The sequence below is a fragment of the Cannabis sativa genome, chromosome 5 (genome assembly GCF_029168945.1).
Source record: "Cannabis sativa cultivar Pink pepper isolate KNU-18-1 chromosome 5, ASM2916894v1, whole genome shotgun sequence".
In the NCBI taxonomy this organism is placed as follows: domain Eukaryota; kingdom Viridiplantae; phylum Streptophyta; class Magnoliopsida; order Rosales; family Cannabaceae; genus Cannabis; species Cannabis sativa.
The window spans coordinates 12,297,068-12,368,994 of NC_083605.1; the positions used below are offsets into that span (position 1 = coordinate 12,297,068).

Sequence of the window (71,927 nt, forward strand, 5' to 3'; positions counted from 1 at the left end):
TGTTTTATTTTTTATTGTTTTATTAATAATTGTTATATTTTTTATTGATTTATTAATTTTTATATATCGGGCCCATTTTAGGCCCGATGTCTCCCGATATATGGCCCGATGGCCCTACAATATATAATTAGTGTTGACCCGATATGGGGCTCGATAGGGCCTGATATATGGCCTGATACCCTCGGTAATTTTTTAATTTTTTATTTTTTATTGCTCGATTGTGTTGTGTATTGTTAATTTTTTTGTTATATTAGATTTTTAATTAATATTTTTTTTGTTTAATTAAAAATATATATTGGTGGGTTGAGACATGACTTTGATAATTTATAACACTTAGTGATTATACTTAATATTTTGATTAGTTAGTAAGTTGTTACTAGGTCAAAATAAATTTCTTGAATAGGTAATGTTTTATTTTATGGGGTTGGAATTTGTAATTTTATTATTTATATTAAAACATAGAAGTTTATTGAATATTATGGAGTTCTAGAATTGACTTTCAAATAAATAATCCATTCATACTTGCAATAATTAATAAAAAAAATATAGAAAACCAAATTTTTACTTGCAACTATTTTTATGACAGCTATTTTTTCTGGTGTTTTTTTGCAGTCTTCCAAAGTTCCACGGCTTTTACTTCCAGTGTCAGAACATTACACTGGTCGTGTGACTTGGCGGGGCGGTAGTTGGTATTACCCCAAAGTGAAAGCTAAGTTTATGGAAATGTAGTTATTGGAAAGGGTGAAGGAGGAATCTCCTTTCAAGCATTTTTTTGTGAGAGAGCCATTAGCATTTTCGGGTGCACTTATCCATTAGCTCTTCATGCATAAGATCAAATTAGATAAGGATGATGAGGTGCATTTTTACATTGCAAAGAAGAGATGTCGATTCGCCCGAGCTGAGTTTGCCCTGGTGATTGGGCTTAACATGTTACGTGGACCTACTGAAGCTGAGGTTGTAGAGAAGGCAAAGTCAGACCGTTTGATAGTAGAATACTTTAATGGAGATCCATCCATCAGCATTGGTCGACTGCGCAGCGTCTTTGAGAGATGCACTGAGAACGATGATGTTTACAAGCTGGGTTTGGTGTTGTTTGTGATGCGTGTTTTGACTGGGAAAGAGGAGAAGACCCTAGTTCTGCCATTTATTATGAGAATGGCTGACGACCTTCCTTTTTCTTACCAGTACCCATGGGGGAAAATTTCTTTCAACTTGTTGTAAGATACTTGGAGTAAGGACTTCGTAGAAAAGAAGAAGCATATGGATAATAAGATTGAAAAGGGAACAACTCAGAAGGAGTCGAAGTACTCTGTCTATGGATATACTGTAGCATTGCAGTATTGAGCATATGAGTCCATCCTAGAGCTTGCTGAGAAATTTGCAATCAGAAAATCGCACAACTTTCCTAGAATGGTGAACTAGGAGAGTAAGGATGTGCCACTCGGCAAAGAGGAAGTCATCAGATTGTTTGCAAGAAATGTAAGTTTTTTAATTAACTTTATTTGTTCATGTTTATTTATTTATTTCATTTTAATCCAAGTATAATAATCATTTTGTTCTTATTTGCAGTTGACAGTGTACTCCGTTTTATGTCCGCGAGCTCATGAGGTCGAGTTTTTGAGCAACGTCACTGGAGGTGAGGCGCCTTTATTTGTAGATATGGAGGAATTGGTTATTAGCAGTGATGGAGAGCCTACTCAAGATAGTTTGCGCAGCCAGGCTTCGAAGCTTGCACAGACGCTAGGACAACGAGCGGAGGAAGATGGAATCTTCAGAGCTGATACACCACCACACTCTCCACAATCAGGGGCCCGTTCTGTTCCACCGCCTGCATCAATGCCCCATTCTACATCTATGCCTGAGTCAGCATCTATTCCCAGTACTTCACAGCCTCAGGAACCAATATCTTCTGGCATATTGGCAAGATTAGAGCGTGTTAAGAAGGAACAGCTTGCTTTGAAGCAATGGCAAACTGATATTCTGAAAGGGCAGATAAAGATAATGAGTTACTTGAAGACCCTATTGGCACTCATGGGAGATCCGAGAAGGCCCAATGTAGAGGCAGAGCCACAGCCAGACCCTGTCTCTCCAGGAGATGAGTTCATTCTTCCCAATGACTACAAACCTGATGATGTGGAAGATGTACTCCATACACCTGAAAACATGTCGATCACGTCCATTGGAGATACGCAAGATGCATGAGGACAAGGAAACTTCATGCGCTGGAACAAGCTGCAAGTGCAAGTCCGTTCCTGCAAGTCCACTACGCCACCGAACTGAACTATTCCTCCAGGGTGAACCTGCAACGTGTAAGGTCCACATGAGTCAACGTTCAAATACCGAGATTTTTCAAAATGCAATGCCAAGTCCTCCTCCATTTCTAATGCTACGGGTTTCCTCCACTTGTTAGCTTTTTCTTTCGTGTAGCAAACCACTTTTTGGACTTTGGACCTCGGGAATGCTACAGCAGCAGTGATCGGGAAGCCTCTTGCGTCCTTAGTTGTGTTGTTGAAGCTCTCAGCCCAATTGCTCGTCATTACATTGTAACGTACCTCTGGAAAGTACGACCGAACCCATTTTTCAAATCTAATTTCCTCAAGATATTATGCAACCACAACATTCATTGCCCGAATGTTGTCAAATTCTCTATGAAACTCTGATTTTGAATACGTGTAGGCACACATGTAAATGTGATTCGTGAAGGCATCAGTCTTGAACTTGTGGTTGACGTTCATAATAATGTGGTGGTAGCATGCACCGTGGTGTGCATCAGGGAACACGATCTCCAAAGCACGAACAATGCTTTGATGCCTATCCGAAACAAAGGCTAAGTTCTCAACATCACCAATCGTTTCTTTCAATTTTCTCATGAAATAGGTCCAGGAATTGTGGTTTTCACTGTCAACTATAGCAAAAGTTATTAAAAAGATATGGCTCCCTGCATCCAGTGCCACTGCACACAACATTTGCCCACCATACCTAGTCTTCAAGAAAGACCCATCAACGCATACAACAGGTCAACAAAACCTAAACCCCCGAATACAAGGACCCAGAGAGAAGAAACAATACTTGAAGCAACCATCTTCTACCACAAAATCCGTGATGGTACCTGGATTTCTCAACTGTAGCATGTGCAAGTAACTAGGTAATTTCGAGTACGAATCTTCAGGTGTACCCCGAGCTAGGTGTAGTGTCTTCTCTCTGCACCTCCATGCCTTTTCATAACTCATTTGGATCCCGTAATCCTTGTGCATACTTTTTCTTATATCAGAGGCCAAGTGATCTGAGCCGTCAGTTGCGAACTTATCCTTAATTAGATGGGCAACTATCAAAGGTGATGCTTGATGGTTATCTTTTCCTCGAAGATCAAGGGAACATGTATATACATTATGAAATGTACTCACCTCAAACATGTTAGAAAGTACGTTGTTCTTCGCACTTAATCTCCACCCACAATCTGTATCTTTACATGTGACATACCAAATATCAGTACCGGACTTCCTAACGTACTCCCCCCTGCTGTGCCACCCATAGATATATAATGACTATGATCCTCGATGTCTTCTCTTGTATACATTTTCTCCTTGAATTTACTGTAACTTGTTGAAGTAAAAAATGGATCGCTAAATCCAGTCACATTGGTCCCTCGAGCATCAGTAGGACCACTAATATCATTGGTCTCTCTACCATTATTAGGACCTGTACTATCAGTAGTTCCTCTAGCATTATTGGTTTCACCTGGACGACTACTATTAGTAGCAGGTGTTTGGCGATTTTCTCTACGGGGCACTCTTTTCCGTGTCGGTGGCCTCGGTGGTATTTGGTACGATAGTGGAGTCAAGTTCAAAGCTACAGTAGCAGGGACCTCTGTACCTTGGTCGTCTCTTATGCCATCATTGCCCTCAACATAACATTCAGGGTCTGGACCATTAAAAAAACCATCAATGAATGGCATTTGTGCTACAATATCAGCACTCGACATCATAGTGTTTAATTCAGGTAATACATCCGCAACCAACACCTCTGGATTTGTTTCTAGAACAAAACTCCCAACCTCATTATGATTGTCCTTAACAGAACTTGGTGTGGGACTAGGATCGATGCAAACATTCTCCTTTAACAAACTCACAAACAAAGGAATAAATTCATGTGGCTTCTTCGCAAGTGTAGATAAAAAGTACCTTGCACGCTTATCATTTCCAATAACTTCAGGGCGATACTCATAGCCTTTCTTGTACTTGTAATTTACTTCCAATTTAGAGTCATACTCCACTTTGTCAACATTCAGTTCTTCATACAAAACATCAACCAAACCTGAGTAGCTTAGGTTCGGATCAATGTCAAATATCAAATTTTTGCCCCGTTTATAAACCCAATCTCTACCATCAAGCTCCCAAACACCATTATACATAACACACGTATTAACAGTTGAACCTGTCACATACATTTTAAAAAAAAATACAATTACAATTTAAAACAAAAATCTCACCGAAAAGTTACCCAAAATCTTTCATTGCAATAATTATGAAAATAATCGGACAAAATCGGACACTACCATCGGACAAAATTGGGCCCGATCCCAAAAATTAAACAAAAAACCAAATTTTGGGGTTGATCGGACCCCCATCGGGCCCATCGGAATCGACCCCCAATAAAAACAAAACTGAAAAAATTTAAGGGGTGCCATCGGGCCCCCATCAGGCCCATTGGACCTGACCCACCAAAAAACAAAAATGAAAAATTTTAGGGGTACCACCGGGCACCCCATCGGGCCCGACCCCCAAAAAAAATAAATCTAAAAAATTTTAGGGGTACCATCAGGCACCCATCTAGCCCGACCCCAAAAGCAACAAAACTAAAAAATTTTAGGGTACCATCAGGCACCCCATCGAGCCTACATCGGGCCTATCAAGCATTCACCCCTTTCAACTATTTTGACAAGGCATTGAGCCCCCCATCAGACCAGCATCAGACCCCATCGGGCCAGACGAAAAAAAATTGCAGAAACCATGAAAAATCCAGTTTTCACAGGCAGCAAACATTTTAACACAAAAGACAGCAAAATAACAGCAACAATCCACAAATCAAGCATCAAAACAATATTCTAAGCTAAATATAACAACAACAAACAAGATTACACAAACAAAAAAAATTACCCATTGCTTGTAGAATGTTGCTCCGTGTATGATGCTCCCTCCAAATTTTAAAGAAAATAGGTAGAATAGCTTGTAGTGTAGTATATTATAGTGTAATGAAGTTAAGAAAATGTGTGGAGAATGAGTGAAGAGAAAAAAAATTTATGGGTGTGTAGTGTGGGAGGGGAGTTCGGCTGCAGTGAATAATTGAGAAGAAGAGAGAGGGGAGGGGGTAATGTAAATGGGGGTAAAATTGGATTTTAGAAAAATTTATCCCATTTTATAAATTATGCATAGTATTAGTTTAGGGGACTAATTTTTGGGTTAATTAAGCACGAAATTTCAAATTTCCCTTACATAACTTAAGGAGTCTAATTGGGACATCATCTATAAAAATAGATGGGAAATTTGAAATTCTATACATAATAAACCATAATATTATTTCCCTAAACCTAAATGTTATACCATAGGCTATATATGACTACTTTTCCTTTATCCCCATAATACCCCTCACATTTGAACCAAACCAAATCTAAAGCTTGTCTCTTTCTCTCTCGCCCAAACGCACGACTCACTCCACGGCTCACCTCCATGGCTCAACTCCACCACCTCCGACGACCACCAAGGACCACCCAGCCCCCCTCTCTCGGACCCAGCCCCCCTCTCTCGGACCCAGCCCTCCTCTCTCTTCCTCTCTCTCAACCCGTGAGCCTCAACCCACCAAAAACCCGAAGCCTCAACCCACGGTGACGGTGCACGGCGCAGCGGCCTTCGACCCACCCAATCGACGACAAGGCCACGGTGACCGGCCGAACCATGTATAAATCGAAGGTATTGTTTGATTATTTTTTTTTTAAGAAAGTGTTTAAGATTTATTGGGTTTGTGATTTTGTTTGGAATTGTTTGTGTTTAAGATTTATTGTTTGTGATTTAAGAAATTTTTTTGTGGGATTGGGATTGGGTGTTTCAGATCTATGATTGGGGTGTTTCGGATGTGGGGAAGAAGAGGGTCTGATGGTCATGGGTAGGGGTCCGATGGTACGGATCCGATGGGGTTTGAGTGTCTTAGGTCAGATGGTCCGATGGTTGGACTGCCATGGGGTCCGATGGTCTGATTGTCTGGGGATACGTGGGTCCGATGGGTGCCAAAAAGGGGGTGTTGTTTGGGTCCGATGGCTACCAATCGGACCAATTGTGAAGGTCCGATTGGTAGCCATCAAACCGTGTTTTTTTGTTTTTTTTTTTAGTTTTATTAATTATTTAGTTATTGTTTTAGGTATTATTTTATTTTTAATGATTTATTAAGTATTTTTAATTAATTATTGTTTTATTACCAATTAATAATTATTGAATTATTATTAATTATTAATTATTGCTTTAGTATTAATTATTAATTATTGTTTTAATTTTTATTGTTTTATTAATTATTAGTTATGTTTTTTAAGTAATTATTAATTATTGTTTTAGTATTAATTATTAATTATTATTTTAATTTTTATTATTTTATTAATTATTAGTTATGTTTTTTTAGTAATTATTAATTATTGTTTTAGTATTAATTATTAATTATTGTTTTAATTTTTATTGTTTTATTAATTATTAGTTATGTTTTTTCAGTAATTATTAATTACTGTTTTAGTATTAATTATTAATTATTGTTTTAATTTTTATTAATTATTAATTATTGCTCTATTTTTTATTTTTTTTATTAATAATTGTTTTATATTAATTATTTTTTAATGGTTTTAGTTATAATTATTAATTATTGTTTTATTATTAATTATTAATTATTGTTATATTTTTTATTTATTAATAATTATTTTATATTATTTAGTAGTTATTGTTTTATTAATTTTTTTTTTATTATTAATTGTTTTATATTAATTATTAGTTATTGTTTTAGTTATAATTATTAATTATTGTTTAATTATTAATTGTTTTATATTAATTATTAGTTATTGTTTTATTTTTTATTATTTTAGTTATAATTATTAATTATTGTTTTATTATTAATTATTAATTATTGTTTTATTATTAATTATTAATTATTGTTATATTTTTTATTTATTAATAATTGTTTTATATTAATTATTAATTATTTTTTTTATTAATAATTGTTTTATATTAGTTATTAATAATTGTGTTATTAATAATTTTTTTATTATTAATGAATCAATTATTGTTTTATTTTTTTTATTATTAATTATTAATTATCGTTCTTGTTTTTTATTTCAGGGAACTCTACATCTAATAATTTCAGTGTCGGACCATTACACAGGTCGTGTCACATGGCGCGGCGATAGTTATTACTACCCGAAGATTAAGGCTAAATTTCAAGAATTCAACCTATGGGACAGGGTGAGGGAATCCCCTTTCAAATAGTTTTTCGAGAGAGAGCCCATTCAATTTTTAGGAGCATTTTTTCATCAGTTGATGCTTCACAAAATCAAATTTGACAAGACGGATGAGGTTCATTTTTATGTGGGAAGGAAGAGGTGTAGATTTGGCAGGGTGTAGTTCGGCTTGGTGACCGGGTTAAACTTGTTGCCTGGCTCTACTAAGGAAGACATCAAAGAGAAAGGAAGTACTGACCGGTTGATTATAGAATATTTCAACGGTAATCCTTCGATCAGCTTCAGCCAACTGCGCAGAGTTTTTGAGAGCTGTACAGAAGTTGATGATGTTTACAAGTTGGGGATGGCCTTGTTTGTTATGGGCGTCCTCACTGGTAAGGAGAAGAAGACTGTCGTTCCTCCTTTTGTCATAAGAATGGTTGATAATCTTCCATTCTTCTACGAGTACCCCTGGGGAAAGATTTCTTACACCAAGCTAATGGAAACTTGTAATAAGGACTACTTGGATGTGAAGAATAAGATGTTGAAAAAGATTGAAAAGGGAGTTACTCAGAAGGAGGCAAAATACTCATCCTACTTGCTATACCGCAAATAAGCAGCAAGATTGGGCATACGAGGCCATCTTACAGCTGGGCAACGAGTATGCAGTGAGGAAGTCACATCGCTTTCCGAGAATGGTGAACTGGGAAAGTAAGCCGAACACTACAGTCGGGAAGGATGAAGTAATCAGATTATTTGCTAGAAATGTAAGTTTGTTACGCTTTATGTTTAATTCATGTTAATTTCCATATATGATATAAATATATTTGTTTTATTTTTTTAGTTGCAGTTTACTCCATGTTATGTCCCTGACCGAATGAGATTGAGTTTGTGAGTTACATCACTGGGGGTCAGCCGCCTTTATTTGTTGACTTGGAGGAACTTATGTTGGGTGAGGATGGGCAACCAACACAGGATGCTTTACGAAGCCAGGCCGAAAAGCTTGCCTCCACATTGGAAGAACAAGCGGACTCAACCCGAATATTTAGAGACTCTACACCATCTCCACCGTTTCCACCATGTGCATCGTTTGCAGTCCCAGATGTGTCTGGTGTTGACCAATCTGCAGCTTCAGTTCCAGATGAGTCTGGTGTTGACCCATCTGCAGCTTCAGTGCCAGATGAGTCTGGTGTTGACCCATCTGCAGCATCACAGGATCCTCATGTTCCCCCGTCAGCTTCTATTCCCAGCACCTCAGAGGCTCACGATCCAGTATACCCTGCCATTTTGGCAAGGTTGGAGACTGTGGAGAGGGGGCAGATTGCTTTGAGGGAAGGGCAGACCGCTCTGCTAAGAGGACAAACATCGATTATAGATTTGTTGAAGACCATAATGAGGCTCCTGCAAGATCCTTGAAGGCCGGCAGCAGATTCACAGTCACAGCCACAGCCACAGCCACAACCAGAAGAAGAGGCTCAATCACCGAAAAATGACTTCATTCTCCCAAATGAGTACAGACCGGATGATGATGACATGGTCTGTACACCTGAGAAGACGAATATCACCAGCATCGGGGATACTCAGGATTCTGAGGTACAGGTGTTAGAGACAGCTCCAGAACTCGTGGAGAACCGAAGGAAGAGAAAGTGGCCTAGGTGGTTCGATGAGTACACTTAAATGAAAAAGAAGTCTAGGGCTACGAAGACACTCGTAAATGCGGACCCACTTAGAGTGGTTAATCGGAAGCTGCTCAGGACTTTTCACAGTTGGGTACTCGGCTAGATTGGGAACAAGTACCCGAGAGAGTGCTTCACTGGTAGACACGATTCGGCTTGGTTCCTCGAACTACATACTCCGAGGACATGGCTTGGGGACGATGTAAGTTTTTAAGACATTTTTACTTCTTTTGCTTTTAAAGACTTTATCTAACTCTTTTTATTTAATCTCTGACATATTTAATTTTCATGTTTTAGCATTTGGATGCGGCATTTCATTTGATGAGGAGGCGACAACACTTTTATCCGGAGGTGTACCCAAATAGATGTGTCATCATGCCGTGTATTTTCCCAGCATGAGTTATTGCTCGGTGGGAAGCTGCGGGTGATGACCACGCTAACTATCAGTGGGATGAGGGCATATTAGATTTGATTCGAGGGGATGAAGGTCAATACTTGGCCAGTTGGAAGAATAAGGAGAGAATATATATGGCCCTCTACTTCGATAGTGCAAAGCATTGGGTGACACTAGAGTTAGATCTGGATCATTGGTTGTTGAACATATTTGACTCGAGCCTCGGATCGATTTCCCCAAATAATTCAAGAGTCACTTGGAAATGTGGGAAAAATTACTACCAACTTTGATGCTGCAGGCTGGCCTATTCGAGACTCATGACATGATCCTCGTGCCTCAACTTACCGCCTCAGAGAGCAAGGTTAGAAGTTTTACTTCAAAAGTCATGGACAGGGGCGTTGTTCGACAGACAAAATCAAGGTAACTTAATTACATTTGATTTTTTTATTATTTAACTTGAATTTAATTTGCATACTTTTATTTATTTACTTTTTATTGTCTCATACAGCGGTGACTGTGGGATGTATGTGATAGAGTACATCGAGCATAGTATGCTAGAGACTACGTTTGATAATGTGCACGATGACAATATGAAGAAATTTAGAGAGCGGTGGTGTGTAGATTTGTTTTACCAGAATTTAGCATGAACACATATGTCTTTTTTTAATTGGTATTCATTAAGATAACAATGTAACTAGTTTTTTTATTGGTATGTTTATGTTTTTTTAAGAGTTCATACAAACTTTATGCCTTTCTTTCATGCAACAAATTATAATAATTATGTAAACATAAAATATCACAAATTCCAATGTTTAAAGTAGTCCAACATTAATTCAATAACAATACATAATAGTCCAAGACATCACAATACAAATAAACTAAAAATTCATTTTTAACCTCGGTAGGTGCAAGTGCTTCTGTTGTGCCCCTTGGCACCGCACTTGCTACAATTTCGTGATTTGATAATCCTTTCACCGTTACAAGTAGTTCGATTGTTCTTCATTTTTCCAACCTTTTGCTTCTTGGGTCGCCCTACTGGTTGCTTCTCAACAGGCACTCTAACTGTCATGTTCTTTATGTCATCAGGTCATTCCCAATCATCCTCGTCACCAACTGGCATAATTGTTCCTTCATATGTCCTCCTCCAATATTCTGTCGTGTAATATGGCGAGCATAGTGTGTACGCGCTAATACTTCGCTCCTGAGATGCAGCACATGCATGAGGACAAGGAAACTTCATGCACTGGAACAAGTCGCAAGTGCAAGTATGTTCCTGCAAGTCCACTACGCCACCGGTCAGAACTATTCCTCCAGGATGAACCTGCAACGTGTAAGGTCTGCATGAGTCAACATTCAAATACCGACCTTTTTCAAAATGCAATGTCAAGTCCTCCTCCATTTCTGGTGCTAGGGGTTTCGTCCACTAGTTAGCTTTTTCTTTTCGTGAAGCAAACCACTTTTGGACTTTGGAGCTCAGGAATGCTACAGCAGCAGTGATCGCGAAGCCTCTCGCATCCTTAGTTGTGCTGTTGAAGCTCTCAGCCCAATTGCTCGTCATTACATTGTAACGTACCCCTGGAAAGTACGATCGGACCCATTTTTCAAATCTAATTTCCTCAAGATATTGTGCAACCGCAACATTCATTGCCCGAATGTTTTCAAATTCTCTGTGAAACTCTGATCTTGAATACGTGTAGGCACACGTGTAAATGTGATTCGTGAAGACGTCAGTCTTGAACTTGTGGTTGACGTTCATAATAATGTGGTGGTAGCATGCACCGTGGTGTGCATCACGGAACACGATATCCAAAGCACGAACAATGCTTTGATGCCTATCCGAAACAAAGGCTAAGTTCTCAACATCACCAATCGTTTCTTTCAATTTTCTCATAAAATAGGTCCAGGAATTGTGGTTTTCACTGTCAACTATAGCAAAAGCTATCGGAAAGATATGACTCCTTGCTTCCAGAGCCACTGCACACAACATTTTCCCACCATACCTAGTCTTCAAGAAAGACCCATCAACGCATACAACAGGTCGACAAAACCTAAACCCCCGAATACAAGGACCCAAAGAGAAGAAACAATACTTGAAGCGACCATCTTCTACCACAAAATCCGTGATGGTACCTGGATTTCTCAACTGTAGCATGTGCAAGTAACTAGGTAATTTCGAGTACGAATCTTCAGGTGTACCCCGAGCTAGGTGTAGTGTCTTCTCTCTGCACCTCCATGCCTTTTCATAAGTCATTTGGATCCCGTAATCCTTGTGCATACTTTTTCTTATATCAAAGGCCAAGTGATCTGAGCCGTCAGTTGCGAACTTATCCTTAATTAGATGGGCAACTATCAAAGGTGATGCTTGACAGTTATCTTTTCCTTGAAGATCAAGGGAACATGTATGTAAATTATGAAATGTACTCACCTCAAACATGTTAGAAAGTACGTTCTTCTTCGCTCTTAATCTCCACCCACAATCTGTATCCTTACATGTGACATACCAAATATAAGTCTCGGACTTCCTAACGTAGTAGTCAAACCCTTTCTTCATTGCATACAAGCCAATAACCATCTTTAAATGCTCTTTGTCTCTAAAAAACTTTTCCACATGTAACTCCCCGCCTTGTGTGCCACCCGTAGATATATAATGATTATGATCCTCGATGTCTTCTCTTATATACATTTTCTCCTTGAATTTACTGTAACTTGTCGAAGAAGAAAATGGATTGCTCCATCCAGTCACATTGGTCCCTCGAGCATCAGTAGGACCACTAATATCATTGGTCTCTCTACCATTATTAGGACCTGTACTATCAGTAGTTCCTCTAGCATGACTGGTTTTGCCTTGACGACTACTACTAGTACCAGGTGTTTGGCAATTTTCTCTACGGGGCATTCTTTTCCGTGTCGGTGGCCTCAGTGGTATTTGGTACGATAGTGGAGTCAAGTTCAAAGGTACAGCAGCAGGGGCCTCTGTACCTTGGTCGTCTTTTACGCCATCATTGCCCTCAACATAACATTTAGGGTCTGGACCATCAAAAAAACCATCAATGAAGGACATTTGTGCTACAATATCAGCACTCGGCATCATAGTGTTTAATTCAGGTAATACATCCACAACCAACACCTCTGGATTTGTTTCTGGAACAAAACTCCCAACCTCGCTCCGATTATCCTTAATAGAACTTGGTGTGGGACTAGGATTGACGCAAACATTCTTCTTTAACAAAGTCACAAATAAAGGAGTAAATTCATCTGGCTTCTTCGCAAGTGTAGATAAAAAGTACCTTGCACACTTATCATTTCCAATAACTTCAGGGCGATACTCATAGCCTTTCCTGTACTTGTAATTTACTTCCAATTTCAAGTCATACTCCACTTTGTCGACATCCAGTTCTTCGTACAAAACATCAACCAAACCTGAGTAGCTTAGGTTCAGATCAATGTCAAATGTCAAATTTTCGCCCCGTTTATAAACTCAATCTCTACCATCAAGCTCCCAAACACCATTATACATAACACACGCATTAACAGTTGAACTTGCCACATACATTTAAAAAAACACAGTTATAATTTACAACAAAAATCTCACCGAAAAAAAATCTTAATTAATAATTAATAATAAAACAATAATTATTAATTAATAATAAATTAATAATTAATAATTATTACTAAAACCATAAAAAATAAAACAATAATTAATTTCTAATAATAATTAATATTAATAATTAATAATACAACAATTATTAATAAAAATAATAAAAAATAAAACAATAATTCATAATTCATAATAAAACAATAATTAATAATAAAACAATAATTAATAATTAATAATAAAACAATAATTATAAATTGTTTTATTAATAAAAAAATTAAAAAAATTAACAATTAATAAAACAATAATTAATAAAACAATACTTCATAAATCAATAATAAATAAAATAATTCTTAAAACTTTAACTAGAATAATAATTAATAATTAATAATTATTATAAAAGAATAATTAATTACACAAATATTAATAAATCAATACAAAATAAATTAATCAAAAAATAATAAATAATAATTAATAATTAATTACAAAAATAATTAATTAAAACATTAACTAAAATAATAAATAATAATTAATTACAAAATTCAAAAAAAATTAAAAAAAGCCGCGGAGCATCGGACCCCTTGGAGGAGCATCGCACCCACTTTTAAAAAATTAAAAAAAAAAATATATTCCAAAAAACCATCGGACCATCGAACTCACATGGAGGAGCATCAAACCCAGGTTCAAAAAATTAAAAAAATTAAAAAAAAATAGCTATCGGGTCCGACTATCGGACCCACTTGAAGGAGCATCGGACCATCGGACCTTCACCCATGCCAACAAATTTTTCCCCTACATCGGGCCCCCATTGGGCCAGCATCGGACCCCATCGGGCCCGACGAAAAAAATGCAGAAAACTAGAAAAAAAATCCAGTTTTTTACGGGCAGCAAATATTTTAACAGAAAAAACAGCAAAATAACAGTAACAATCCACAGATCAAGCATCAAAACAACATTCTAAACTAAATATAACAACAACAAATAAGATTACACAAATAAAAAAAATTACCCACGAGTTAGTGTATGATGCTCGTCCAAAAATGAGAGAAATTATGTGGTGAGCCTTGAAGTGCAGTAGCTGCTAGTTTAGTGAGCTGAAAAGAATGAGAATAGAGAAGAGCAAAAATTTGAGCTTCCCTTGTGGTGTAGCTTCGGGCAGCAAGAGGTTAGAGAAAAAAAGAGAGAGGGAAAGAGAGAAGAAGTGAGAGGGGGTGAAGTAAATAAAGAGGGTATTTTAGGTATAATAGAAGAGTGATTATGTATTTTAAATATTGGATATTATAAATTTTGAGGAAAATTTCTAACTAAATGAAAGTATAGAAATTCAAATTTTCTAAATAGATATATTTAAAAAAAAAATATAAAAATAAGGTAAAAATTAAAACAAGTAAAAGGAAGTGGTTTTCTCACGTTCAAATTGAGAGCATATATCACATATTTGTCATCTTTTCCTAAGAGGCTATGATAAGCGCGCCAAAAAGGGACGAAACCTCTCAGTTTCTCTTAAAAGGCACTCTTGATTTCTAACTCTGTAGCCATTGCTGCCACCATGGGAAAGCAGAAGCAACAAGTCATATCTCGTTTCTTTGCTCCCAAATCCAATACCCCAATCCCAAAATCATCAAACCCTTCACTTCCTTCTTCTTCTTCTTCTTCAAGTTTTCTCGCAGACCCACCAACCCCACCTCCCAAAATTTCAGCCACGGTCACTTTCTCACCATCCAAACGCCTTCGTACTTCCCCAGCTTCCAATTCCAAACCTCTTAAAGCCCCCAAACTCTCTCCCCACACTCATAACCCCATACCCCAACTTCCCACTTCCTCGCTTCATCAGAAGTTTCTTGATAAACTTCTAGAACCCACCTCCGACATCAACACTTCAAGTACTCCATCATCAAAATCGGCTGTTAAGTATACGCCATTGGAGCAACAAGTGGTGGACCTAAAGAAGAAACACCCAGATGTTCTTTTGATGGTGGAAGTCGGTTACAAGTATCGATTCTTTGGCGAGGATGCGGAAATGGCTGCGAGGGTTTTGGGGATTTATGCCCACATGGATCATAATTTTCTGACTGCTAGTGTGCCCACTTTTAGATTGAATGTTCATGTGAGGAGACTGGTCAGTGCTGGCTTTAAGGTCGGTGTGGTTAAGCAGACCGAGACGGCGGCCATTAAGGCTCATGGCTCCAACCGCATAGGTCCATTTTGTAGAGGGCTATCGGCATTGTACACGAAGGCCACGCTGGAGGCAGCTGAGGATGTTGGAGGAAAGGAAGAAGGGTGTGGTGCTGATAGTAATTATTTAGTTTGTGTTGTGGAAAAAAACGTTTTGGTTGAGAAAATGAACTCTAGTTTTGAAATGGAAAGTGGGATTGAGGTCAAAGTTGGGATTGTTGGGGTGGAGATATCAACTGGGGATGTTGTTTATGGTGAATTCAATGATAATTTTATGAGAAGTGGACTTGAGGCTGTTATTCTTAGCTTGTCTCCTGCTGAATTGATTCTTGGGCAGCCACTCTCAAAACAAACGGAAAAGGTAACTAACTTATAGCCTTATGGTAGTTATGGAACATTTCATGAACTATATGTTATGTCTAGACATTTCTAATTGTGTTTATGTGATCCTTTATCAACTAACGTTGAGTCAAAGAATAATTATGTGTTTGTGTAGTTATTGCTTGGTTATGCTGGACCTTCCTCAAATGTTCGTGTAGAGCGTGTCTCACGAGATTGCTTCATGGATGGTGGTGCACTAGCTGAAGTTATGACTTTATATGAAAAAATGGATGACTGTAACCCACTAGATGATTCAAAGCAAAAAACAGAGGTGACCGAAAAGGGAGACCGTAATTTGGCGATTGAGGCAAGAAATTCTTTACGTTTTATGTTTTTTAAGTCTATTATTTTCCCTGTACTTTCCCTTTTGAAGATCTTTTACTAGTTAACTATATCTCTTCAACGTTTAATCCTTATGAATTAGTATGAAACTACATTATAGCCTTTGTCATGTAAGAATTTACAAAATCTTGATTATTTTCCTCTAAAATCTGTTTGCTGGTCTTTTTTTTCTGTTCAAATATATTAGCTACTGTTAAACCTTATTTTCATTTCATTTGCTATTTTTTGTTATAATGTTTAAAGGGGATCATGAACATGCCAGATTTGGTTGTCCAAGCGTTAGCCCTGACTATTCGTTATCTGAAACAATTTGGTTTTGAAAGGATATTTTGTCAAGGAGCTTCTTTTAGGCCCTTATCCAGCAACTTCGAGATGACCCTATCTGCCAATGCAATTCAACAGTTGGAGGTATATGCTCTTTTATTAGTTATGTTAGAAATATTGTTTTCTATTTTGGAAGTTTCCACATGTTGATGGTTTGAACCGTGATTTGCTAACATCATTTTTGCCATATCTACCTGCCTATAACTGCAGCAGAGATGTGGTATGCTTTAAAATTGTCTTTATGGTTAACAGTAAATTGGTTCAAATAACCATGTATATTATCTTCTCTCATTCACAAGTTATACAATCATAAGATCTGAAACAAATTCTGTTAATCAATTATTTAACATTCAACTTTATGTCTTATACCTGGCTTTCATCCTTTAATTCTGTTTCCCTTTCAGATTTTGCAGAACAACAGTGATGGGTCCGAATCTGGCTCTTTGTTGCAGTCCATGAATCACTCTCTTACTATATTTGGTTCAAGGCTTCTTAGGCACTGGGTAAGGCTTGCATCTTATTGTAAATATATTGTGTTATTATATAGGTAGTTACTAATGTTTAATCTACTAAATTGGACAGGTAACTCACCCTTTATGTGACAGAAACATGATTATTGCTCGCCTTGACGCTGTTTCAGAAATTGGAGAATCCATGGGATCATCTCAAGCCTTTCAGGAGGATGCGAAAGATGTACAAACAAGAAACCCAGAGCTTTATCATGTGCTCTCTTTGGTTTTGACAAATTTAGGAAGAGCGCCTGATATTCAACGGGGAATAACAAGAATTTTCCATCGGACTGCCACGCCAACTGAGGTAGTGAATGCTACCTTCACTGGTCTATTACTTGGTCTATTAATTTGTAAGAATTGCTGAGTTATTGAGTTTTGTAGTTCATTGCAGTTATTCAAGCAACTTTACATGCTGGAAAACAACTTCAGCAACTTTACAGTGAAGTAGACGAAGAGAGTAATGAAAATTTCAGCACAACAAATGTGTGCTCTGAGCTTTTAAGGAAGTTGATACTAGCTGCATCATCATCTACTGTGATTAGAGTGTCTGCAAAATTGTTGTCTTCCCTAGACAAAGATGCAGCTGATAAAAGGGATCTGCAAAACTTAATCATCTCTGGTGGTCAATTTCTTGAGGTTTGTACAGAGTTTTGCCTTATTTTTTGTCTTTTTATTCATTTCATACATGCTGTTCATTTTTGTAGGTTGCTAGAGCCCGGAAAGAGGTTCAATCAGCAAATGAGAAATTGGATTCTTTGATTGCTTTGTTTCGCAAGCAGCTTAGAATGAGCAAGCTGGAATTCATGAGTGTGTCTGGAACGACACATTTGATAGAGGTATTATTCATAATCATATTCAAAATATGTATTATCTATTATTTTATTAATAATTGCATGCTAACACACTATTCAACTTTTGATTGTGTATGGGTACATGTATGAATTTGACGTGTTCTTTTCTTTCTTTGCTATGGTAAATTTTACTTTTAGAGACTGCAGTTTAAATGGAGAGAGGGAGGGAGAGATTGCCACTGCAATTGATGATATTTTATGTAGCAAACTTTTCCATATATGTAATAAATAACAATCCTGTTAGCTAGAATGTTGAACCTGCTCGTTATTTTATTTGTGTCGGCTGCAGTTATCTGTTGATGTAAAGGTACCCTTGAATTGGGTGAAGATCAATAGTACCAAAAAAACAATCCGGTATCACCCACCTGAAGTGCTAAATGCCTTAGATAAGCTGTCACTGGCAAATGAGGAGCTTAATATTGCTTGTCAATCTGCTTGGAATAGCTTTCTAGAGGAATTTGGTCAATATTATTCTGAATTCAGAGCTGCTGTTCAAGCACTGGCTGCTTTAGATTGTCTGCATTCACTTGCCATTCTTTCGAGAAATAAGGTATACTATGAGTATGGCGTAATTTTTATTTCCAATTCTATTCAATTTCTTCAGAGGTTATAAGGTTGAATAATTCTGTGAGTTCTTCTGTTGCAGAATTATGTCCGTCCTCTACTTGTAAATGATAATGAACCTGTTCAGATACATATCTCTGATGGTCGCCATCCGGTATAGGTCTAATGCTATTATTTATGCCACTACATCTATTTCTACTAAAGCCCGAACCTTTAATTCATTTCACATGTGTTATTTATTTATTTTTTACTTTTTTGATAAGTTTCATGTGTTATGTTTGCTACTTGATTATGTTCAACAATTATTGTTCATTGTAAATTGTTTGTAAAAAATGATATGAACAGTTATATGATAGTAGCAATTTGATATGAACAGTAGCAAATATAGGAAAATAAAGCCAAAGAGTAGCAAATATAGAAAATAGTAGCTGATATATTGTTAATAGAAAAAAGGGTGAACAAGGTTGTTGGGTATTCAAGAGACCGAGCACTCTCCTTAGAGCTAATGCTTACTTAACCAAACAATTCTCTCCCTTTCCCTTCGCTACTCACTCATATTTGTAGCACCAATCCCTCCTATTACAATTACCCAATTACCCTCTTTATTTATCTTCAGGCCTATCAATATACTTGGTTTGAAAAATATAAATTGTTGCTAAAATTGTTAGAGGTACTTTTCCAAATGTTTTGTGCTTCTGTTTAAATGTTTAGATCTTTCCAGGTGTTGGAGACTATATTACAAGACAGTTTTGTCCCAAACAACACAGACTTGCATGCAGAGAGAGAGTATTGTCAAATTGTTACTGGACCTAACATGGGTGGAAAGAGTTGCTACATTCGCCAAGTTGCTCTTATTTCTATTATGGCCCAGGTAAAACCAGAAATACACAGATGGGCAATGGATAAATCTACAAGTATGTTTAAGCTTTTGGTAGTGTATCATAGATTCATGGGCTTTGGACAAAGCAGTTTCATATATATATATATATATAAATATATATATATATATATATTTTAAACATGTCATCCTTGTATTGGATTACAAACATGAACATATATATAGTGAGATATTTGGTTATAGTTTTAGTAATTATTGACTTTTACTGCTCTAAATCAAATATCTACGTCTATATTTCTTCGCTGTGTTTCTCAAAGTCCTGTTTGAACTGTTCAAAGCTGGAGTATAGATGAATCTCTTATATTTTATTGCTTCATAAGAATGTGTTCTGATTTCTCTAGGTTGGTTCCTTTGTACCAGCATCATCAGCAAAACTGCATGTTCTTGATGGCATCTACACCCGAATGGGTGCCTCCGATAGTATCCAACAAGGGAGAAGCACCTTCCTAGAAGAACTGTCTGAGGCGTCACATATACTCCGAACTTGCACTGCACGTTCTCTGGTTATCATCGATGAGCTTGGAAGAGGCACAAGCACACACGATGGTGTGGCCATTGCTTATGCTACATTGCATCATCTTCTGGAGCACAAAAGATGCATGGTCCTCTTCGTCACTCATTACCCTAAAATCGCCGAGATCATAACTAAATTCCCCGTTTCTGTTGGGGCGTACCATGTCTCATACCTTGCTTCACATAGAACTGAGGGTTCAGTGGATTCTGAATCTGATCATGATGTCACCTACCTATATAAGCTTGTGCCTGGTGTTTCAGATAAGAGTTTTGGGTTTAAGGTTGCTGAGCTAGCACAGGTATCTCTTCTCTCTTAATTTCACCAAAAAACTCAGTCGTGTTTTATTTATTTAATTTTACATTTTCATTTTCACTTATACTTTAGTTTGTCATTTGAATAAGCTAGCTAAGCACACTGTTTTGCAGCTGCCGTCTTCATGTATCAGTCGAGCTTCTACCATGGCTACGAAATTAGAAATGGTGGTAAACAACAGAACAGGAAGTAAACATAGAAAGTTGCAGTTGTTAGAGTCAACATCACTATATCAGAAAGAAGAAAAAGAAAAGAAGCTGGAAATGGAATCTAGAGAATGGTTAGGTAGATACAAGCAATTCATGATGGAGTTGGAAGCTGTACTATCTGTAGAAGATCAAGTAAAGAGCTTCCAACATTTAAAGGAGGCTAGAGATATTGCACAGAAATTGTTAAGCAGTAATGAAAACGATTATCCCAAGTAAGAAATAGCACACAAAGGCACCATAGATGCTTTTTCTTTGTAAATTATTAAAAAGAAATACAATTGAGCTCTGGCTTTCTACAATGTTGTTAAACTTGATTATATGCTTCGGGTAATATTTTGGACCAAATTACTCTTCCAATAAGCATCTCATATACAGCCACTGACATTGCAAAACAATTGTTGGACGAGAGAGAGTTGAATTGACTGAAGGTAATTATCAAACCATCAGTGGCCTTTATTAATTTGCATGTTAAAATGTTCACTTTTTTTTTTCTTTTAAAAAAAGTGTTTGCTATTTAGTATTTTTAGATGTACAGCACGGATTGATGATGAAAAAAATGTTACTAGATTTAAGGTTTCTATTTTGATAGGCTATGAGCTCGTTTGATATGTTATGTTGTATTATATTATATTGTATTAGTATTTTTTTAGTATAATATTGTGTTTGATATTGATTTGTATAAATAAGTTGTGTAAAATTATACTATTTACACTGTAAACTTGACTACAACTCTAACCTCGACTTCAGCCCAAACTTGGACCCAGTCCTGGACTCGGTCGGTCCTAGACCCCATACCCAGACCCCGACCCCAACCTCAGGGTGCAGGTGCGAGTGTAGGGTTTGGGTCGAGGTCTGCGTCCTTGTCCTTGTACGGGGTCTATCCCTGAGTCCGGGTTTGAGGTTCGGGTCTTGGGTGGGGCCAGATCTGGATTCGGGGATCAGGTTGGGGTTGGGGCCGAGGATGGGGTCTAGGTCCAGGTCTGGGGCTGGAGTTCGGTTCTAGGGACTGGATCCAAGATTGGGTTCAGGTCAAGGGTCTAAGTTCGAGTTGGGAGTCGAGACCGTCCAGACTCTTTGTAAATATTATAATACAAGTTAATACGGATCATGTTATGAATAAAATAATACGATTCACATTGGTTTAAAATTATGATCGTAATAATTAATAGAATACAATAGAATACAATAGAATACAATATTTTATTCAAATATAGTGTTACTTGTTATTTAATACAATATGATTATTATGCGGGCTACCGAACGAACTCTATGTAATTTAGGTGGTGTTTAGTAACACTTTTTTAATCAGTTTTTTGTTTTTAAAAGTGGAAAAGTTAAAATATTTTTCAAAAGCATGTTCTATAAAATTGTTTTACTTTTCAATTTTATAATTAGAAATCAAAATTTTAAAAACAAAAAAAAAAATCACTTTCAATATTTTTTTTAAACAGTTTTTTTTCTTAATCAATCTTTTGGATTACAACCAGACTTGGACCCAAATCCCCTCTTCACGGCCTTGGCACTGAACCCAGCTTCTGACCAGAACCCGAATCCAACCTTGGATCTTGACCCGACTTAAATAAAATCAAAAAATAAAAATGAAAATGAATTTTACAGAACACACTTTTGTTTTCTGTTTTTAAAATTGAAAAACAAAAGTGGTTACAAAACGCACTTTAGTTTTTTAAAAAGAAATTTTTTAAAAACAAAGATTTTACTTTCATTTTATGATTAAAAAATTAAAAAAAAAACAAAAGTATTACAAAAGGCACCTTAAAGTTTCACCCAAGTCACAAATATATTAGGAAAAAAATTATCTAGATTTGACTTATCTAGCTTTTCTTTCTACCCAACTCACAAAAGTCAACCCATTATCTCTCTCTTCAATTACAAATGATACTAGCAAGTCTGTTTGCTTTGTGAAAATTACATAAACAAGTAGTTTATTTAAGGGTGTCAACACCCCAATTTGCTTTTTTGTAGAGTTTGTTATTGAACTTTTTTACTTGATAAAAATCTCTCTCAAATTCTAAGAACTATGAAAAATTTGTTCCTTCTCTTGCATTGTTTTATAGTTTGCTTACATGGTCACAACTTATAAACTTAGTTACAATGCGGTGATCTAATTAATTGAAATCGAGTTTATTCGTGTTAAACTTATAAACACTAACTTTAAGAATGTATATATAAATGGGCAATACAAATTAATTATTTATTTATTCTTAAAAGATTCATTAAATCAATATTTGTATATTTTTTAATTTGAACTTTCATGAGTGTCCTAATTTTCTTGAAGTGGGTTTCTCTTTTTCCTCCTGTTGGGTTTCTATTTTTTGGGGTCTTTCTCTTTGGGAAAGGGATTTTGGGGTAGTGGATAGCCGACTATAGTCTTGATTTGTGCAGTGGTCATCTATGGTGTCTGGTTCGGCTAGGTAGTTGTGGATCCGGTGGCTTCTGATAGTGTGGGTGGGGGCCTAGTCTTCAACTTTTGGGTCTGGATCAAGCTGTTTTGCGAGGGGTCTGGGACTAGTCCGATCACTATGGGAGTCTAGGTCTGAGGCGAAATAGTGGTTTGTGGTGTTTGACGGTTAGGGTTTTGATTTGGCTGGGGTGGAGGTTAATGGTGTTGGGGGTTTGTGTCCAGAATTAATGTTGGGGAACAAAGCTCGTGGGAGACTTCAGGTTGCTGTTTGGCATGTGCTAATTTTACTTTTTTTGATGTATTTTATTTTTCTTTTGTTTTTTTTATGTTTGTTGTTATATTTAATGGCGTTGCGACACCACTCTACTATTATTATGGGAGGGTTAATTTTGTTTATAGTGAGGAATTTTACTCGGACTTTTTGTTGGATCGTTGGTATGCTCTCAAATGACTCAAAACACTTTAGTACTGATTGTATGGTTAGATCTCTCCAGTATTCAGTTCTAGGGAATTCCCATATTATTATTAACCTCATGTTATGTGGATCAAGTCTTCTTTAGAATTATCATAGACATGGCTAGTTTTGTTATTTCCTTTTATTCTCTCTTGAATAATTGGTTTGTCATTTCCTAATTTTTATTAGAAGATCTTTGGTTGATAGTCATTGATAGGTTTATTTGTCATGGATTCATTTGGGTTAGAAATCTAGTATTCTTCACGTTTTTTGCCACTTTATCATCGCTAGCAGCTTATTGGACTTTTAGTTGAAGGTGATGTTAGGCTTTTATTCTTATAAAGGGGATCACGTGAAGAGGATCCCTTCCCCACTCTTTAGGTAGTTTGGACAATCCTAAGGATCACGTACCAGTTATAAGGCTCTTATGCTTCATCGTTCCTTAATTGGGTCATCAAGGTATGTACTTCGAGTGTTCTCATCAAATTAACGATGGCATCACCATAATAAATTAGCTTCCTAATGAGCCAAGCATAAATCCTCCCACGAAGGGGTGTGGTGGGTTATCTTTGAGATTTTTGTTAGTGAATATGTATTTATTTTTTATATATATGATTGGCTATGATTTTTTTTAGACTTCTAATTTCAATCACACACATTATTTATCCAATTGGTTATGGTTATATGATTGGCTATGAGTTTTAATATTTAATTTTATTGTAAACTTATCTAATTATGATTGATGTTTTTAAGTTATTGTTTTTATATAATAATATTATTATAATATATTAGTGGAAATTGCTTAAAAGATTATATATTAAATGAAAAATTAATAAATAATAATATAAATAGAGAAAAAAGTATTTTTATTATTTTAGATTAGAGAAGATATCTGAATTTGAGATTTCTTTTTTCTGGTAATAAAAAAGTACAATACTCCATATTAAAGAAGATATTTTAAGGCTCACTTCTTAGAAGGTGAAGATTCGACTCAGTAATATTAAAATCCCTGAACCTAACAAATTTCTCTATCTACTATTGGCGACTCTGTGGATAGTCATGATGGCTTTTCGACTCTTGTGGAGGTTGGTAGTTCACCACCTCTACAAGCGCCATGATTGGTGTCTCTTGGAGCTGTAGAGGGTTGTGACAAACCTCTATAGTTCTAGAATTGAAAGTCCTTATTTAGTCGTGCTCCCTAGACTTCTTCCTTTTTATTGAGATTAAAATTGATGCTTCTAATTTACAATGTTTTCTTATGAAGTTTCACTTCTATTTTTCTATTAATTTTCCTACGATGGGAACTGCTGGTGGTATCCTATTAGCCTGAAAAATTAGTTTTTCCTTTGAGATCTCTTGTCATCTCTAAGAATCATATCTCCAAGTTAGTTTATTTGGACCCGTACTGTGGCTCCTTTCGTGTGTTTATGGGCCTCCTTACTCCTATGTAAAGAGGGATTCTAGATGAGTTTAATGAATATTGAGAATAGATTTGGGGGTTCATGGCTCATCTTTGCTGACGTTAACTTTTTTCTTTTATGTTTCTAATCGGGTTGGGTCCAAGCGCAGGGACCAATTTTTTCTTCTATTTCTGATTTGACGTCCAAGCAGGGCCTTGTGGAGATCCCAATTAAAAGGGTCAATTTTACTTGGGACAATAGGGGTTGTGATGCTCATGCAAAATCAGCTTTGGACATGGCTCTTGTCAATGGTGATTGGTTCAGAGTTTTCCCCAATGCCCTTCTTAAGTCCTTGCATACATGTAACTCAGCTAATCATCCTTTGTGTCTTCATACCCGGAGCCTTGTTGAAAAATAAAAGCGTCTATTTAATTTTGATGCTACTTGGGCTAGAGACTCGAGGAGCCATCTCATAGATATGGAATCTATAGCTTCTATAAGTATTTAGAAGTGAAACGATGATTTCCTTCGAGCTTGGTTGAATAGAGATAAATGATTGAGACCTCATTTCAGTAATTATATTAGTTTACTGAAATATCATTTATAAGTGGCTAAGTGTTTAAAGGATAAAATACATTGAAGGATAGAGCAGTAAATTTATCCCTTTTCAGTGTAGATCATCTATAGAGGATCTTTGACTATTAGGAGTGTAACAATAGATAATTATAACGTATCTATATCGTGGTACATATAGAGCGTTCTATATAATTGAGAGTGTTATTCAATTCCAAATCTATAGTGGTGCAAGGCGGAGTTAATAAGTTAAGGAATTTACTTGGTAAATTCTAGATCTACTTATTGAAAGCTCAACTATATAGGCCCATGGTCCTCTCACTAGTTGAGATAATACTTCTTGCAGACTCAGTTAATTAATTTTAATTAATCAATTATAATTCTAAAATTAATCAATTATAATTCTAAAATTAGACTATGTCTTATTTAAGAATTTTCACTAAGCAAAGGTTTAATTGTGAAGAAAAGAAGTTTTGGGGTCAACTTATTAATTAAGAGACTTTGTATGGTCTAATTAATAAATAATATAAATGGCGATTTTATTTGATAATTAATTATAATTATTAAATAAATAGTTTTGGCACTTATAGGATTGAACTGGAAAATATGGTATTATTGAAAGAAGAATAAGTGGTTGAAAAAAGTGGCAAAATTGTAACTAGAGATTGGTCATTTGTATGGTCGGCCTTAGAAATTATTTTTTCTCAATTTTTTATTCTTTTTTAATCCACATAATTAAGCTCTAAGCCCTAGTTGAAACACTATAAAAGGAACATGATGCTCTCATTCATCCACTTGATGCCTTCAACCAAATAAAACCTAGTTTTCTCTGTCAGACAACTAGTAGATGAGAAAGTTCCTTCTATAGTGATTTCATTGTTCTTCACCATATCCGAACCCTAAGTGATAGAGTGCCATGCCCACACATAGCAAGTCAAGTACTCAATCATAGTGAGTAAGACGGTGATAACCAAACCCAAAGGAGAGAAAGAGATCCAGGCTTAGATCTTGATAATACTCTACGACAGAAAGGAACAAGGGTTAGAGATCTGAGCGGAAGGAGTCATATTATTCTGCTGCAATCAATGTAAGGTTTTCTAAACTCTTATGTGTTAATTTCATTGTTTAAGAGATATTCATATTTAGGATGTTAATTCAATATACTTGTTAGTAAATTTAGATCCTGGAAAAACATTCCCAACAAATATATGATCCTATGTCGATGGGTGGACGTGTCACTTTTAGGGGGGACGCCCACTTCTTGTCTCACAGTAGACATCCGATAGACATCCAGCTCCTGGTCTGGGGTAGGCTTCTTGTAACGCCCTAAATTATTAGGCACGCTACCCAATTCATTTGCAAAACCCTAATCCCCTAAACGGGATTACTAGAATTTAAACTTTTGTAATAAACGGAATGAAAATAAAACTTGTAATAATTTAAACTTTACAACAGTTGGCATCCCAAAAATATTTACAAACTTTATTACAAGCCCCTTTCAGTTAGCCGGCCTAAGCAGCAAAATAGAGTTTCAAAATATATCACTAGTAGACCCTTAACCCGCTTGATCTGATGTGGCTCGAACATGTACATTCGTTGCCCAGCTCCTGAACTCATGGCTAATCAGCTAAAGCCTTCCTTTCCTGCACAGTAGAGCACCCGTGAGCCAAGCCCAGCAAGACAGTATAAATCACAACAATAATAATATGCTCATTATGCTATTTAAACAGTAATGCCATTAATATATGTCTGTGTGTCACAGACCTGCACGTTACATGCACATGCCTATTTATGTCTACGTGGCGTAGATCTATGTGTTGCGCTCACACATCTATTTCTATCTACATGGCGTAGATCTACATGTTGCTCTCACACGTCTGAATACAATAAGGCCTTAGAATGGTTCATCTCGGTTATGGTTACCGAGTCCAACCTGATTATGCCTTGAGTGCATAATCCCTAAATCTCATTACATTTAACATGGCATGGTATTTACACACATATATCACTAGGGTAATTGTTGGGTTTTGTGCCCTAAATAAAACTCTTTACAATCTGATTAGTTATCAATATAAGAAATTTGAAGTGATTTATGTTTGCATGAATTTTACATGCTAATGGTTTAATATGTTTATTACATTTACACACAAAATCAGTTAAGTCCAGATCATATGTTTATTCACAATTACAGTTTCGTCAACACAGTGGAATGTGATTGTGATTATATGAATCAAAAGACTAAGTCCCTGTTTCATCAGTGTTTTGGATTTACACTAATGTGATAATCAGCGATGATGTGTACTTACACTTGGAGTAAGTGTTATGTTCTTTCCAGGACATTAGTAAAGTATACTAGTTTCGAATGTATGGAGTATACATTGGACTGGACCGATATTGCAACTTAGTTAAGATATTATAAACTTACCGTCATATCTTTCCAAGTCAATAACAGTAGTTGATCTTAAGATTAAAAGAATCTAAATCCTGATATGCTTAGGCTCAACTCAGGAGTGCTATTCATGTTCTTTGATTTATTAGTTAAGCCTACTTTTGGGTCAGGGTGATACGTATATTTTGGGAACATGATAGTATGATTGAGTGGGAATGCTGAACATAAATATGGAATCTATAGCTTCTACTGGTGTATAGAAGTCAAGCGATGATTCACTTCGAGCTTAGCTAAATAGAAGTAAATGGATGAGCTTTTGTTTAAGTGACTAATCTTAGATCACTAAACATCATTTACAGGTAGCTAAGTGTTTTAAGGGGCAAAATACGTTGAGGGGTGAGAACGGTAAAATTATCCCATCTCGATGTAAATCATCTATATAGAGGATCTTTGATCACAATAAGATTATAACAATGGTTAAATGAGATAGCATATCTATATCGTGGAACATATAATATGCTCTATCTAAGTCTGAGAGTGCAATTCTAAGTTCTAAGAGTGGATTCAGCGAAGAATTAATAAGTAGGGATTTACCTAGTAAATTCGGTTCACTTATTGGAAGCTCAGCATATAGATCCATGGTCCCCATTCTAGTTGAGACTATACTGCTTGTAAGAATCAATAATTGATTTGTGATTAATCAATTATAATTCTAAAGTTAGACTATGTCTAATTTGTGAATTTTCACTAAGCAGGGGCAAAATTGTAAAGAAAAGAGGCTTTAGGTTTATTTATTAATTAATAGACTTTATATGTCTAATTAATAATTAAATTAAATGACAATATTATTTAATAATCTATTTTAGTTATTAAATAATTAGTTTTGGCATTTAAATGGTTAAAATTGGAAAATCGGCGTTTTTGAGAAAATAGAAATAAAAATTGTAAAAACTGCAAAAACCAAGTGGGGCCCATTACACACCTTGGGCGGCCACTTAAGCAAGATTTTCCAATTAATATTTTCATTATTTTAATGCCAAATAATTGCTAACCTAAACCTAGTAGTTGCATATAAATAGAAAGTGATGGCTCAGTCAAATAATAAGTTTTAATAAGTTTTCAACAAGCTTTCTGTCAGAAAATTATTTTTTCAGAAAACTGAGCCTTCCCTCTCTCTCTATAGCCGAACCAACCTCTCTCTCTTTTCCTCTTCTAAATTTCGACCCTCAGTGATAGAGTAGTGCCCACACACAGTAAGTGGTACCTCAATCATAGATTGGAAGATTGTGAAGGATCACACACAAAGAGAAGGACATTCGGGCTCAGATCTTGATAATACTCTGCGACAGAAAGGATACAAGGGTTAGAGATCTGAGTGGAAGAAGACATTATTCCGCTGCAACCAATGTAAGGTTTTCTTAACTTTATATGTGTTTATTTATCGTTTTAGAAAGTTCATATTTAGGGTGTTAAACAACATACTTGTGGGTAGATCTAAGATCCTGGTAAAATAAATTCCAACAGTAATAACCCTAGGCCATCAACCGCTCATATTAGGGTAATAACCCTAATCCCGGTTACTAAACAATCATACATATCACTTTGAATATAAGCACCACTGCGCATACTCCATGTGTTAACCGCTGTCTTACCTATTATCCTGCAATTGACAGAGATTCCGAATCCCCGGGTGCTCCTGATCAGGTGCCGGTAATCCTAGTCACACAAATCTGGGATTTTCACAACAAGGGTTAACCCCTGATTCCATACTCATAAAATTCAATAATGGCATTTAAAATTCAGATAATCATACTGAGCTTGGAACGAGCTTTCCAACGACATAAAGAACTCCCAAATCGGAGTTCGGAATCAAAAGATATGAATTTTTAAAGTTCCAACTCAAAACTGCCCAAAAACACAAGGGCGGGCCGCGACATGCCCAAGTCTTGCCGCGGCACCTGGGACACATCCCAGGTTCCACCTATAGGGGGTGGGCTGCGGCATGCTCAGAGCATGCCGCGACACCTGGGTTCCAAACCCAGAAACCAGCCAGCAAAACTCGAATTTTCAGCCTCCAATCAACACCAAATCACCCCAAAACTCAACCAAAATCTCAAAACATGATCACAACTTATCAAACTCCAAGATAGGATATTAAAATACATACAACATGCATTAACATTCACAATTTTCCCTCAAAATCAGCTTGCACAATTAACTTCAAAAATCATGCTCAAACTCACAAAATCCAAGCTCAAGAACTTGAACTAAATTCAATATACCCAATTATTTTTCCAGCAACAACATCATCAATTAACTTGAATTTAAGATATAAAAGAAATCCTAGAATTCCCTCTGAGGCTCAAACAACCACCACACCAAGAATTTAAGCAAAACACACATAGATTCCCAAAGGAACATCACTTCATGCAATACATAAATATCATATTCATCAACAACCTAATCATGCATGTCTAACATTAAAATTCAGCAACATAGTAGGAATTAGAGTTATAAAAACTACCTCAAGAGTCACTTTAAGGGCTAGCACAACAATTTACCAACACTTTACTTCAATTTCAAGCTGAACCCAAGCAATTCACCAATTGAAATCTTGAAAATCCAAAGAGAGCTAGAGAGAGAGAGAGATGCCGGGTGAGAGAGAGGGATAAACACCAGAATTTTATCTTCTTTTTCCAAAATCAACCTCTTTTGATGATTATGAAAATGTAGGTAAAAGACCTTTTTGCCCCTAGGGCTAAAAATCAACTCACATACACATAACGGTAGAACATGTCATTTCATACCCAAATATTTTTCAAATAAAATTCAGATTATCCCATATCAAATAAAATGCCAACATTTAATCTTAAATTGCATTTCGGGCCCGAACCCCGTTCAGCCCGAAAAACCCGGTTGTGACTATACCGCGCCAACCTGTCAGAATACACCTGAAAAGACAATACAGGCATACTATATAATAATATAGTTCTATTAAGCACGTAATTAAATTAATTCATCATTTTACCCTTCCCGGGTCACAATTACTAAAATGCCCCTGGCTCACCAACGGGGTCTTACCATATTATAAATCATATTAATTCACATATATTGAACTATATAATAATAGAATTCCTCAATTATTCACAATTATCTAATTAGGGTTTTGCTAATCCATTTCTTAATTCTAGGGTATTATACTTCTCATCCTGTGATAGGCATCTAGGAGCATCTCACGTGGTCTGCCTCCAATTGTATCTTTATCTTCATCCAAAGGTCTCTATTCTTTCCGTGTCTCGAATGACTAGGGGGCTTTTGAGTCGTGGAAGAGAGTTATGTCTTGGAGGCAAAGCTCTGAGTTTTCGCTGGGCTTGGCCTCGTTTCAAGTCTGGCTTGGACTTCTGCAAGTGGGAAGGCTTAAGCCCATTATGGGATGGTGATTACCTTCCGGTTACGCCACGTGTCTCTTCTCTGAAAACACGGATAACAATGGAGTTTTGGGATAGACAAACATAAGAGTGCGGTATTTCCAAACTTTGAGCAATAAAAGGCCCAATATCAGGAATTAATTCCCCATTCCTCTGATTTCCATAAGTAAAGTCTAGTCTAGGCAAATCTAGGTAATTTGGCCCAACATCAATTGCCACCTCATTAGAATTCAAATTCCCACCTTTATCCACCTCAGCAACAATACCACCTTCAACATTCTATGAATTCGTTTCCCATGATCCTCATTGTACTATTGTTGTTAGAATTGTCCAGAGTAGTGGACGCACACCCCTATCCCGTACCAACATCCTTGCTGCTCATCTCAGTAGACACCACACCTTCTTTCACCCTATTTCTCTTCTCTTCCCCACCGTTGTTCAGGTACTGATTTTTCTGATCCTCCAAGCCTTCTCTTCTCCTCCATTTTCCAATGCGAGAAGCTTTGTGATTCTTCCACGAGGGGATATCTGTAGAGTCCACTATCAGTTGGGTCACGCCTTTGCCTGCCATTGAGAAGCAATTACTCTTCCCTATATCACTCTTAATCCAAGTATCATACATACGAACCACCTCTCTGATCTTAGGAATCACCATAGCCATGGGAGAATGGCAAATTCTATCCCAGTGAGCAAATCTACCATAGTTGAAACACATGTTGTAGCTTCTTGTATTTAAACCTAACCCATGAATCTGGTTTTTTATCTGCCTTAAGAAAGAAACTTGCGAGGATTGGGTGGGTCACCCACACATCAACCCAGCATCTGATGTACCCCCCTTCTCACAAGTTCTTCCTTCCTCTTTTCCTCAACCTTAACAAAAGAGCCTACTCTCTTAGCCACAATGGGAGCATTATCATTTGTCAAACATCGAGTAGGCGGTCCATGGAATTGCACCCAAAACCTTGTGACTTCGAACTCGCCAACACGAACTTCTCCCTCCACCGGCCACAATTTCAGGTCAAGGAGCACACCATTTACCAGCCAAGCAGAACATAAGAATAATCGTCTTCATCATCAAAGAAAAAAGCCATCACTCCTTCAACACTTTTTCATTCTCCAAAAGCCCAACTTGCTCCAATCACCCAAGAGAATCTTTTTGACCACCGAAGGAGGCATATCTTTGCAACCAATAACCTTCCTAACACATGCTTTGTTAGCCACCACATCCTCAAGAGTGATATCTTCAAAAAGCTTAAGCATTCCATCTCCATCGCACTATCTCTTTGTAGGACATTGTTCATGTTTTCATATCCACATGGTTATCAACATTTTTCAGGGCCTTGATTCGCCATAGATGAGAAGCAAAAGCCACAAGGGGAACAAAAAAAAACTAGGGGACACCACAAGATTACCGAGAAAGATAAACAACATAAACCAAAAAGGCGCTAAGAAACATGCCGAAAAGGACTATAGAAAAATACTTTAAAACAGTCCATAAAAGACTAGACTCTACTAAGAGCCATATGACTTTATATTAGTAATAACAAAAGTTACTTGTCACCATTGAGGGAGCTATTAAGAGAGATATAGCTTACCAAAATGGTAAGAACATGATGAGAGGAGGACTTGGCTAGTGAAACTCAAGATGAAAGAACATACTATGTCCACTTGTACATTATAATTTTCACTACAATATGTATGATTACTTATGTCAAAAGGGAAAAAAATTCTAATTTTCTATTTCGGATATCATTTCAGAAAAAATAAACAAACAAATAAATAAAAATGAAAGGATAAATTTGGAATTTGGCATGGCATTATCTTGCCACCAAACTCCAAACTCCACACACTGTTCATATTCCATACTCCACAGAGACTGAGACAAACACCAATCTCAATCTGCAAAGCAAATCTTGGAAGAAAAAGCAGCCATGGAGGTGACACTCACACCCCAGGAACTGAGCCAATACAACGGTAGGGACCCCTCCAAGCCCATATACGTGGCTATCAAGGGTCGCATCTTCGACGTCACGACAGGAAAGTCCTTCTACGGCCCCGAAGGTTCGTACTCGATGTTCGCCGGGAAGGACGCGAGCAGGGCTCTGGGAAAGATGAGCAAGAGCGACGAAGACATCTCTCCCTCCATCGACGATCTCACCGAGAAGGAGATGGGCGTTCTTAATGATTGGGAGAAGAAGTTCGAAGCTAAGTACCCTATCATAGGTCGTGTGGTGTAGTTGGTTCTTGAAGAAATTGCAATTCCCCACCACCTATCACCTATCTATACTCCCCTGTTTCTAATGCTTTAATTAATCTCTCATAAACTCATAATAATATATTATGATATCATATGTTACCTATACATATCATGGGATTTTACTTAATCTGTTTATCTTTTATCTTGATAAACATGTATGTGTCCAATCTGATTATTGTGGATCTTGCTTCTATTTGCCTGACTTGATAATAAATGCATATGGTTTCATCATGTAAAATTATGTTTGTTTGAAAGGAATGTGTAGTTCACTCTTACTTTTGGGGATATGCCCATATTTATGTGTGGAATCTCTTTGAATTGAAGAATTTGAAGGGGCTTGCTTGTTTTAACTTTCGTTTATTTCTAGTATATTATTATATATGTGGGATAAATATTTTTCATTTACTTTTCTTTTTCATTCTTTATCTCAAGGATATGTACTACATATGAGTATGGGGTGTATGATTTCATTTTAAAGGTCTACAATGTTTAAGAGCTAATTTTGGGAATGTAAAATAATAAATAAAATGCAGTGAAAAGTGTATAAAATATAACTCTCCATAAAAGCACCCTTTAATTATTAGTAGCAACTACTTTCATGATTAAGTGTGAATTAAGTAAGCTGTACCAGATGTGGAGGAAATGCTGCTGAGGACATTTTACCATGTTCTTTGGAATTTCAAAGCTGTAAAAGCATAGATGGAAAAACAGTGACTTTGGATGGAGAAGAAGTGAAGAATTTCCAGCACAATGATGTTGTGTTGTCTCTCCAGAGCACTCGATAGGGAAGATTTTGAACTGTTTGGGGACTGTCTCGTCACAAATCTGGTATGTGCCCAAGTGCAACAAAACTGTGAGAAATGGTAAAGGCCCTAATGCAGTTGATTTGCTGAAATGGCTCTAATGGACCTGTGGAGTGGAGCCTAAGGAGAAATGGCAACCCCCAACTAATGGCTGCAATATGATTATATATAGATGCAGGTGTGTTTGCTCAAAAGAAGGCTGATGTGGGCTTGATATTACAGCTAGGGACAGTGGGTGCGCGCCAAAGAGGTGTTTTTGCTGAAATCAATTAATGCTCACTTCCAAAACTGTAGGCAATTTCAGAAGAACTGAAGTTTTCTTTGATTGGAATTGAATGGGAGAAGAGTCACTGTTGAATCAGATTGTTTCAATGCTATGCAAATATGACAATGATTGGCTGCTGGAACACATCAATTCTCTTCTCTTTAGTCCTTAGCTCATCTAGCTAAAAATGCTTTGATTTTGCTATTAGGAATGGGAATCCCCTTGCTGCTTGTCAAGTTTTGGCATTTGACTAGTTAAGTTATTTTCTGTGTAATGACGTTTCCCCCTTCGGAAAAATTAAAAAAAAAAGGGCACGATTATTAACCTCATCGCCTTAATGATGTTTATCATGTAATTTGTAAATTCGTAGTCACAAGTCTGCTCAACCTTCAAAGCTAAAGATTTCCATAAAATAAATAAATACTCATTAATATTGGATATGATATGAGATTAATCCTTTATGCTTGCTAGGAACAACCTCAACTCTCTAGCTTTCCTATGGTGCTCAGCAGACATCTCAGTTTCTGAATCACTCAATTCTACTACATCAACACTTTGAATACTTACATTTTCTTGTTGCTTCTTAAGTAGTAATAATCTATGTTGCAATCTCGGCGGGGAAGGACTTAATAAATCGATTATCTCATTCTTGTACTTGACATCATCATCAACAACAACACTAGTAGCAGGTTCAATGTGACTTTCTGATTCTTTATCTGAATTTGAAATGGTTGGAGTAAATTCACTGGAGATATGTGTTCTGTTTTCCAATACATCTGTTTTTGAAGCAGGAAGAGAAGAACCGATGGTGTTACTTCCGAATTCATTGTCCAGTAAAAGATTTTGGAGTTTTTGATCAATTTCAGCCATTGAAGAAGATTCTTCTCCTTGTTTCTTTGTTCTTGCTTTGCGGCGAATTTGTTTCTTTCTTTGAGCTTTTCCCTCTGTAAACTCTACAATCTTCTCAGGACAAGCACTATAGACAAACAAAAAATAAGAGAGATTTATGTTTTATTTTGAAGACAAAAGAGGAGATCACGTCATTTCTTATTATAATATAAAATGTTAGCAATAAATCTAATGATGTTGAAAGTTCCTAACCTCTCCAAGAGATCTGCTGGAACTACGGAAGTTTTAAGTCCATGTTGCTCTTCCCATGAAACCTCATAGCATTCTTTTCCCTGAACTTTTCTCTGCTTTATGATCCTGGACACTGGGCACTTAGGTGGCAGCTTTAAATGGAAGAAAGATCTTTAGTGACGGAGCCATCAAGAGGGTTGGCTAATATGCAGTTGATATAAGAAAAGAAATATTCAAGTGAACTCAAATCCTATACTACACTGCTACATTGTTTCTAAATTTTTACCGTAACTTAAAAACCAGATTGTAAGGAACATGGAATCAAAAGACAGAGAGGACTGAGTTTAGTAATAGTAACACCTTATGCAAAGGAAGTTTCTCTCTAAGTTGCAACGAAGCTGAGCGCAAATCGGCATAACGCCGTAAATCTCTCTCTGCAATCTTTGGTAGGATATACTCATCTGAAACAATGATCATGAATAAGATAAAAGAAAAATAAAGAGTAAATGACGCTTTGTAAAAGGGAAAAATATCTCTTGAAAATGTTACAAAGTATAAACCATAATTTATGGTCACAAAGAAATTTCAAGTATGAAACATCAATTTCCAATTTGCAACACCACAACAGGTTAGGAAGAATTATAAAATTCTCTGCAATTAAATAAAAACCCAACCTCTGTAATCTGTATGCATCTTTCTCATAACTGAAGATAAACTATTAGCATAATGCATGCACGTATTTAAGGATTAAAAAAAAATGTGATATGAGAAGATAAACCTGTTTTCTCTGGAGGCCACCCAAAGAACTGACCGCATACTTGCTGAACTTTGACATGTTGAAATGGATGTTGAACAAGAACCCTTTAGAAACAAAGTATAAATCAAGTTTACTTAGATTTCATAGAATAAGACAAACAGTCCATAAAATTTTACATTACATACAGTGTACTTAACAACTTACCAACCAGCCTTCTGTAATATGCTGTAGTTAAAAGAATCTTAGATGAAATAGATGAACTATGAAAAGGTAAAATAACATGCTTGGGGCCTTTATGTTCAAATAAAAGTCAAAACACCACAAAGTTCATTAATGCAGATTGATAGTTAATGATAAATCTTTTTAAGTAAAAAAACCCAACCAACAATTACCTTTGCACGGCATTAGAGTCTGCTGAGTGGCACTTGGGATATAAATAAGCGTTGATCACCTCCAAAACTGAAAAATCTTCAGGTGAACAATGCTTGCCTCCTACACAACCCAATTGAGAATGTTACCCGCAACTTCATTCTCGCAAATTATAAGAAAATCTGGTTATTATCTCAATGGAAAATGACAAACATCCTGGAAAGATACAACAGTTCATGTGCATATTTGCATGTATACATAGGTACATGTATTGGTATCAGAACTAGGATCTACCATTGTTATTCATCTCGTTATTTAAGGAGTTATCCTGGTTGTTCTTGGAATTCTTCCCTTGTTTCTTTGATCCTTTTGCCTTCTTAGCAAAGGAAAGCCCTTCTGATGCTATTTTCTGGAGGACAGCATTGTCTCCAATGGATTTCACAATTTGACAAGCTGATTCCTAAAACCAAGAGAAAATAATCACAAATTTCTAATTGTATCAACTGCAGAATTAGCATAGGTTAAATTTAAAAGATAAAAGTAATTGAAATAAACAGGTTTTGTATAACTTACACGGCCCAGACCATGTACTCCATGAGAATAGTCACTTCCAAGAAGTAGGGCCAGAGAAATCTATGGATCACAATGAACAAGGTCAAGGATTCCCTTCTACGCTTAAAAACTCCAATGGGGAAAACATTTTATAATTCAGTACAACACATTTAGATAACAAGATGTGGAGATTATACATCAAAATCAGATACGTAATAAGCATGTATATAATGTCATGCGACATTAAATATTCAGATAGAAAAATGATTGGTGTCTAATCAAATAATAATATTTGCTAAAAGAACAAGTCACGATAGGATAATCAAATCATAATTTTCTAACAAGTACAGTTTCTCCAAACCACCTTCTTGTATAAAGTTCATGCAGCATTTGGTTAATTATATATTTAAAATTCCAACGGATCATAGGATGCATCATAATCAAGTGAAGTAAAATAAAATCCACACAACCCCCAAAAACATAAAAAGGAAAAATCCAGATTGGAACATATCCACGGAAAGAAAACAATGCTGATTAGTAAATTCACAAGGCAGCTAGAAGGTTACCAATGAGTTCCTTCCAAATCCAAGTTGTCTTTCTATGTCTGACATTTCATAGCAGACAACATAACCATCTCCTATTTCAAATGCAAATGATTGACACAATTATTGCACAGGCATAAACATACACTACAAGAGAGCAAGTTGAGGTTAAAATACTGTTTTTCGCCAACGACTCACCAAGGCAGATATCTCTGTACACCGTCCTTGCACCAAAAAGGAAGATATCTGAATCTAATGTGAAACACCCATCCTGGTGAACGCAATAATTGATTTATTATATTTGTGAACAGCATTATTAAAATGTAATATATTACGGACGATGGTTAGGATGGTATGTGTCATTTCTAATTTTGAAATGCAGAACTTACACATAATGATTCAGAGTTTAACAACGCACATTGTGCTTCGGCTTCCTCCATCCTATATGTAAGAACAAAATGATACACGTAATAAGTATATGTCTAAGGGATCCTTGAAAAGCCAACAAGAAAATAAATAAGAGAAAACAAGAAAAGGAAGAAGTTCAACTTTGTTCTTAGTTTGTTGTTAAAGAAGGTGCATGAAAGCAAAATGTCAACAAACTTAGAAAACATATTTTGCAGAAAATACATTTTAGGAGCAAACAACAACAACAACTAAGAAGATTAAAATTCCCTCAAAAAAAACAAAAACTAAGAAGATTAGAAGTTCTTCTCTCTTTCCCATTTTCTCCTTATTTGCAAATTGCAAGGCGGATAGAAAAGGAAATGAGAACTTTTCTTCTTTCTACTCTAACAATATAACACGATGCCAGAAAATATTACCCATCTAAGCAAGCAATGCCGAGGGCCATGCCCAAGATTTTTGCCTCCTTTATCATGCATGAAAACTCAGAACCCATATTCCTTCGTAGCGAACACACTTTTTCTGAGTTTGTTTCATTTTCATCGATCTGCCTTTAACCAACTTGAGTCAAAAAGAAAGAAGAAAAGCATACAAATATGTCCAGATGTATCTAGAATGCTAATAAAACTTGAGTTTGTGACTGGATTCTCACCTCAGTGGTTAAATTTAAGCGGCGCCTGTAAGTTGATATCTTAATAGCAGGAATAGATCCATCTATGAAAAAACAAAGAACATTACCTTCTAAATTGATTGAGATGACAATATACCAAGGCAAGTAAATCTTTACAAGGACATTTGTATCATCAAAATTCACAGGACTATACTTACTCTCTTATAACATGATATTAAAGATACTTAAGGCAACAATTTCAGTAGAAGTTTGCAGCTTTGAAAATCCAGCTGACAAAGGTTTATGGGATATACATGGAAACTTAATAGTTCGTTCATACTCATATTTTACTGAATGCCACAACAGAGTGACACAATCATGATAACTAACCTAATATGCATAAAATTCATCCCAATTTCGAGACCTCAAAAAGGCTAATTACAAGTGGAAAAAGAACTAAAAAAGCATACCTGTAACGAATATAAGGGTGCAATTCAAAGCAATGAGAGCTCGAAGGCGGTGAAAGAGTCCCTTAAGATAAACCTTTTCCTTCAAACAAGAGTGAGATTTGGTCACATTTTGGAGTTGAACCATCCAGCACGAGAGATCTATGCATATTGTTTTGTTCCTACACACCCCAAAATCCCGGAAAACAAAACATTTCAAGAAAGGAAAAAAAGGAAAATTACATAGATTTAAAATAAGGAAAAGAGAGTGAGAAAACCCACCTTAAATGTTGGAGTGGGAGAGTTTTCTTGCAAGAATCCAAAACATCCCACAGGTTCTTCACGCCCATATCTATCTCTGTTGCAAGTTACCACTTCGCATTTCTTTCTAGGAGGGAAATTTTATCAAGCCTATAATTTAAAGAGGAAAAAGACAAAAATCCATTTATATTTTTTTAAAAAAAAATCCATTTATAAAATTGATATAAATAAAAAAAATATATATTCCCCTATATATTATAGGGAAATTTACATAGTATACTAACTTTTGATATTTTTTTTTACAAAAATACTGTGAGGCGTTATTTTTTACTTTTTTACTGTATTTTTTATAAGTTTCATACTGCAGTATTTTGTGTTAAGTTTTCACTAGTGTTGTACTGGTGTTTTATAGTTTTTCTACTGTTGTTTTGAGTTGTTATGTTCTGTGTTCTACTGGTGTTTTATAAAAATACAGTATTTTTGAAAACATTTCCGTTGGACAGTATTTTTTGTAAAAGTTAACTCAAATTCCAGTATTTGTAAATTTTCCTATATTATACTCTGAAAAAATCCACATTATTCAGAACATTATTTATTTATTTTACTAGCTGTAAGCCTGTAAAGTGTGAAGTATATATATGGGTATAAATAAAATACCTAATTTTGTATTCACTTCCAAAAAAAATACAAAATGTTGAACAGGCATAATAATTTAATTTAGGATGAGTTTAGTAATATTTTTTCAATTAATTTTTTTTTAAAAATTAAAAAGATGAAAATATTTTCTAAAATCATATTCTATAAAATTATTTTTACATCTCAATTTTTTAATTAAAAATTTAAATTTAAAAAAAAAATCATTTTCAAAAATTTTTAAATAGTTTTTTAATCAATATTTTAGACTCCAACTCCAATTTAAACCTTAGAAACTGAATTCAAACCTAGCCCCATACTTGGACCCGTCCCTAGTACCAACTTCAGACTCGGCTTCGGACCTGAATTAAATAAAATTGACAAATAAAAATAAAAAAAAAATAAAATTTACAGAATACACTTTTATTTTATTTTTTTTTAATTAAAATTTTTTTGTTTTTCAAAAACAAAAATTTTATTTTTATTTTTGTGATTGAAAAATTTAAAAATAAAAACATTACCAAACACCATCTTAATTTTTCTCTTTTCATTTTAAAAAGTAGTATATTAGTGTTGAAAAAATGCTTGTCATTAGCACTATCAAAAGAGAGTTAAAAACATGCACAATAAATCTGAATTGGTATTTTGTACAAATTTTTTTCCTGATTATAATATTTTCTTACAAGAAATAATTTCTTTTTAAAAAAAAAAAAAATCTAATAAAGACCATATTAATTTTTTTTTTCAATCCTCATCTTTTCTAGAAAAAGGAATATTCTTTTACAAAATTTTATTTTGTTTTTCTTATTATTTTCTAGATCATATTAAAAAAAATTATTATTATGAATGCTTAAAAAATTTTTTAATTAAGAATCTAAATTTTAAAAATAAAAATTTTAAATTTAAAGTAGTGGTTAAAAATGTATAAAAAAAAATAATAATGCCACAATATAACCCTGTTTCACTAAACCATTTCAGGAAATTTTTTTGATAAATTTATACATGAAATTTAGGTTTATAGAGATGGATGAAAGGTTAGAAATGATAGCACGTGTGAGAGTGTAAGTGTTAGTGTTAGTGATAGTCGTAGATTTTATGTTTGTCAGAAGTAGCCAACCAGGTTTGGACACAAGTCCGTTTTTAATTAACGTAAAAACCAAATCTCCGAAACTGAATGAATGGCTCTTTAGAAAAGGTAAAAGCCCCTTTTCGTCATTTCCACTCTCTCTTCGGAATCTCTGCTCCCTTTCTCTTCTTCTTCTTCTTCTTCTTCTTCTTCCGTTACTTGCTTTCTTTTCTGAAACCGAACATCACACATTCATCTCAGTTTCATTTCCTATTCCTCTCTCTCTCTATCTCTTCCTTTCTCTGTTGCAGTTTAACTAAGAATCATCACCACAACCCAGATTCTGTTTTCTTTTTTTTACTTTTTCAAGGTATTTTTCATTTCAAATTTATTCTTCTTTTTCTGTAAAAAATAAAAAATAAATAAAAATATGTAGTAATTAATGCATGAATAGTTCCATTGTTTATGCATCTTTTTTCTAAAGGAAATTGATTCGAATTGATAGATCTGGTTAGAAATAACAAAACCCAGTAAACGTTTGTACCTTAAAGCTTCTGGTTTTCCCTCAAATAATTCATTTTTATCTGTAAACTTTTATGGAGGATTTCAGGTCTGGACTTGATTTTTTGGGAGTTTAATTGATTTCTGACTTTCCATTGATCTTCCTCAGCGAGATTTCTAATGTTGATCTCTTCACTCTGTGGGGGTGAGATGGTGAAAAAGATTAATTCTTGAGCCATTAAATTCATATCAATGAAAATTCAACTTGGATTTCAAAATTGACCATTTTATATTTTCAGAGGCGTTCCACCAAATTACTAGTCTCTTATTTTATTTTATTTTTTTTCTATTCTTTTTCGTTTTGTCATTTTTATGATTGCTACTGTTCTTCCTCTCTACTCTAGTTACAGGTTTAAATTTACCAAACAGAAAGTTTTCTTCTTCTTCTCCGAATGAAAATTGAATTTTTTTTTTTTTTCTTGAGTGTAGCATAGTGGTATTACAATTTACTAATATGGGTCTTGGGTTCAAACCCATACCCTCTCCCTTTTTCCTCCGAATGAAAATTGAATTCGACTAAGTTTTTCTAACCATTTTTATCCTTATCTAACTATATAGCTTAGTGCTTGACCTTATTTTGGGCAAATTAGAGCATTATTTCCTCTTATCTTTTTAGTTTCATACCCATAGAAGATTTGGAATAAGAATCTATTCTACTATATACTTTTTGCTGATTCAAATTGGGATAAATATATTTTGTGAAATGTGAAATCTTATTATCAAATAACAAAAGCTCTTGATGTAAGTTACCCTTGTTATGTTACTGTCTTTACTACTGCTTATGAAGTTTATTGATGTAATTTCTTGTTACTTTCATTTTGTTTTTAGGCATTATATAGTAATGTGTTAGAAAGATAAGGAGTTTATATAGAAAGCTTGTGAGATGGAAGAGAGTTACTGTGCTTCGAGAAGATGGGAAGACTTGGACACTGACATATTGGTGAAGATTTTCCAGTCATTTGATATATTTGAGTTAACAAAAGGAATTGCTCATGTGTGTAGCGCATGGAGACTTGCTTGTTGTGATCCTTTGCTATGGAAAACACTCGATTTATCGATGTTGAAATCGAATTTCATAAAAATCCCATTAGAGCCTTATGTTTATGTTGATGGTCGATCGGATAAAATTTTGACTCGGGTGTTGAAGATCTCCTTGAGTCTCAGCCGTGGAAGCATTTTGACCTTGATCTTCCATTTTAACTTGTACGTGAGCGACGATCAGTTGACTTACACAGCCGAAAGGTAAGTTGTTAAACTGTTTTCATTTTGAGTTTTTGTTGGGTTGAAACTTGTTTAAGTCATTTGATTTTTTTTTATAGTATTTCGTATTGGTGAGTTCATATGCTTCTACAAGAAAAAGAGTGGGAATTCATGATATGGTTTACTTTTTCAAACATTATGCATGTTTAGTATAGTGTTTACAATTCAAAGGCTAAGGCTATAGAAGAAGATAAGATAGTAAGAAATCATAAGGAAGAAAATAGGAGAGAAATGAGAGTGACTTTCACTTGTTGTGTTTGGTATAAACGAGTCCTTTTTCTTTATTGGTAAGAGGCAAAAGTAGAAGCAGCTCAACCCAATCATATATATCTATTTAAAATGGGACTCACTATACTAAAAAGACATGTCAGATCACTGTCAGTAATATTTTAGTGCATATTTTGTGTGTGCTCATATAGAAAGATCTTAGCCATGGAATACTATTGAGGTAGCTCAAATGGTGAGGCATATGGTTTGCTCTCACATAGTCTACACAACAATTGCTATAGTTTCCTGATCTCGGGATATTAAGACTATGTTTGGTAGGAAGGAAGGAGAGTACGATAGATGAAGAGTTTAGGAGGGATGGAGAATATAACGAAGGGAGAGTATAGTAGTTCTCATCTGTGTTGTTTAGTATTAAAGGTGAAGTTGTAAGGATAGAAAGAAAAGTAATTGTTGAAATTAGATTTCTTTTATAAGCTTTTGTTAATTTCTTGAATCCTTCCACCAATGGAGGGATTGAATTTTTAAGAATTGGAGGGAGAAGGTCTCCCTCCATCTCTCCTCTCATTTCCACTCTCCCATTTGCCAAACAAGGGATTTATCTCTTTTCATCCCTCTCGCCCCACCCCTCGCAATCTATCCTCTCTACCAAACAGCCTAAAGGTTTAGGCAGGAGCCTAGTTTCAAAAACAAAAAAAAAGATTATAGCTGTTGAATGATACACTATTACAGGAGACAAAGCTTCCTAAAATTTCTCAAATGTTGGAAGGATTGAACATTGGTTAAAGTTTAGGATTCATTATCCAATTTCCTGATCTATTCTCTTAAATGGGAAAATGAATCCGAACAAACAACCACTCTACATCAATTCAAAAAATATTCTTCTCACCTTTCTCATTCCGTCCACTTTTCCCTCCTATCAAAGACACTTTAAAAGTTAATATTCATTAATCTGATTGTGGCTGCAAGTGTTATTTGTGGATCACTTAGTTTATTAATTAACATTTTGCTGAAGAATGTTTGTTGATGAATTCTTATGTGCAAACAGATTGTCACTTTAATTTGCTTGCTGAATGTGAGAAAAACAAACCTTGTCCCATCTCAGGTGTCCGCGGCTTAAACGACTTGTTCTTCCAGCTTGGAACAGAATAAAAAAGACAGGAATATGCAAGGCCATTCGTGCATGGACAGATCTCGAATCACTGACGATGCCCAGCATAGCAAATCCACCATACTTCATGGAAGAGATCTCCAATAACTGCAAAAATTTCAGTGAGCTCAAGATCATGGGTCCCTGTGACATGTTATGTGCTTCTACACTAGTCAGATGCCTTCCCAAACTGAAGGTATTAAGTCTCCGGTGCTCAATGCTTAATAAGGATGCTCTGATCATGATCTTGGATGGATTACAACACCTAGAAGTTCTCAACATTTCACATTGCCTTTTAATCGAAGTCCCTCCGCCCCCTGCATCCAAAAGGATTGTTAAAGAACTCGATCATTTGATCCTCGAGAAAGCATCTCGGTTACGCCAATTTCTAACATGCATGGAAGAAGACACTTGCCTCATGTGCCAACGAACGAAAAGTGACGAAGGGCTCATGAGGTGGTACAAATATGAAGAAGGAATGTGGAAAGCTGATGAGGTTAGCTCACTTGCTCTGTAATTAGAGCATTGTAAGACTATTTTAGGTAGAAGTTTCACATTATGTGCCCTTTTCTGTTTGGTAAACAAAGAGTTCTTTTTCTGTCATAAATAGAATAATGCATTATCCCATAAATATAAATGAGAGCTTTCTTAATAGATAAGTTGGCACTCTATTTTTGAGCAAAGAGCTCTGAGTTGAAATCTCTGCTGTTGTACATAAAGAAAGTCTTTGTGTTTCCTGTGACATTATTGAGATTGATAGTTACATAAGTATCTTTTGCACTCCTCAAATGATGATATGATTATATAATCATGCAAGGTTTGAATTGTATTATTAATGACTTATAAAATATCATTATGGCTGGCTGTTCAAATCAAATTGTAAGTTTAAAAGGTTAGAGGTGGCTGAGCTTGACTATTGAAAAACTTGATATTGTTCTGGACCATCTCAACAGTCAACATTTTGAACCTTTGACTCTTTGCATTATTTATTATGGAAAGCTTGAATTCTTGTGTGTTTTATTTTCTATTATAAATAGATGTGTGTTTTGTATAGATATTATTTGCATTGTTATAATACAACTTTGCCATATTTGGTCCGCTCTCATCATTATTTAAATGTAAACGTTTTCTTTAAATGTTATATGAAACATTTTCCTTCCACGTGGAGTTGGTATTTGAGTATCTCATTACGAGTTTATGTCATTTTTGGTTTTTTAAGTCTTTGAATTTATTTTTTATTTTGACAAAAAATCTTACTCATGTAATTTTACTAGAATAGAAATTTTACTAGATTGACTATTGTAATTTGTGACTCATTTCTATGGGGACCAAATTTGTAATGGAGGAGCTTATGGTGTGTTGTGTAACTGTGTCTATCCAGTCAAAACTTTATAGTTTCTAGCTTCAGTATAAATCATGTAAAAGTCTCTTGGTACAAACTACAAATATGTCCCTTTACGTTCCTATTTAGCATTGCCCTTTCCGGACTAATCACGAGCAAAGTATTTTGAACCTAACTATATTTGAATTGTGTGCACATGAGCTAAAATAGCTTCATCTTTAAATTATAAAGAAAAATTTACAAAATCAAGCTTCCATCAAGTGAGCTAAAATTTTAACTACATTACATATTTTTTAGTCTTTAGCTAAATGTAGACATAATTATTTATTGAACTAAATATGATTTTTTTTATTATATTTTAAACTTTTTTTTATATATGTGTAACATTATTGTATTATATTTTTAATAAAATAAATAAATATTTTTTAAAAAAAAACTAATTAAATGGAAAAAATAAATAAAGAAATTAATACATGGTGTTATACATAAATTTGAGTGAGTTTCGTTTTTGACCTAACCAGTTTGGTTATTTTGTTGTGTAGATTATTTATGTTGAGAGATTTGTATAGTTTGTTCTATTCAATCTCTTTGAGTGTTCAACATTGTAAAATTATTTATTAAAGCTAGAAACAGGTGTTTGATAATATTTTGTTTTAAATTGTTTTAATCATAAAAAATAAAAATAAAAGTAAAATTTTGTTTTTGAAAAATAAAAATGTATTTTACAATCATTTTTATTTTTAATTTTAAAAATAAAAATAAAAAATAAAAAACAAAAGTGTAATTTGTAATTTTTATTTTCACTTTTATTTGTTGATTTTATTTAAGTCGGGTTTGGGGTGGGATCCGACACCGGGGCCAGGGTTCAGGTTTGGCAGGGGTTGAGGTTCAAATCCGAAGTCGAGGTCCGGGTCCGAAGTTTGGGATCCGAGTTCGTGTTCGGGGTCCGGTTTGGGGTCCAAGTTCGAGTCTGGGTTCAAGTCCGGGTTCGGGTCGGGGTCCGAGGTTCAGGATCAGGTCTGGGATTCGGGTACGGGTCAAGATTTGGGTATGGGGTCGGGGTGTGAGTTTGGGTCCGTCGGGGTCGGGATTCGGGTTCCAAGATCTAGGTTGGGGTCGAAGTCCATAATATTGATTAAGAAAAAAATTGAAAGTGATTTTTTTTGTTTTCAAAATTTTGATTCTCAATTAAAAAAGTAAAAATAATTTTATAGAACATGGTTTTGAAAAATATTTTCACTTTTCTGATTTAAAAAAAAAAAAAAAAACTGATTAGTAGCTCCACTAAAGAAATTTTAAAATATTATTTTGAAATTTATATAATTTTAAAAATTCATGTTAATTCATAACTAATTTTATATACATAAATAAATATGAAATTAGAATTATAAAATCTTTATAATTCATAATTTATTCATAAATATTTTTATATTCCTAATTTTTGTATTTCATAATTTATCCATTAATATTTTGTTTTTAATAACTGAATACTTTAATAATCACTTTTGATTAAAAAGTATATATATTTGTGTTATTATTCAAAATAAATAAAAAAAATAAGATATAATGAAAAAACTAATAGTACACCTTTCAGCAGGCGTGTTTAGGTATATCATCTATCTATGTCAATATATGAGAGAACTTTTTAGTACAATTTTTAATAATCGTATAAGTTGTTAATTATGACCACCTGTAAATTTATAGAAAATTTCAAATATTTTATAGCACTCATAATTACTTTATCTTATACAAGTGGTAACTAATTGTTTAAACTTTATTTTCAGCACTATACTATTCAATTTTGTTTTTTAAAACTTAAATTTGATTCTAAATAACTACATCGTGCACAATTATAAAAAGAAAAAGAGGGGAGGATTAAAAAGCTCTCCTCTATGCGAAAACTAGTAAAGAGTGTACTAGAACAACCATTTTCAGAGTATATACTCGTAATTATAAACTTAGCCAAATGGGTCAATATATAATTTAGATTAAAAGGATATTTTCATAATTACCCAAAATAACAAAAATAAGGAATCACGTTTTTTTTTTTTAATATTTTTACGGATTTTATTTTTTTCATATAAAAATACGAATGATTGTTTTTACGTTGTATTCACAACAACATTATACTATAGCATGCTTTCATGTTACTTTCTTGAGGATAAAATTATAATTTTATTAAGCTATGTGCTAATACATTACATTATTATGTAATATATTTATTTTACTATGTTACAGGTGATTTTCGATAAGTTTGTACAGTATTCATAACATCAAGTATTTTGACTCGGAACAGGTTCGGGTCTTGTATGAGTAAAAATATGACATGACTATTACTTAAAGTTGTGATTATATTTGTGTGAGTGATATGGTTCAAAATTATATATATAATCTTAGTGCTCTTATATGTTGATTTTTGGTTTAGAGGGTAGGAACCATATTTTTATTAACCGTTTCAGTTCAAGGAGAAGCTCCCGTCACCCCCTTTCCTCTCTCTCTTCCTCTCTCTCTTTCTCTCTTTGCAATTTTTCACTTTCTATCAAAATGAACCAATTTTTTTATGTGTAGGAGCTAATCTTGGTTAGTTTTTGAAAAATTAGAAATTTTAGAAGTAATCTGTGATAAAAATTTTAAATTATTTTCTGAATTGATATAGTATTTTTGGTTTAAACTAGGGTTATTCGTTAATTTTTGACTATGTGATTTGAAGGAATGAGATTTGATAGTTATTTGAGGTGTTTAAATGGTTTGGTGTTAGTTTTAATGGAATTGGGGTGAGAAGCTAAATTGTCTTTCAATTCAGCCAAATATTTATAGTTCAAGGAGAAAGTTAAGATTTTTAGAGCATGAGTTTGGTTATTGTGTGTTAAGTTTTTAACATGTAAATTCTATGTTTTGTAATGCTTCATTTTGTGTTGATTGAAGCATAAGTTTTTAAGTTGATTAAATATTGTAGGTCTGGGTTTAGAAACCAATTGCATACATCATAGAAATTTTGGTGCATTTTCGGAGTTAAAAATTTGGGTTTTAATCCAAGCACTGCAATCCTGTTCTTGAGAGTCACGACTTATGATTTTTGAGTGTTTTTGCTCTCTGTAAGGAGCAAGAGCCAGAGCCACAACCTTAGTTGTAGAGTCACGACCGTCTAGGTTTAGTAGAACCAAAATTTTTTTGTAACTTGTTTTGGTCATAACTTTTAATTCTGAACTCTTTTTTTAAATGTATTTTATATCGTTATAAAGCTCGTGAAGAGCTTTATAATTTAGTCCAGTTTATGATACCTACTTGTTATATGATTGGGGATTAATTTTATTGTGTTCGTACCTAAGTTTGTGTAGATTCGGTTATCAAAATTGAGATAAACTCTAATGAGGCCTTATAAATTAAATAGACGTGTGAGCATGACACGTGGTGTCTATACAAAATAGACTTAAGATGTTGTGGCATCATCATAAATGCAATGGTGTATTAGATAAGTGCAATGACACAATTATTAGCACAGTGGCGCATTAAAAGTGATCATGATGCTATGTGATTATATTGTGGGTTTGATTATACTTTCTTGTTGGGTCTTGGCTCACGAGTGCTCTAATGTACAGGCAAGGGTAAGGTAGTTTCAAACCTTCTATGAGTTTGAGGACTTTGACTGTGGATTGTACATGTTCCGGCCAAGTTAGACCATGAGGGTTGGATCCTATGGGGAGATTGATTTAAAAATCTCATTTTATTTCAGAGGTAGACTTTTGTGTTAGCAACTTATAATATTTTGAAAAAAGAAAATACGAGATCCCGGTTATATAAATATTATTTTAGTTTAAAGTTTAAGTTATTATAAGTTTGTTTGATTTATTAGTTGTTTTATTTAAATCCACTGGACTTAGTAGACCTCCAATTAGTGAGATTAGCATAGTATAATCACAACCTATGTCTTTCATTTAGTTAGGGCGTTACAATTTGGTATAAGAGAACTAAGATTTTTAAACTTCCTGAACACATGCAGAACATGTACAATCATCGTTAAAAAAAGCTCAACTCATAGTATCGTAAGTGTTGAGAGTAAATACTTAACTATTTATATGATTAAATATTTACTACTTTTATGAATGGGCAACAGAAGAGTATCTATAAATTATTTATAGATAACTGAAATTATGATTATTTGTTTATAAATGTTAAATAAACTATGTGGGGAGAAATTCCATATGTGTTAATTAAGGATTATGGAAAGAAATATGTAAGAGTGGGATTGGTACTTGATTCACTATGATTGTTGATTGTAGGGTTATTTGAAAAAGAATAGACCATATTAGATCAACTAGATAACAGAGCGAGCCCAATAAGGATGGTTATAACAAAACCATCCCACTAACATGTCCAATACCTTTACAGAATCTTGGAGATAATATAGAGTTTAATAACGCTAATCCTCCTACTGATTGACATCAAATGTTCGTTGAAATGTGAGCTATCATTCTTCGTTAGGAAGAAGAGTTACATCGCGCTAGACAATCAGTTTAGAAAGAGTTCCTCTAGCTCCCATTCCAATGTTAGTTAACCACAGACCAGATCTTCAACAAATAGATTTAATCTTTGAAAGATTTGTCACGCTACAACCTCCGACATTCTTAGGTAGTATTGATACTGTTAAAGTAGAACAATGGATGAGTATTCTCACTTACATTATGGATAATATGGGTATAGTTGGAACTAAGCGGGTTATTTGTGCTGCTTTCATATTTCAAGAACATGCCCGCACTTGGTGGGATTTGGTAGGTCAGTCTCAAGACCATAATGTTGGGTTTTATGCCCTAAATAAAGCTCCATTTCAATGTAATCTATTTAACATCAATAATGAAACATGAGTATTTTTTCATTCATTTGTGTATGTTTTGGTTCACTTAATCAATTGCTTGTCTATTTGATTTATAAATTCATCTTAAAACCTTTTCACATACTTGATCCTATTTATTGTGTTGTCATCACTTTGGAAAGTAAACATGACTATGTGAATAAAGTTTTCTAGATTTATCAGACACAGGGTTTTACTGATATAATAATCTACAACAAGAGTTTACTTGCATTTGGAGAAATGCTATGTTCTTTCCAGAACATTGGTTAAAGTAAAGCTCAGGTTGGATGCATGGAGTATGCATCGGAAGGGACCGATATTGAACTTTGACTTAGATTTATTAAACTTACCGTAAAATCTATTCAAGTCAATATCGCCTAGTTGATCCTAGATCAAATGATCTTAATTCTGTTATAATTAGGCTCAATCTCAAGAGGCTATTCGTGTTCTTTGATTTGTTAGTTAAGCCTACTTTTAGGTCAGGGTGATACGTACATTTTGGGAACACGGTAGTGCAATTGAGTGGGAGCGCTAACATAAACATGGAATCTATAGCTTCTATCTGGCGAATAGTAAGCAAAGGATGATCTCCTTCGAGCTTGACCAAACGAACATAAATGGTGGAGTACTCATTTCACATAAGCTGAAATATCATTTATACGGGGTCAAGTGTTTTAAGGATAAAATACATAGTAGGGTGTAACGGTAATCTAATCCCTTTACAATGTAGATCATTCATATAGAGGATCATTGATCAAATTAGGATTATAACAATGGATAACTAATGATGTGTCTATAAGGTGGAACATATAGAGAATTCTATATACTGAGAGTGCAATTCTAAGTTCTATGAGTGGATTCAACGAAGAATTAATAAGTTAGTGAATTTTAGTAATAAATTCTTGATCTACTTATTGGAAGCTCGGTTATATAGACCCATGCTCCCCCCACTAGTTGAGATAATATTGCTTGTAAGACTCATGTAATTGGTTTTGATTAATCAATTATAATTCTCAAATTAGACTATGTCTATTTGTGAATTTTTCACTAAGTAAGGGCGAAATTGTAAAGAAAGAGTTATTAGGGGCATATTTGTTAATTATAATACTTTGTATGGTTCAATTAATAAATATGATAAATGACAATATTATTTAATAATTATTTATAGTTATTAAATAGTTAGAATTGGCATTTAAATGGTTGAATTTGAAAATTGGCATTTTTGAGAAAATCAGATGCAAAAGTGATAAAACTGCAAAATTGCAAAAAAGTGAGGCCCAAATCCAATAAGCCATGGCTGGCCACTTTTTTAGGTATTATCCTCTGATATTTTCATTATTTTAATGTCAAATAATTCAAACCTAACCCTAGTGGAATGCTATAAATAGGTAGTGAAGGCTTCACGAAAATTACACTTTTCATTCAGAAAAACCTGAGTCTCTCTCTCTCTACCTTTGGCCGCCACTCTCTCTCTCTCTCTCTTCTTCCTTCATATTTTGAAACCCTTAGTGATTAGAGTAGTGCCCACACACAGCAAGTAATACCTCAATCATAGTGAGGAAGATCGTGAAGAAAGATTTTCAGCAAGAAGGAGTTTCAGCATTAAAGATTCAGAGAAAGAGATCCAGGTTCAGATCTTGATAATACTCTGCGACAGAAAGGATACAAGGGTTAGAGATCTGAACGGAAGGAGTTATTTAATTCCGCTGCACCCAATGTAAGGTTTCCTAAACTTTATGTGTTTATTTCATCGTTTTAGAAAGTTCATATTTAGGGTGTTAATCAACATACTTGTGAGTAGATCTAAGATCCTGGTAAAATAATTTCCAACAACTGGTCTCAGAGCCATGGTAATTGATTTGCTTGCAAGAAATTTGGACTTTAAAACGATTGTTTGATGTTTTGGATGGTATCATGTTGTATTGAGTGTTATTTGATGATTGATTGATGTTTGTGAATTTTCGTGAAAAATAATTGAATATCTGTTTCTGGAATTATTTTTATTGGATAGTATGAAAAAAATTAAGCAAGTTACTTTTTTTTACAGAACTCAATTTCGATTTAATTTGAATTAGTTATGATTTTTTGAAGTTTCGAAAAAATCAGGGTTGAGCAGCAGGGCCCCTGCGCGCGGATTTCATGCAAATCCCCCTGCCGCCGAGGTTCCTTGCCGAAATCCCCCTCCTGCGCGCGCGGACGGGTATGCACAGCATCCCGTCCGTACAGCTCGCAATTTTTTTGTTTTTCTTCGATTTTTCATGCTTTTTCATGGATTTAACTTCCGATTTTTTGTGTAGTTCTGTATTTATACATTTACTATTCCTAATTCAATTCTAATTATCATAATTAAATTGATAAATATTTTTTAAATTTAATTCATGATATTAGTGTAATTTAAATTTGAAATAGTCAATATCTATCTTTTTTGCTTAATTATCTATCTTATTTTTAAATTTGATTATATCTTATCTTATTTTTAAATTTAAGGTCAGATATTAAACTTTTTAAATTAAATTTTTTTAAAAAATAATTTGACCTTATTTAAATTTAAAATAAGATAACTATAATCATGTAATTTTAAATAGATATAAGATATTTTGCTAACTTTTAAATTTTGTTATTTTATTTATTTAAATTACATTTAAAATCTGAAAAAAAATATTCATTTATCTTTTTTAATTTTTTATTTAATTTTTATTTATAAAATAACATTAAATTTTAAAAGTAGTTAGCAAAGTTTAAAATGATATTTAGGTTGGCTGAAACCTAATTTTTCAAAATTGTAGGTTTAATTTTAAATATTTTTTTTAAAATTTCGAATTTTTTTTTAAATTTTCGAAAATAATTTTTTTTTATTTATTTGATTAATTATTTTTTCGAAATTATTTATTTCAAATTAAATAAATCCTACATCCAACTATCCAGCTAACCTTGTTGCAGGAGTATATGTTTTAGCTTGTTTGTAAGTTTTTAAAACCTATTATTGCTTGATTGCAAATAGCCATGGTTAACTTGTTGACAGATCCAATGATCTGATTTTAACTCATGGCTCCCTTGGTCAAGTAAATAATTTGTAACAGGTATATTTACAATCTTCTTTCATCTGTGTATGACCTAGCAACATGATAAGACCCATCCAAAGTGTGCCTGTGTGAGCCTATGTGTTTAATTTCATTATAGATGCATATAGGTTGTTGTTGCTAAATAAAATATCATAGTTCTTGATAGATTTTATTTAGGCCCATTTAGTTTTTGGGCCTATTCAATTAATAACAGTTGTTCATTTTAAGGTTAAATTCCTCTCTTTTGGGCCTTGTGTGAGAGTTGGGAGCCATAGAAGTGGGTACGACATACTGAACCCAACACCCCCTCACATGAACCACCCCAATTGTGAAGGCCCATTTACCTGATTTGAATAACTGTACTAGGTTAATTAAATTAGTTTAACCTAATAAAATTGATTAGCAACAGAATTAATTTCATTTATTTTGAAATTAATTTAAGAAAACCATAGTTTAAAGAATTTTATATTCTAAGCTAAACTATATGTATTTTCTTGTATTTAATTAAATATAGAATTATAACTATCTAGATTCTTTCTGAAGCTTAATTTAAATTTTTCATTAAATGTTCCTATTTAAGTTGATATTTAGTTATCTATAACTAACCAACTTAAATCTGAATATCTTTTGGATTTAAAATTTCAAAATTAAGTTGAGAAATTTTAGGCATTGGTTATTAAGATTCTTTAGATATTTTTTAAGTTAATATCTTTTCGAATATTAACTTAAAATGGAATATTTTCAAATTAAGTGGTTACAACTTAATTTTAATTTAATTAAATCTGATTTGAAAGATATTTAAGTTTTTTTTAGATTCTTCTAAAACAACTTAAACAAAATATTTTCAAATTTGTTCCATTTTACTCGAATTTATTTTTCGAATTTAAATAATAATTGAAATTTAATTAAAGTTGATTTTTTATTTTAAACCAACTTTGATTTGTAATTTTTCATTATTATAATATGGAACTTGTTCGATATTTATTCGAATTAAATAATAATTGAAAATTAATTAAAGTTGATTTTTTATTTAAACCAACTTTAATTTGTAATTTTTCATTATTATAATATCGAATAAAATGATTATACAAAATACATATATATATTTTTTTAAATAATGAGCTTTTAATCAAGAGACAATCGATCTCCATTGTTGGTTTTACATCGCGTTTGTTTTAGTGAGTAATCCTCCCTAATGGAGGAACGTTCATTAGCAATTTCGCACCGTTTAATCTCGAAAGATAAGTAGTTTGTAAGTGTTTTGTATGGTATGGATCACCTTAATGGTGGCGACCATACTTGACTTGCAAATTATGAAACAATGGTGGAAGCTCATAAGATAGAATTGCCTTGACTCTCGCCTAAACGAGACAACGCTGAATTCCAATCTTGATCGAATAAAAAGTTGCTAGAATGATTATCATTTTAGATGAGTTGACAACTCTATTCAATGGATGATGCTTTGACTCTCGCCTAAACGGGACAGTGTATCAGTTTGTTGAAAGACCTTGGAAAATAAACTATGTTAGATTTAGTATTTCTATAACATATGTGATTATTTGTTATTTTCTGAACATGTGTATGAATTTATGAACCAAAACCTTACTTCTGTTTTATTGATGTGTTGTAGTGTCATTATGAATAACCCTCACCCCGATCCTCTCCTAGTTAATATCTTAGCAAAAGAACTCTATAGTGTGAAAATGCATCCTGGTAGTTGCATAAACTCGCACCTGTTGATGATGAATCTGAAGTTCCAAAAGGCAAATCTACTAGGAATTGATTTATCAAGAGAACAATGGGTCTAACTCATTCTTAATAGTCTTCCTCCGGAGTATAATGAATTTGTTATTTCTTATATGATCAACAATTTCAACTCCTCCGACATGGACAAGCTCGAAGCAGAATTACGAGCCCATGAACGGAATCTGATTGCAATGGGTCCCCCTGGGTTTGCAATTCATAATCAGAGGAAAAGGACTAAGCATGAAGGCTCTAGCAAAGCTGCTTCTTCAAGTACAATTACTAGACATAATCTTCTATGTTCGAATTGTAATGAAAAGGGACATCAAGAAGAACGATGTCCCAGGCTTCTAAACAATTCAAACGAAGGTAATGCTTTTGTCTTTGAATCATGTATTTTAGAGAACGACAAATCCGTCTGGATTGTTGATTCTGGGTCTACCAACCATGTATGTTCTTCACTGCAGTTGCTTGAAACTTAGGAAAATTTGCTTCCAGGAGAGTTAAAGCTTAAAGTTGGCAATGGCGAATTAGTGTCGGTCAAAGCTAGAGGAAAAACTCGCATCAAGTTTCAACAAAGATTTTTAATTTTAGAAAATGTTTTATTTATTCCAAACTTTAGTAGAAACTTGATTAGTGTCTCATGTTTGTTTTATATATTGAATTTTTCGAGTACAAATTGTTCAATTTCTCGTAATGGATTTCAAATATGTGTTGCTACCATGGAACAAGGGCTTTATGTTTTAAGACCGAATACACAAATCTCACTAAACAGTGAACTTTTCAATGTAGCTAAACCTAGAAACCTCAAAAGAAAAGAGATTGATAATGATGATCAAACTTATCTATAGCATTTACGTTTAGGTCATATAGGCTTTGATAGACTCAATAGGCTAACCAAAGGCGGTCCATTGAAAAATGTCGTCTTAGGTGAATTGCCAGTATGCGAGTCCTGCCTAGAAGGAAAAATGACTAAACGTTCTTTCTCTGCAAAGGGAGAGCGTGCCAAAATTCCCCTAGGGTTAGTGCATTCCGATGTCTGCGGACCTTTGAATGTAAAAGCCCAAGGTGGTTATGAGTATTTTGTCACTTTCATTGACGATTACTCTAGATATAGTTTTCTTTACCTAATGCAAAAGAAATCTGAAACGTTTGAAAAGTTTCAAGAGTTTCATGCTTTGGCTCAAAACCAATTAGGTAAATCATTAAAGATCTTGCGAACTGATAGGGGTGGAGAATATATGGATATGCAGTTCAAAGATCATTTAATTGAACTTGGAATTGAATCCCAATACACTGCCCCAGGCACTCCACAACAAAATGGAGTCGCAGAAAGAAGAAATCGCACTCTTTTGGAAATGGTTAGGTCTATGCTGAGTTATTCAACTCTGTCTACGTCCTTCTGGGGATATGCTATACAGATGGCTAATGACATTTTAAATGTTGTTCCATCTAAAGCAGTCCCTAAGACACCCGTCGAACTTTGGAATGGTCGTACACCTAGTTTACGCCACTACAGAATTGGGGGTGCCCTGCTCATGTCTTAAGAAAGAAAGAAGGCAAACTTGAATCACGTACCGAAGTATGCATGTTTGTCGGAAATTCTAAAGAGACTAGGGGTGGACTATTTTATAGTCACAAGGATAATAAAGTGTTTGTCTCAATAAATGCTACTTTTCTTGAAGAGAACTATATTAAAGACAACAAATCGAAAAGTAAAGTTGTTCTAGAGGAATTGCTTTCAGATATAAGTCCTTCCAATGTTCCGTCCTCTTCCACTCGTGAAGAAGACAATCCCACTCTCTCAGTTGAACCAACTGAGAAATCTACTACTAAAGTTTATGTTCAGAAGATCACCGCACCTCGTCGTAGTGGGAAGGTTTCAACAAAACCAGCTCGTTATGGCTTGGATGGTGAAATCAATATGGTCGTTGGTGACGGTATTGAAGATGATCCATTGACCTATAAACAGGCAATGGCTAGTCTGCAACGGAAACGATGGTCGACCGGCATGGATTCAGAAATGGATTCCATGAAAAAGAACAAAGTCTGGGAATATGTAGACGCACCTGACGACTATCATCCAATAGGATGCAAGTGGGTTTACAAGAAGAAAAGAGGAGCTGGAGGCGAAGTCGGAACTTTTAAAGCTAGACTTGTAGCCAAGGGTTATACCCAAAGAGAAGGCGTGGACTATGAGGAAACTTTTAGTCCTGTTGCCATGCTCAAATCCATCCGAATTCTTCTCTCTATAGCCGCTGCTTTCGATTATGAAATCTGGCAAATGGATGTCAAGACTGCCTTCCTTAATGGGGTACTTGAAGAAACCATCTATATGGAGCAACCAGAAGGCTATGTTCTTCCTGGGCAGGAAAAGAAAGTTTGCAAATTAAATAGGTCTATCTATGGACTTAAGCAAGCTTCTCGCTCATGGAACAAAAGGTTTGATGAAATCATCAAGACCTACGGCTTTCTTCAGAATGAAGATGAACCTTGTGTTTACCAACTCAAGGAAGACCAAGTAGTAGTATTCCTGGTCCTTTATGTTGATGACATTTTGATTATTGGAAATAATGTCAAGAAAATGACTCACATCAAGGAATGGCTCAACACTCAATTCGATATGAAAGATTTGGGTGAAGCAGCCTATGTTCTTGGTATTCAGATTATCAGAAACCGGAAGAACAGATCTCTTGCTCTCTCTTAAACAACCTACATTGACAAAGTTTTAGAGAGATTCTCCATGAACAACACCAATGGGGCAAACATGCCTTCTAGATATGGTATTTGTCTATCTAAGGAACAGTCTCCGACTGATCCTCAAGAGACTGAGGACATGGGAAAAATTCCATATGCTTCTGCAGTTGGAAGTCTAATGTATGCAATGTTATGCACTTGACCTGACATCTGCTATGCAGTTGGAATCGTGAGCAGGTATCAGTCTATTCCAGGACATGAACATTGGAATGTAGTTAAGTATATTCTGAAATACTTAAAGAGTACAAGGAATCTTGTGTTAGTCTACAAGGGTGGTGCTTTAAATCCCATAGGCTACACTGATTCAGATTTTCAGGCAAGTCTTGAAGACAGGAAATCTACATCTGGGATGGTGTTTACTCTTGGGGGTGGAGCAGTGGTTTGGAGAAGTGCAAAATAAACCGCGATATCGGACTCGACTATGGAAGCTGAATACATAGCTGCAGCCGAAGCTGCTAAAGAACTTGTCTGGCTAAGAAAGTTCTTCACCAGTATAGGTGTAGTTCCTGGAATGGAAAAGCCTCTGGTCCTACTTTGTGATAACAATGGAGCAATAGCAAACAGTAAAGAACCTCGAAGCCACAAGAGAAGCAAACACATTGAAAGGAAGTATCACATTATCAGAGAATACGTGGCAAGAGGGGATGTACTAGTTAAGAAAGTTGACACAGAGGACAACCTAGCTGATCCATTTACCAAAGTCTTGGCCGTGACAGCATTTGAAAAGCACCGTCAGAATTTAGGATTAATTGATATGTACTGATTAGTTTTATATTAGTGCAAGTAGGAGTTTGTTGGGTTTTATGCCCTAAATAAAACTCCATTTCAATGTAATCTATTTAACATCAATAAAGAAACAGAAGTATTTTTTTCATTCATTTGTGTATGTTTTGGTTCACTTAATCAATTGCTTGTCTATTTGATTTATAAATTCATCTTAAACCCTTTTCACATACTTGATCCTGTTTATTGTGTTGTCATCACTTTGGAAAGTAAACATGACTATGTGAATAAAGTTTTCTAGATTTATCAGACACAGGGTTTTACTGATATGATAATCTACAACAAGAGTTTACTTGCATTTGGAGAAATGCTATGTTCTTTCCAGAACATTGGTTAAATTAAAGCTCAGGTTGGATGCATGGAGTATGCATTGGAAGGGACCGATATTGAACTTTGACTTAGATTTATTAAACTTACCGTAAAATCTATTCAAGTCAATATCGCCTAGTTGATCCTAGATCAAATGATCTTAATCCTGTTATGATTAGGCTCAATCTCAGGAGGCTATTCGTGTTCTTTGATTTGTTAGTTAAGTCTACTTTTAGGTTAGGGTGATACATACATTTTGGGAACACGGTAGTGTAATTGAGTGGGAGCGCTAACATAAACATGGAATCTATAGCTTCTATCTGGCGAATAGTAAGCAAAGGATGATCTCCTTCGAGCTTGATCAAACGAACATAAATGGTGGAGTACTCATTTCACATAAGCTGACATATCATTTATACGGGGTCAAGTGTTTTAAGGATAAAATACATAGTACGGTGTAACAGGATCTAATCCCTTTACAGTGTAGATCATTCATATAGAGGATCATTGATCAAATTAGGATTATAACAATGGATAACTAATGATGTGTCTATATGGTGGAACATATAGAGAATTCTATATATCGAGAGTGCAATTCTAAGTTCTATGCGTGGATTCAACGAAGAATTAATAAGTTAGTGAATTTTAGTAATAAATTCTTGATCTACTTATTAGAAGCTTGGTTATATAGACCCATGGTTCCCCCACTAGTTGAGATAATGTTGCAACCATTGTTGTTGATGACAACTCTAGTAATTGATTCTTCAACTCTCAATGAAAACACCAAAATATTTACTAAGATTTTGGAAGCTAATTTTGAAAATAGATAAGCTTAAGAAATAGATAAATTAAAGAAGAAGAGACCAAGATTTTCACGTGGTTTGAGTGTTAATAAACTCTATTTCACGAGTCAATCTTATTAAGCTAGAAAAGCTCCAAAGTATTTCTTACAAGTGTTTATACCCTAAATGAAGAACCCTAATTCTTAGTTCTTCTTTCCAAAAAATTCAATCTCCTTTACATGAAGGGGTAATGTTCTATTTATAGGGAAGAACAACCGAGAATGGGCATACCAGATCCGATAGGATTTAAGGGTGTCAACTAGGCCCTCTGATAGAGTAAAATACAATGTTTATTGACTTTGGGCCAATTGGATGAGGCTTAATTCACGAGGTAAGGATTGTCTGTACAAGCAAGGACCATTTGAGGATGCGAGATGTCATGCAATACCGTGTCCGTACCGACAATATCAGAGAATATGGCGTTGGATAAAAAAGTAGCCTTCTTTTGGTAGCACACGCACTCGACAGTATGATGTAGAGGACAAACTCTGACACTGTGGGGCCTCGTGTCTGGAGGGTTCCGTGTTGGTTGAGGTTCAAAAGCCATTTGAATGACTATTCGATTACTCGCTTCAAGATTACCTCTTGAAGGTATCCAGATTGGTCTTGGCAGACTCTTTGCTTCTGGGCCCAGTGGCTTTGTCTGGACTAGGGTAGTCCGATCTTGGTAGTAAAGCGAGTTGGGTTTACGTCCAAATTGGAATTACAGTTTGATTTAATCATTGGGCCCAAGTTTGAGCCAACCTTCTGGTATTGGGCTTTAGAATTAAAAACATCATCATTCCTAAAACCCAAATAATAATTAGTTATAAGTCTATTATAACAACTGTATTCTTAAGCTGTTAATTGTGCTCTTTTGTATTGTATATGTTGAGTTGAGCTCCTTTAATCAATGAAGATTGTTTTTACAATTCTGTTATTGAATCTTAACATAGATTTTGTTAGTGTCATAAATAGAATATATGTAAGACTCAAATTCTAAATTATTGAATCTCGACAAAACATGTAATACTAATTACATACACATTATTTAAAATATTTAAAATTAAATATATAATTACAAATTTAAGACACTGATAAAATTAATAAAATATATACGAAACTAGATTAAAATTTTAATGATATTCAATTTTTTTAAGGAAATAATATTCAATTTTGATCCTACTAAAAAAATCATTAAACATTTATTGAAATTGAGAACTTTGTGTAGTTATGTTTTAGGCTAATTAGGATTTTTGTTCCCTGAATTTTTAAGGTCGTTAAAAATACCTCCTTAACTATTGAGATTGTTAGATTTAAGGACTTTTGTCTAATTTCATTCAATTTCACTATTTCAGTGATTGTTTATGTACTAAACAATGCTCCCCAGACTTTGATATCTATCAAATTATGCCCCTCGAACTTTGATATGTACTAAACCATGCCTCCTGAACTTTCATACATGTTAGACTTTTTTACTAAAATTGGATAAAAGTCTTTAAATCCAATAATCTCAATATTTTTTTTTTGAAACATCAATAATCTTAATAGTTCAGGAAATATTTTTAACGACCTAAATAGTTCAAAAGACATAATTTAGTACATATCAAATTTCAGGAGCTAAAAAACCTAATTAGCCCATGTTTTATTAATCCTCAAGCACTTCCCCCACCCTACCTTTGTTTCTTTCTTGACGTCATCGTTTACCTCATACAAAATTATTGTTTTAATTATATTTATCCTTTTTTTTTTCTTTTTTGAAAAAGAAATTAAGACCTAAGCCGGAAAAGTTGTTAGAAAAGGCAAAGAAAAATAGAAAAATAGAAAATCAATCTTCCTTTTCCTCTTTTCTGAGTTAGGTCCCGTATCTTTCTCTCTCTCTCTACTAAAATGGCTCTGCAACTATGGGAAACGCTTAAAGAGGCAATCCCAGTCTACACAGGTCTCTCTCCTGCCACTTTCTTTACAGTTGTGGCTCTCGTTTTGGCTATTTACTACGTCGTTTCGGGCTTCTTTGGACCTTCCGATACTTACGAGAGGCCTAGATCTTTGGAGGAGGTCCAACCCCTCCCTCCTCCTGTTCAAATTGGTGAGGTGTCTGAGGAAGAGTTAAAGCAGTACGATGGTACCGATTCGAATAAACCATTGCTTATGGCTATCAAGGGTCAGATCTATGATGTCACTCAGAGCAGGTATTCAATCAAATTTTTTTTAGTTTAATTCTTTTGATGGGTTTTGCCTGGTTGTGAAACACTGTTACTCGTAATGATTTTGTTGTGGTTTTTTTTTTTTTTTTTTTTTGTTATTTGATCAACTCTATTATTGAATTTGCATTTGGGGTTTTTTTGAAATACTGTAAAAGCATTTTAATTATCGAATTCGCGATTATATTGTTTTTGTTTTTTTTATGGTTAGCGACTCTTGAGAAAGAGCTTAGCTTTTTGGAATATGAATCATTCGTTTAGTTCAATCCTCCGAGTGGCAATTTTTTTAATGAACTTTTATAGCATGATAAATTGATCACTTTCAATCTAAGCAGCTAAATCTGTACATGTATTGTCTGCATCTTTTTATTGACCTCATATACACAAGTTCTAAATTCTCTAGTGAATTTTATATGGGAATCTATTTTATATATATTAATTTTAGAGCCTGAATTTTATATGGGAATCTGTTGCTTTGATTTCTGAGACTTTTTCTACTCTCTGGATATTAATGTAAGTTTTTTGTTTTTTACAATGTTATTTGTTGAAAATATGAAACGCTAAAACTTCTAGGCTATAAATATCTAGATTAAGATATAGTTTTATCAGTGATTGTGTTTGAACAAATACAGCAAATTATAATTTCTAGTATTATCGTGCTTGAATATATTCTAACTTGGAAAATTGTCTTACGTGCTTAGATTCTATTTATTATTTATATATATGTATATAGTTAATCTTCCTCTGTCTTAGCCTAGCTTACAATCTGCTATAAGCTATTAAGTTGTTTATGTCTGAACTTGCAGGATGTTCTATGGACCTGGGGGACCTTATGCATTGTTTGCAGGTAAAGATGCTAGCAGAGCTCTTGCAAAGATGTCATTTGAAGACAAAGATCTCACCGGTGACATTTCTGGGCTCGGTCCATTTGAGCTTGATGCATTGCAAGATTGGGAATACAAGTTCATGAGCAAGTATGTTAAGGTTGGAACCATTAAGAAGACAGTTCCAGTGACTGATGCCTCTCCTTCTGGGGAAGCAGAAGCCACCATAGCAAGCCACGATGATAAGCCTACCGAGGACGGCCCAGAAAAGCCAGCAGTAAAATCTGAGGATGGTCCAGAAAAGCCAGCGCTTAAATCTGAGGACGCGCCTTCTGCGAGTGAATGATTGCTTCAAGTTGGGATATTTATGGGATGGGATGACAATATGCAAAGATGAATGTTTGGTTAGTTAGTTAGTTAAGCGTATTGGTAAAACGAATAACTCCCTGTTTGGTAAATTTGAGTTTGAGGGCTGCAATTGACTGTACTCTATTCATCTTTGGTGTCTTGTGTAGTTAAGGGCATCTTATATAGTTAAATTTAAGAACTGTATGTTCTTTTAAGTTCCATAACAATGTCTTATTTTTCATCAAAATAATATGAAACTACTCATTTACATGGTATGGTGTGAGGCTTTTCAATGTGTGATCAGGCGTAAGAATAGCCCATTGACAATGCTGATTCAAGTTCACTCTATGAAAATCACTAATTAAAAAGTAGAAGAAATTGTTAATCACTTTCCTCGTATATATTGTATGGGAACAGCATTTTAAATGCAACAAAATGGCAGTAGATGACTCCGACCAACTTCTTGTTGGCGCTTTATGCTAAATTTTGGACCACAAGTACAACACGCAAATGCCAACACTACAACATTGTTTCTTCCCTTTTTTGTGAACTAAAACTAATGATTTATAAATTATCAAGAAAAAACTATTAGAGGTGTAGTGGGATAATTCATGTTTTTGCTGTTTTACTTTCAAGTGATCAAAGCAAGGTAGAATTGTTAGTTGTGCCTTAACCACTTAAAAGTCATCTCAAAATTGCTTTTCAAAAAAAAAAAAAAAAAAACAGAAAAAAGTCATCTCAAAATTGTAATGACAGTTAGTGACTAACTCTTTCTCAGTTGGTATATACAAAGAGTTATTCATTTTTTGTTTTGGGATTAAATATTCGGCCTTGGGAGGTAATCAAATAAAATAGAATAGAAATTAAATAATTTTTATTTTATTCTTTTTTTGTTGTATTCTAAAGTATTGTAATATTATTTAAATAGAATATTTTTTTCTATCATTTTGATGACATAATTATTTTATTTTGAAATGGAAAGAAAAATCTATTTCAATGTAAAATGAGAAAAAAATTAATAATTTTTTTTATACATTTTAAATTTGATTATATTCTATTCATATTTTTATTCCTATTCTTATGTTTTTATTCCTCACAACCAAATGCTACATAAGAGATTACTTGGAGTTTTAGGACTTAGAGAGAGCTAAGCTTAGATCTTGAGAGACTGAGCAAGTTTAGATTTTGACTTCAAACAGTTTTTAAAAACAAAAAATAATTTTTAAAAACTAATATGGGGTGGTTGGCTAAATTTTTTTAAAATATTGTTCTGAAAACTGAGTTAAGAAATAATTAAAAATTAGAGAACATCAAAATATTATTTTTTATTTTTAAAAATAATTTTTTTTGTCTAGCATATTCTTTTTTATATTTTCTCTCACATACCCGGGTCTGAGTGTGGGGCCAAGGTCCGGGTCTAGGTCTGGGGCTTGATAAACGAGATTTATACTCGTTTATTAGGGTAGTTTAGAACATATTTTAGAGTCTTTTATGTCAATTTTGTTTGATTTTACCCTTGTTTTCTTTTGTTTTAGGAAAATATGATAAAAATATAAAAAATAAAGAAACAAGCTAAATTTGCAAAAAAGCGGGCTTAAATGAAATTATTTTTTTTATCTTGGTGAGTTTGGCGATGTTTGAGAGCAAGAATGGAGCAAAAAGGCAAAAAATGGGAAAACTAGTCAGTTGGGGCCATGGCTCCAGAAGAGACAAATGTGCAAGGTTGGCCCAGTGGATGCGGCTCCACCACACGGGGGTGCAGCTCCTGAAGCAAAAATTTGAAAAGAAAAAAAACAATAAAAAGATCGCGAAAAAAGATTGTTTTCTCAAGTGGAGCTGCGGCCCCTAAGCACATTTTTTTTTTAATTTTTTTTTTATCTTTTTAAGTTTAAACTCTAAATCTTTTAGTATCTTTTAGGGAACTTTGTTAGCCTATATAAACACATCATCTTTAGTGTTTCTAATACGTTTTCTAGAGTTCAAAACTCAAAAACTCTTAATTAGCAACTACTTAGTATTTTTCATCTTCTTTTTTTTTTCTTTATCTTTCTCTAATTTTGTTTATGTTATTATTTTTTTATAATGAATGCAATGGTTATGAACATGATTTTCATGCACTAATTTTCTTATGTAGGAGTTAATGAAATGACTTTAATTTCTATTTTACTTTGCTATGATGTTTTATTGATTTCTTCCTCTTTATTTTAATATGTATGATTTATGCTTAATGCTTGTAAATACTTGATCACTATTTACATGTTTTTATGATTTCAATTCGAGATTCGAGAGATGAGAGTTGAATATGTTATAGTTATATAGACATATGTTACATATTGGATGGGAGTACCCGTATGACATGTGTGGTAAATAGAATTTCCAATCTTAATGCCTTTTACATGTTAAAATTTATCATGGATTAGTAAAAAATTTGCATATAGATTGAGCTCTTATATATTGAGAAGAATAGGATTTACTTTACTTAACTCGCTATTAAAATTGGAAGAAGGAATTGTAGAACGGATTAATAAAATAGATTGACAAGTTGATGAAATTAATACCCTAGGTTCTATATATTAATATTCATAATCATTGTTTGCCTACTTTAATTTTATAGCTAAATTATTTTTCTAGTTTTAATAATGTTCTCTCATTTTTCGTTTATCAAATAGAAAATAGAAAAATAATTATTGGTACTTGGTAGTAGTCTTTGTGGGACGATACTCGTGCTTACTCACTATTATTACTTGAAACGAGACATATACTTGTGTTATAAATTTTACCTATAAATTTTTTAGTGCCGTCGACGGGCACAAAATTAACCAATATAAAATTAATTATTTTTCTTTCTACTTTGATTTATTCTAACACATTCTAATTTCGTTTGTTTCTTATTTTCTTAATTTTTTTAGGATTAATAATAAATTTACGCGACAACAAGGTTTGGAGTCACTAGTGCCTGTGTGTTAACCTAGAAACTTTCCCTAGTGACGTGGACATAGATGTTTGACACGTGAAAATAAAGATAAAATCTTGGAGTTGAGTAGTCCTGAGTCATAGTAGTCAACCTGGGAGGGGTCCCTAGCCCTGCGCCCAAGTTTACTCTGGGAACTCCATAATGGAAGTTTAGATTTTGATAAGTCATTTCCATCTCACTATCTTTAAGTATTATGTACCATGAAGACATGGAGCAACCAAGTACAGGCCCCGAGAGCTGAAACTACATGAACCAGCACCTCGAAAGTCAACCTAGGCACCTAGGGTTTCACCTAGCACCCAAGTTGACAACCCCAACTAGGGCTTCAGTTTCTAGGACCGTCTTAGTGCAAATGGGTCAAACATTACATTAGAATATGAACTAGACATACCACAAATATATTTGAGATATCATAATCAAATTCGGAGAACTTTCAATTTTGAGCACCTGGACACCCGGTGCCCGGGCACCCCAACGCCCAAGTTAACAATCTGTCAATCTAGAGATAAAAAATCTAAATCATGCATATTCTTTGTCTTGATGAAAAAGGAGGAAACAATTACTTTTGAGGAAGAAACAACCCAACCTGGGTGCCAAAACAAGGGCCCAGCGCCCAGGTTGATAAATGGGGATGGCCCAGCACCCAGGTTGACATTTTGTCAACCTGGGCCAATTCTAAGGAGTCTTTCCAAAAAATCTACTAGGCATATTCTCCGTTTTCACCAAAGATTAAGATTCAACTATTTTTGGGAACCAAACAGAACTTCCAGGAGGCTTGAAACTGGACCCACCGCTAGGTTAACATATTGTCAACCTGGGCTATTTCTAATCAACTTTCCAAAAAAGTGTCCAAGGTATTTTCTCTGTCATTAGAAATAACGAAGATACAAGTAAATTCAGGGAGAAAACCACAATCTTAAGGGCATCAAAATTGAGCATGGCGCCCAGGTTGACCTGGTGCTTGGCCCAACGTCAAAGTTGACAATCAACTTAGTTCGCTAGTTTTGATCTCTCAAATGCCAATTTTGCTTCAAGCGTTCTTTCTAAAATTGTCAAAACAAGGTAGGAGACCGCGTCCTCAAGTCCTAAAACCTTGGAAGTATCAAAAAGACATCCCAGAAGCTTCGATATAAGCACCCAACACCTAGGTTGTCAAATAGTCTAATGCGCTGGGTTCTGCTTATAAGATTTTGATACCATCTCGACTGTTTGTCTAGTTTTTCACAATAACTAAGAATAATGAAGTCAAAACAGTCAAATTCACAACTTCATATTTTCACTTTTCTGACAAGGTGATTTACTCAAAAAACAGGTAGTTTTGATTCTCCCATTTTCGTAGAATAGCAACATCTCCGAGAACTGGTGACCAGCTTCGCCAGAATATAGAAATAGACTAAGTGATATCAAAATATCATTAGGCATTAAAAAGTACACCCCCAACATGTTTCCTCACTTACTTAACGTCTAAGTTGACATCACATGTCAACCTGGGCGCTGGGCCCATAACAACGTTCAGTAAAATGGTCATAACTCACTCTATATTAATCCAATTGATGCGATTCAACTTGGATTTTAAAGCTATTTGAATCCTCTATCAATTCATGTATCATACTTAAATTTCAATTCTGAAAATATTGACCCAAAAATTACCCTCAGGAGAGTTACGAATTTAAGCTACAACTTATGCGGAGCTAGTCCCACAGTCGCGACTCGAACTCTAAAAATTGATGATCAACCTCAGAAGTTAATTTTTACCGTTAGATCAGCATATATGGTCAAAAAAATTCCACTTGAAGGTGTACCCAAGATGGGGACGACATTGACCTCCATTTTGGGGAAATCGAGTCAGGAGTTGGTCCGACTGAGGAGCTCAAAAAAATTCCCCTCCACACAATGGACCTGACCAAGATTGTCAAGATCAAAACAAACCTAACAGAGGTTTTAAGCGAGATGCTCTTGGCTTACCTCAAGAGAAGTCAAGACACTTTTGTCTAGTTACATGAGGACATGATTGGGATCGATCCCCAGATCATGTATCATGCCCTCAACATAGACAAAGTAAACTTCTGTGCTGCACAGCAGAAACACACACTCCTTGAAAAGGAGCATTCCAAAGCTCTCAAGGAAGAAGTTGAAAGACTACGGGAGAAAAACTTCAGTAGGGAAGCTTTCTACCCAGTTTGGTATCCAACCCTATTTTGGTGCCTAAACCGAATGGCAAGTGGAGAACTTGCATCGACTTCACTGAACTAAACAAAGCATGCCCTAAGGATTGTTTTCCTCTACCACAAATCGATCAACTGGTGGATACAACAGCCAACCATAAACTCCTCAAATTCATGGACGCCTATTTAGGCGACAACCAAATCAGCATGCACACACCAAATGAAGAGCATACTTGTTTTTGAACTAAACATTAGGCTTTATTGCTATAGAGTAATGCCCTTCAGACTCAAGAATGCAAGTGATACATATCAAAGACTAGTCAACCGTATGTTCCACAACTTAATTGAGAACAATATGGAAGTCTACGTCGACGACATGCTGATCAAGTCAAAGAAATCCAAAGACCACATCAAAGACTTAGGGGAATGCTTCAACATCTTGCAGGAATATCGAATGAAGCTCAATCCTCTAAAGTACCTTTAGTGTCCAATCAGGAAAATTACTTGGATTCATTGTCAACTCAAAAGGGATTGAAGCGAATCCAGAAAAGATCAAGGCCTTGTAAGACATGAAGTTATCGTCACGAATTAAAGACGTCCAAAGCCTAACTGGACGAATTATTGCACTGAGCATGTTCGTTTCAAAGTCAACCAACAATTGTGTTCCATTCTTTAATTCACTAAGAGAAAGCAATAAGAGGTTTGAATGGACTGATGAATGCGAGCAAGCCTTCCAAGCTCTCAAACATCACCTACCTAGGCCTCACATCCTACCCATACAAATAGATGGTGAAGCATTGTTCATCTATTTGGCTATCATCGATCATGCAATCAGTGCTACTCTAGTACGTGAGGAAGAAGGGATACAACATCCGGTATACTACATCAGGAAGTGTCTCATTGTGGCTGAGTCAAGGTTTCCCCCTATTGAGAAGCTAGTTTAATACTTGGTAGTGGATTATAGAAAACTAAGGCCATACTTCCAAGATCACATAGTCAAGGTGTTAACTGACCAACCACTTAGGCAAGTTTTGATGAAGCCAGAAGCATTAGGGCACCTACTCAAGTAGGCAGTTGAACTAGGTCAGTTTGAGATCACCTACCAGCCTCGCACAATAGTCAAAGGACAGACATTAGCAAGCTTCATTGTTGAATGCATTGGTCTCAAAGAAAAGGACCCCATGGCTTGTGAAGACCAGGTCCACACGCCTAAGACTGTAGCTCAGGGGGACACTGGACCTTCCTAGAAGCTTTATGTAGATGGATCCTCCAATGAGCACGGTTCTTGTATAGGACTCATCTTAGTAACTCATGAGGGATTTTGAACTCATAATGCTTTGCGGTTTGAGTTCACCACAACAAACAACGAAGCAAAGTATGAGGCACTCCTAGCAAGACTACGATTAACACTAGCAATCAAAGCCGAGTCACTCGAAATCTATAGTGATTCACATATAATTGTTAATCAGATTCTCGGCGAGTATCAAGCTCGAGGGTCAAACATGATAGCATACCCGAGCAAAGCTGAAGACTTAGTAGCCTAACTTATATACTACTCCATCCAAGAAGTACCACGTGAACAGAACGCAAACGCAGACTCACTAGCTAAACTGACTTGTACAACAAATTTTGATACTCTCAGTGTAGTTCCTGTCAAATACCTAGCTAAATGAAGCATAATAAAGACACGGAGCCTATCTTTATGATCAATAGTCCATCATGGATGACCCAGATTGCACAATAATTAGAACAAGGTATTCTTCCAATTGACCGGAACGAAGTTAGGAGATTAATTAGAAAAGTAGCTCACTTCCTCATCATGGACGGAGTAATGTACAACAGAGGCTATTCAATGGAACTTCTAAGGTGTGTGACAAAAGAAGAAGCAAAGCTCCTCATGGTCTAGGTACATGAAGGCCTTTGTGGCAACCATGCTAGGGGAAAAACCTCTCAAAGAAGATACTTAGACAAGGGTATTTTTGGCCTACAATGACTGAAGACTCGATGGACTATGTAAGAAAGTGTGACAAATACCAAAGATTCTCAAAAATACCTAGAGATGCCCCAAATGAACTCAAGAGTATGCAATCTCCCTGGGCATTTGCTGTCTGGGAAATCGACCTCATAGGTTCACTATCTAAGGGGAAAGGTAGAGTTCAATAAGCAGTAGTGGCGATAGATTACTTCACCAAATGGGCAGAAGCATAGCCCTTAGCCACTATCACATCAAAGAAGGTTCTTGATTTTGTGGCCAATAATATCATTTACCGCTTTAGACTCCCACAAAAGATAGTGTCAGATAATAGAACACAATTTGATAGTGATCTATTTACTGATTTTTGTAGCAGACATGGAATCATCAAGAGTTTTTCAACGATCACTTATCCACAAGAAAATGGACAAGTGGAAGCAATCAACCAAACTCTTAAGGATACGTTAAAGAAACGCCTAGAGTAAGCCAAAGGGAATTGGCCTAAAGAATAACCCGAAGTGTTGTGGCCTTATTGCACTATAAAAAAGAAAACAACAAGTCATACTCTCTTTACTCTAACCTATGTATATGAAGCCATGATACCCGTAGTGCTCACACCACCATCACATTAGAGATTAACATATGACCAACAAACCAACCATCAAATGTTAGTCGAGTCTTTAGATGGAATTGAAGAAATAAGAGAAAGGTTTGAGCTATGAAAGGGGGCGTATTAGTAAAGGGTCGCAAAACACTACAACTCCAAGGTTAAAGATAGGAAATATAAGCCTGGGGATATGATGCTACGACGAGTATTCCTAAACACAAAAGATGCATTAGTAGGATTACTCAGGCCTAATTGGGAAGGATCATATGTTGTCAATGAAGCATTATAACCTAGAACATAAAATGTAACACCCTAACTAGCCTAGGCGTGTTACGTGATTATTAAACGTATTGTGCAACTCGTTGCTAATCAATGAGGTTTATGGAAATCGTGATTAATTAAAATTTTGCTTTTTAATTAAAACTTACAATATTTCATACAAAATACTCGGGATCTCGATTACAAAATACTTTACAAAAGTTAATTAATTCTTTACAAAATATTTGTCGCCCAGCGACTAACTACAAAAGCGCTGTTGTCCCGAGGATCGTACGCTCCAGGCCTAATCGCCCCGACATGTACAATCTTCATCGGCTCGTCCTCACAGCTCCTCAGCATTGGCCTTGCCCTTATCTACACATAAACATAGCACCGTGAGTCGACATACTCAGTAAGAAAAGAATAATTCATAAAACATACATAAATCCCGGGCTATGATCAGACGCCCATACCCCTGACCACAACCCTAACCCCCGTGTCCCACACGGTACTGAGTCTCGAACGTTCGTACGACGGTACTTTTGACAGAGTAACAGCCTATACTCGGTACACTGGTCTTACTCCAGCCGCTAGTCATACTCTAGCCTTACCGATGTGTTACAATATCAGCCTATACTCGGTACACTAGTCATACTCTAGCTGCTAGTCATACTCTAGCCTTACCTATGTGATACAGCCAAACAGTACAGTACCATCGACCATAATATCAGCCTATACTCGGTACGCTAGTCATACTCTAGTCGTAGCGATGTGACACTATCGACT

The 71,927-nt window shown here is 34.9% G+C and overlaps 6 protein-coding genes across 8 annotated transcripts; 4 read left to right on the top strand and 2 right to left on the bottom strand.

Annotated features, from left to right (window-relative positions):
• Positions 1–10,625: 10,625 nt before the first annotated feature.
• Positions 10,626–10,937, bottom strand: LOC133038163 (uncharacterized). The gene has a single exon (XM_061116223.1). It carries the CDS (start codon positions 10,935–10,937, stop codon positions 10,626–10,628), a length of 312 nt encoding a protein of 103 aa, XP_060972206.1.
• Positions 10,938–14,564: 3,627 nt separating this feature from the next.
• Positions 14,565–20,799, top strand: LOC115716764 (DNA mismatch repair protein MSH3). Its single transcript, XM_030645661.2, has 12 exons — positions 14,565–15,669; positions 15,805–15,996; positions 16,275–16,439; positions 16,760–16,858; positions 16,938–17,171; positions 17,249–17,503; positions 17,572–17,703; positions 18,008–18,268; positions 18,365–18,436; positions 19,004–19,153; positions 19,522–19,992; positions 20,120–20,799. Exons 1-12 carry the CDS (start codon positions 14,683–14,685, stop codon positions 20,429–20,431), a joined length of 3,330 nt encoding a protein of 1,109 aa, XP_030501521.2. The 5' UTR covers positions 14,565–14,682; the 3' UTR covers positions 20,432–20,799.
• Positions 20,800–32,705: 11,906 nt separating this feature from the next.
• LOC133037814 (single-strand DNA endonuclease 1) lies at positions 32,706–39,399 on the bottom strand. 2 transcript variants are annotated; one of them, XM_061115435.1, is made up of 14 exons: positions 39,250–39,399; positions 38,992–39,149; positions 38,564–38,625; positions 38,331–38,458; positions 37,896–37,947; positions 37,705–37,777; positions 37,531–37,601; positions 36,986–37,045; positions 36,707–36,872; positions 36,436–36,535; positions 36,065–36,147; positions 35,647–35,747; positions 35,308–35,438; positions 32,706–35,182 (listed from the first exon to the last, which is right to left on the bottom strand). In XM_061115435.1, exons 1-14 carry the CDS (start codon positions 39,315–39,317, stop codon positions 34,657–34,659), a joined length of 1,779 nt encoding a protein of 592 aa, XP_060971418.1. In that variant the 5' UTR covers positions 39,318–39,399; the 3' UTR covers positions 32,706–34,656. The 2 variants fall into 2 exon arrangements, with proteins under 2 accessions (XP_060971418.1, XP_060971419.1); XM_061115436.1 differs by lacking the exon at positions 39,250–39,399 and having other exon boundaries at positions 38,331–38,462; positions 38,992–39,070.
• Positions 32,813–33,413, top strand: LOC133037815 (probable steroid-binding protein 3). The gene has a single exon (XM_061115437.1). It carries the CDS (start codon positions 32,813–32,815, stop codon positions 33,116–33,118), a length of 306 nt encoding a protein of 101 aa, XP_060971420.1. The 3' UTR covers positions 33,119–33,413.
• A 1,591-nt stretch (positions 39,400–40,990) lies between the features above and the next one.
• On the top strand, positions 40,991–44,912 carry LOC133037816 (F-box/LRR-repeat protein At3g48880). Of its 2 annotated transcripts, XM_061115439.1 has the most exons (4): positions 40,997–41,297; positions 41,538–41,633; positions 42,317–42,730; positions 44,079–44,912. In XM_061115439.1, exons 3-4 carry the CDS (start codon positions 42,372–42,374, stop codon positions 44,638–44,640), a joined length of 921 nt encoding a protein of 306 aa, XP_060971422.1. In that variant the 5' UTR covers positions 40,997–41,297; positions 41,538–41,633; positions 42,317–42,371; the 3' UTR covers positions 44,641–44,912. The 2 variants fall into 2 exon arrangements, with proteins under 2 accessions (XP_060971421.1, XP_060971422.1); XM_061115438.1 differs by lacking the exon at positions 41,538–41,633 and having other exon boundaries at positions 40,991–41,297.
• A 16,640-nt stretch (positions 44,913–61,552) lies between these two features.
• Positions 61,553–63,440, top strand: LOC133037817 (membrane steroid-binding protein 1-like). The gene is made up of 2 exons (XM_061115440.1): positions 61,553–61,981; positions 62,800–63,440. The coding sequence occupies exons 1-2, from the start codon at positions 61,680–61,682 to the stop codon at positions 63,161–63,163; spliced, it is 666 nt and encodes a 221-aa protein (XP_060971423.1). The 5' UTR covers positions 61,553–61,679; the 3' UTR covers positions 63,164–63,440.
• Positions 63,441–71,927: the final 8,487 nt, after the last annotated feature.

What these genes read in the sequence shown, in the direction of transcription:
- LOC133037815 (XM_061115437.1), top strand. Translation starts at nt 32,813, where the DNA reads ATGGAGGTGACACTCACACCCCAGGAACTGAGCCAATACAACGGTAGG.
- LOC133038163 (XM_061116223.1), bottom strand. Translation starts at nt 10,937, where the DNA reads ATGGAGGAGGACTTGACATTGCATTTTGAAAAAGGTCGGTATTTGAAT.
- LOC115716764 (XM_030645661.2), top strand. Translation starts at nt 14,683, where the DNA reads ATGGGAAAGCAGAAGCAACAAGTCATATCTCGTTTCTTTGCTCCCAAA. An exon ending in GAACGACACATTTGATAGAG is followed by an intron (nt 17,704 to 18,007) that starts GTATTATTCATA and finishes TGTCGGCTGCAG; the next exon opens with TTATCTGTTGATGTAAAGGT. An exon ending in CCATTCTTTCGAGAAATAAG is followed by an intron (nt 18,269 to 18,364) that starts GTATACTATGAG and finishes CTTCTGTTGCAG; the next exon opens with AATTATGTCCGTCCTCTACT.
- LOC133037814 (XM_061115435.1), bottom strand. Translation starts at nt 39,317, where the DNA reads ATGGGCGTGAAGAACCTGTGGGATGTTTTGGATTCTTGCAAGAAAACT. An exon ending in GATTTGGAAGGAACTCATTG is followed by an intron (nt 37,046 to 37,530) that starts GTAACCTTCTAG and finishes TGTGATCCATAG; the next exon opens with ATTTCTCTGGCCCTACTTCT. An exon ending in GAGTACATGGTCTGGGCCGT is followed by an intron (nt 36,873 to 36,985) that starts GTAAGTTATACA and finishes TCTTGGTTTTAG; the next exon opens with GAATCAGCTTGTCAAATTGT.
- LOC133037816 (XM_061115438.1), top strand. Translation starts at nt 42,372, where the DNA reads ATGGAAGAGAGTTACTGTGCTTCGAGAAGATGGGAAGACTTGGACACT. An exon ending in TTGACTTACACAGCCGAAAG is followed by an intron (nt 42,731 to 44,078) that starts GTAAGTTGTTAA and finishes GTCCCATCTCAG; the next exon opens with GTGTCCGCGGCTTAAACGAC.
- LOC133037817 (XM_061115440.1), top strand. Translation starts at nt 61,680, where the DNA reads ATGGCTCTGCAACTATGGGAAACGCTTAAAGAGGCAATCCCAGTCTAC. An exon ending in TATGATGTCACTCAGAGCAG is followed by an intron (nt 61,982 to 62,799) that starts GTATTCAATCAA and finishes CTGAACTTGCAG; the next exon opens with GATGTTCTATGGACCTGGGG.